The 70,230-nt window shown below is 33.1% G+C and overlaps 3 protein-coding genes and 3 pseudogenes across 3 annotated transcripts; 4 read left to right on the top strand and 2 right to left on the bottom strand.

Annotated features, from left to right (window-relative positions):
* Positions 1-25,189: 25,189 nt before the first annotated feature.
* Positions 25,190-34,665, bottom strand: LOC120170404 (annotated as a pseudogene).
* A 16,521-nt stretch (positions 34,666-51,186) lies between these two features.
* On the top strand, positions 51,187-54,301 carry LOC120170402 (annotated as a pseudogene).
* A 1,753-nt stretch (positions 54,302-56,054) lies between these two features.
* LOC120170314 (molybdopterin synthase catalytic subunit-like) lies at positions 56,055-58,034 on the top strand. Its single transcript, XM_039178278.1, has 2 exons — positions 56,055-56,142; positions 57,180-58,034. Exon 2 carries the CDS (start codon positions 57,254-57,256, stop codon positions 57,821-57,823), a length of 570 nt encoding a protein of 189 aa, XP_039034209.1. The 5' UTR covers positions 56,055-56,142; positions 57,180-57,253; the 3' UTR covers positions 57,824-58,034.
* Positions 58,035-58,320: 286 nt separating this feature from the next.
* On the top strand, positions 58,321-60,952 carry LOC120170401 (translation initiation factor eIF-2B subunit gamma-like). Its single transcript, XM_039178338.1, has 11 exons — positions 58,321-58,334; positions 58,402-58,480; positions 58,556-58,775; positions 58,850-58,908; positions 59,284-59,333; positions 59,429-59,516; positions 59,603-59,863; positions 59,969-60,058; positions 60,147-60,248; positions 60,410-60,526; positions 60,636-60,952. The coding sequence occupies exons 1-11, from the start codon at positions 58,321-58,323 to the stop codon at positions 60,705-60,707; spliced, it is 1,152 nt and encodes a 383-aa protein (XP_039034269.1). The 3' UTR covers positions 60,708-60,952.
* LOC120170400 lies at positions 60,741-63,313 on the top strand (annotated as a pseudogene).
* A 702-nt stretch (positions 63,314-64,015) lies between these two features.
* Positions 64,016-69,527, bottom strand: LOC120170315 (protein DGS1, mitochondrial-like). The gene is given in 15 exon segments (XM_039178280.1): positions 64,016-64,311; positions 64,456-64,503; positions 64,505-64,554; positions 65,206-65,316; positions 65,786-65,909; positions 66,006-66,051; positions 66,122-66,177; positions 66,579-66,668; positions 67,174-67,274; positions 67,410-67,604; positions 67,750-67,911; positions 68,005-68,142; positions 68,393-68,596; positions 69,018-69,132; positions 69,226-69,527. Coding segments are annotated over 15 exon segments (1,788 nt in total). The 5' UTR covers positions 69,453-69,527; the 3' UTR covers positions 64,016-64,190.
* Positions 69,528-70,230: the final 703 nt, after the last annotated feature.

Genomic DNA, 70,230 nt, shown 5'->3' with positions numbered 1-70,230 from the left:
AATGGAAACCATGCATGAAGATTTCCAGAAGGTCAGTCAAGCCTTTCAAAATGCTGGCATAGGAAACACCCCAGAAAAGTGGATAACAGGGGTCACTAAACTGAAAAAGAACTATAACATACATGAAGGTCGAGCCAATAAGTTTTCTCATGATTTACGAGTTGCAGAAGAAAGACGCAATACATCTGTCAGTGAATTGAAAAGATGTCAAGTCGAAAATTAAATGTTGAATAGTTCTATGACCAACATGGAAGCATCATATCATATCCATAAGTTTGAGATTAATACTGAATTAAAAGCCACTATGGCCAAGAACAAGACATTGAATAAATGTTTAGATGATTATGGAGGTCTTGTACGAGAACTTCTTGAACATAAAGATTCTCTCACAAGAAAAAATGAACAACATTGTTTACAACTCCGAGATTTGGTACAGAAGATGAATGAAAAAGAGAATATCATGAAGGAAGTTGATGCTCAAGCAAGCAATGTGGCTCATAAGCTTGTAGATTTAGCTGGTTTCACGAGAGAATTAAGGCAGATTGAAAACTCCACACCTGAGCATGAGTGGAAGTTAATTTGGCTTTTAAGAGAAATAGAGAAATTAGGAGTGAAAGTTATCCCCTACATATAAAAGTTTTGTTTGATGCACCAAAACTTTTGTGTTCAATGAAATCTGTTCTAAGATGATCACTCTTGATTAACACCTTTGTTGCATTTGCATTTTGCATTCATATTTTTTTTTCATTAAATTTTCATTTTTTATGTTTGCATTTGCATATTTGCATTGCACAGTTTGCATTCTTATTTTTGCATTTATGCATTTTTGCATTTACATTACATTTTTATTTATTTAAGTATTGTTATATACATTAATTATAAAAACATGTAAATAATTCCTGAGAGGTTTCTGTAACAGTAAAACCGAGATCATTCATTCATATTATTGTACCATCATCATGAAAACAATGGAGCAATCTTATGAAAGACTACAAGATCAGTCGCCAGAACAATTGACAGGGCTACCTCAGGATATAAGGAAAAAAATCATCACAAGATGGATCAAATTAAATTACTCAGGGGATGACATCTGATAAAGAAGAGATAATTGCTAAAGAGCACTAGTGCTATCAGATTAATGAGTCGAGAATGATAATATACCCTGGGGCATCCCACTATAACCCAAAGAATAACCTCATTAATTATTCACAATATGAGGAGAGATTCAAGAGGGCAGATGAAACAATCAGAAATATGAAAAGTGTTAGTTCCCACCAAAAAGAGTTTGAAGCAAGAGAGCTCAGCTTGGTTCCAGATCTGGTTATTCCCCATGAATTCAAAATGCATGATTTTGAGAAATATGATGTCACCAGTTGTCCCCTAATCCATTTGAGAATATTTTGTAGAAAAATAGAAGGATATTTAAATTATGATGATTTGTTAATTCACTCTTTCCATGATAGCCTCGTTGGACCAACAATAGTATGGTACAATCATTTGACCCAAGAACATATCAATAGATGGGTTGATCTAGCTGATGCATTTTTGGGACAATATCGGTATGTTAAAAGCTTAGCTCCAACATGTATGGATCTTCAAGGAGTAAAAATGAAAGCCAATTAAGGGTTTTAGAAGTATGCTTTAAGATGGAGAGGAGTTGCAGCACAAGTTCAACCTTCCATGTTAGAAGAAGAGATATCACATATGTTTCGGTATTCCCTTCTCGCTCCTTTCTTTGAGTTAATATTGGCAAATCCAACAAAGAAATTCGAGAATCTTGTGACAAATGGAGAATTAATTGAAAAAGTAATCAGCGAAGGAAACTCAAAAGTCACATCCAAGAGCCCGACGGATCAAAGAGCGAAAGTTGATGATGTGAATGAGTGTCGCATCCAGAGTCCCAACAACTGCAAAAGAAAAAGAGCAAGTAGTTGTTCATACCAACCAAAGAAAGTCATGTGATCAAGAAAAACTTTGGAAGTGTTCCAAACTTCCATTTCATACTTGTACCCTCATTTGGTTAAAGGTCGATACATCAAACCAAGACTAATGAAAATGCCACCAAACCCTTCTGCTCATTGCTATGATCAAAATAGCTTCTATAAATTTCACTTGGGGGTAAAGGGTCATTCAACAGGGAGTTGTTGACCACTGTTAAAAGAAATAGAGACACTCGTTGACAAGGGAGTCTTGACACAAGAAATTATCAAGAAATGGGGGGCAAATAGGGATGAAAATCTGGGGCCAAGTACACACCCATCATTCGAGGAATGATAAAGCAAGCTAAATAAATAAGTGGAAGTTGTTATCTACCACTATAGTACCTTTCTATTTTCATTATCTTGTTTGAATATGTTTTTTGTTCCTTTCTCCGCTTTTTGTGCAATAAATAAGTTTGTGTTGATTTTAAGGTTATGAACATTGAATCAATTTTGCAATCTTACAAGTTCTTTGACTATCAATTGGATTAAAAAACTTAAATGATTATAGTTATAATCTTTGACAAAATATCAGGATTGAAAACTAGAAAAACAAGGACCTTTGACCTTACCTCAGAAGAAATATACCCAAACATTTCCCTTTCCACAAAAATGAGAGAGCTTTATCTAATATAAGGAATTAGACAAAAGGCTTGGTATTTACATATAAAGGTGTACAATATGGGGCATCTTGTGTAACATTGCAAAGCTGACTAGATTGCTTTTCTATTGATGAAATTCGACGATGAAACTTTGAAAAATCTAGTCTATAGTCATTTGGTAATGAGATTTTCTGAACTCCACCAGACACCTAGGCTATAACAAGTTCTTCTAAAAAAATAATATATTCAAAGCATGACCTTGATCGGGTATTTGGCAGTTCAGTGTTTGCTCCACTGTGATTATCAAGTTAAAGACATTGTGATGAGTTGAACCGTTTAATTAGTCCAATGAAGGCTAATGTCAATAAAGCCGAATTCAACTAGTCAAAATGGCAAAAGAATACCTGTTATAGTCTATTTCACACACGTACACACATAAATTTGGTATTAGATCGATGTTTTCACATTACTTTATCAAGGATTTCAGAGAATTGAAATGAAAGTATTCTAGAAGGTCTAGTAACCGTTATACTAGATTGTGTCATTTTGTACGCATCTGGTTAAAATACCAAATCCTTAAAGCAAGGTATGTGACAATGTTCACAAAAAGAGAGAGGAGTGACATCTTAAATAGATGTAACTATAGAAAATAGGAAAGCCATCCTGAAACTAACCCATAAATCTTGATACTTGTCGAAGAGCTATAATTCTCAAACATTAAAGAATTGTTGATTCTTTTGATATTGTTTGAATTTATGCTTATAATTTGATTCTATTGTGAACCTGTAAGAAGCAATACTTTACAAATTCATTCATTCTTCGATAAAGAAAGGAGGCAAGTTGTTGTTTATTCTACCTCTATTGAATAAAAAGAATGAACGAGGCCAGAATGATGAAGCATTTCACTTTATTGAAAGTAAGTGATCCAAGAAGCCATGAAGTCTGGAGAATTGAACTTGGACGCTCTCTTGTGACATTATTAGCAATTCATAAAGAAAAATTATCACTTATCTCATGCTGAGGGCGATAAGCATCACCAAACAAATTATTTTCCCCAGCCATCAATCCATGTCTCCTAATAGATCCTCCAATCATAGAATTATAAGTCCCATTAGGTGTATTATGGGAATAAACAAGTCTATCTGCACTCTGGTTATACCATGATATTGGTTTAAAATTTGATACATCATTGTTGCTTCTTCCATATCGATCATTTTCCTTGTTAGGATTATATCCATTATGTCCTTCAGAAGATTGCTAAACTTGAATTTGAGAACTTATGGCACAGAATAAGACATTAGAACAGATTTTACACTTATAGCCCTTTCATATAGGGTAACATTGGTTACAGGATTCCAAAAGTAGAGATAATCAGTTTTATCATCAACTAAACATTTTCACGGTTCAGGAAGAGTGTGATATATCTTGGAGCAGTAGAAAAGACAGTCGTTGTAGCAGCCATTGTAAGAAAATACACTAACAAAAATCCTTGAATACATTTCGGTGATGTTTATTTGTTCCAATAAGGTTGTTATATGGGATGCCACCGACAACAAGGTCAAATCCGCCAAATCTACTCATCAATTTCTCCAACTGTTGAAAACATTTTGATGTTTCGATATAACAAATTAAGTTAAATGAATTTTAAGATTTTATAAAAGATTTTGTAAGTATATTCGATGTAATTATTCGAATATCAAAATATTACTCCAAGTCTTTCAAAGTTCATTTTAATCCCTACTAAAGTGTAAAATTGTGTTTTATACTTAAACTATTTTAAAATAATTTTACAAAGTATTTCGAGCCTTAATCGAGCCAAAAATATTTTCTTTTTAAAGGGTTTCAAGAAAAATCAGATTGTATGAGGGGTACAGATTCCCCCCCAGGGGGTACCGATTCCCCCTGTCTAACGGTCAAAAACAGATTGCACTTAGGGAACCGATTCCCCACGATGGGGTACCGATTCCCCACGATGGGGTACCGATTCCCCCCACGTTCCAAGCTGTTTTATTAATTATTTCTCATCCCCAAATGGCTCCAAAACATCCCCAACGGCTATATATGAATTCAAACACATTCCAAGCTATAAATACAAGCTAAGGACACTTAAAGAAGCAAGATAACAACTATCCAAGCAATCAAACAAAAGAGAAGAGTTTTTCAATCTTATTTCATCTTTCTCTTGTAAATATTTTGTTCTTGTGAGCTCAATCTTGTAAACACCTACCTTAGAGAGGTTTTCTTGTTTACTTATTTTATTCTTTTGTAAAGGGGAAAGGTTCTAGCTAATCCCGTGTAAAAGCTAGGGAAAGGTTCTAGTTTAGCCCGAAAAAACTAGGGAGTTGTAAGGTTATCTCTTTGTCCTCAAAAGAAAGAACAAATTAGTGAATTTGTTGGAAAATCCTTGGTGAGGAGCTAAGGTATTGGATGTAGACTTTGGTTGAGAAAGTCGAACTACTCTAAATCGCTGTGCAATTTTTTATCTTTCAATCTCCTTACTCCCTAAACACAAAACCATTCCGATCCTTCTTTACAAACCGTTCCGGTTGTCGATTCGAGCTTCCGAAAATCCTAACGATTGACATCAGAGCCTAACTCGTTAAGAAGGTTTAACCACCTTGAGACGATCCTAGAAGAAGCTCTACCAATTCCCTACACAACTGAGAAGATGGCTTCCACCTCCGGCTCGTTCCACATGGAAACTCCCTACCAACCGACAAACCTCCATACTTCAATGGAGTCAACTATCATCATTGGAAGAAATTAATGAAGGTATTCATCCAATCCAATGATCTTGATGTATGGGAGATAATCGAGAATGGCTACTCTTCTCCAAAGAAGAAGGAGAAGAAGTGGAGTGACAAAGAACGGAAGAAAGCTCAACTTAATGCCAAGGCCATGCATATGTTGTTTTGTGCATTTAGTCCTGAAATCTATGAAGGGGTTTCTTTATGTTCAAGTGCCAAAGAGCTTTGGAATAAGCTCGAGGAAATCCATGGAAACAAGAAAGAAGAACCAACAAAGGTGGTGTCTCTAATGGCTTATGAAGAGCCCGAGATTTCTTCTAACTCAAATGAATTTAATTCATATACATTTGATGAGTTACAAGATGCTTTTAATAAGTTATATTCGGAGTTTGAGACCATGAACTCCAAATATAAAAAAATGATTTCAAAATTTAAAATTGAAAACGATTTTCTTTTGAAAACAAAAATAGATTTTGAAAGCCAAAATGAAATTTTGAAAAAGGATTTAGAGCTTTCAAAAATAAAAATTGATTGTTTTGAAAAACAAAATTTTGATTTAAAAGTTAAGCTTGAATGCTTAACAAAAGAAAAAGAAACAATTTTAAATAATTCATTTAGTTCAATAATGACAATATGCTCACATTGTCATTATAATGGTCATTTGGAACATACTTGTCCTTTGAAGAAAGGAAAACGTTTTAAAATTAGGGAAGTATGGGTTCCAAAAGGAACAAGGGGCATTGAAACTAACGTCCAAGGATCCAAAGCAATTTGGATACCAAAATCTACTTAAATGTCTTTTGTAGGTGTGTGGGAGCAATGTGATGAGAGTGATGATATTCAAGATGCTCTAGCCACACATGAAAAAGGAATGGGTAACCTCTAAGCTTAAAGCTTTTAATTTTGGTTATTTGGTTGCTCATTTGATTTTAAGCATGCATGAGTTTTGTTTTTAAATGATTATGCATCATTGTTTTAATCTCATGTATGTTGAAAAGATGATTATGATGAACATTTTAAAGTTATATTAATTTTTAAGAATTTTTAGTTCATTATAATAAAATTTTGGTCAAAATTGGTTTTAATGCAATTGATATCTCTCTAACAATTGATATCAATTTTTCAAATACTTTTATTTTACAAATTTTAAAATTTTTGACCTAAATTTGAATGTTTATGCATGTGGTTTAAATGAAAATGATATCTCTCTAACAATTGATATAAAAAATTTTCAAATGCATAACATTTTTAGAAAACTTTATGCATATGATCTTAAATTCAACAATTGGTATTGCATATTAGTCTTGGATATATTGAATTTCATATGCTACTAACATGTTTGTTATTCTTTGTTGAAATTCAATTTTGTTTAAGTGTCAAGATCCTAAAAGCTAAATTTTATTTGGAATGCATTTATTGAGGGGGAGCTTTGATTTTTCAAATGATTTTTAAAATGTCAAATTTACTACTTACTCTCCAAAGTTATTTTGAACTTCAAAGATTAGAGTCTTTTTAATTTAACAAAAAGGGGGAGAAGTGTTAAGGTGTTAAAGTGGAGAAGTGTTAAAGTAAGGGGGAGTAATTTCAAACTTGATTTCAAAATCTTAAAATTACTCAAATGTTTTGTTATATCAAAAAGGGGGAGATTGTTGAAAACATTTTGATGTTTCGATATAACAAATTAAGTTAAATGAATTTTAAGATTTTATAAAAGATTTTGCAAGTATATTCGATGTAATTATTCGAATATCAAAATATTACTCCAAGTCTTTCAAAGTTCATTTTAATCCTTACTAAAGTGTAAAATTGTGTTTTATACTTAAACTATTTTAAAACAATTTTACAAAGTATTTCGAGCCTTAATCGAGCCAAAAATATTTTCTTTTTAAAGGGTTTCAAGAAAAATCAGATTGTCCAGGGGGTACAAATTTCCCCCTAGGGGGTACCGATTCCCCCTGTCTAACGGTCAAAAACATATTGCACTTAGGGAACCGATTCCCCACGATGGGGTACCGATTCCCCCCACGTTCCAAGCTATTTTATTAATTGTTTCTCATCCCCAAACAGCTCCAAAACATCCCCAACGGCTATATATGAATTCAAACACATTCCAAGCTATAAATACAAGCTAAGGACACTTGAAGAAGCAAGAGAACAACTATCCAAGCAATCAAACAAAAGAGAAGAGTTTTTCAATCTTATTTCATCTTTCTCTTGTAAATATTTTGTTCTTGTGAGCTCAATCTTGTAAACACCTACCTTAGAGAGGTTTTCTTGTTTACTTATTTTATTCTTTTGTAAAGGGGAAAGGTTCTAGCTAATCCCGTGTAAAAGCTAGGGAAAGGTTCTAGTTTAGCCCGAAAAAACTAGGGAGTTGTAAGGTTATCTCTTTGTCCTTAAAAGAAAGAACAAATTAGTGAATTTATTGGAAAATCCTTGGTGAGGAGCTAAGGTAGTGGGTGTAGACTTTGGTTGAGAAAGGCGAACCACTCTAAATCGATGTACAATTTTCTATCTTTCAATCTCCTTACTCCCTAAACACAAAACCGTTCTGACCCCTATTTACAAACAGTTCCGATTGTCGATTCGAGCTTCCAAAAATCGTACCGATTCCCCCCCACGCTCCAAGCTATTTTATTAATTGTTTCTCATCCCCAAACGGCTCCAAAACATCCCCAACGGCTATATATGACTTCAAACACATTCCAAGCTATAAATACAAGCTAAGGACACTTGAAGAAGAAAGAGAACAACTATCCAAGCAATCAAACACAAGAGAAGAGTTTTTCCAATCTTATTTCATCTTTCTCTTGTAAATATTTTGTTCTTGTGAGCTCAATCTTGTAAACACCTACCTTAGAGAGGTTTTCTTGTTTACTTATTTTATTCTTTTGTAAATGGGAAATGTTCTAGCTTATCCCGTGTAAAAGCTAGGGAAAGGTTCTAGTTTAGCCCGGAAAAACTAGGGAGTTGTAAGGTTATCTCTTTGTCCTCAAAAGAAAGAACAAATTAGTGAATTTTTTGGAAAATCCTTGATGAGGAGCTAAGGTAGTGGATGTAGACTTTGGTTGAGAAAGTCGAACCACTCTAAATCGCTGTGCAATTTTCTATCTTTCAATCTCCTTACTCCCTAAACACAAAACCGTTCCAACCCCTCTTTACAAACCGTTCCGGTTGTCGATTCGAGCTTCCAAAAATCCTAACACCAACCGATCATCATTCAGTTCTTGCACATCTTCTTTCAAAGGTATGCCGAGACGGTAGAAGGAAACCTCTGCACCACTGATCCTAGAGAAAATAGACCGGACATTGATGTACCAGGGGAATATGTTTCAAAAGACTGAAAGATGATAAGCCATTGTGTCGACCTGGAATGGATTACTAAGCAATTTATATCACTATGACCGACTAGATTCCTCCAGATCTAAAAAATGGGCACCTCATTCAAAAGAGGCACATATCTCAGACATTTCCGTCCGAATGATTGATTACTTCTTAAGTTTGTGACAACATGAAGAGAATTCCTCAAGTTACTTGACAACTACTATTTAGTGACACCAGAATGAAAGTATTCAAGATAAACATATATGGGGCACGAATAGAGCCACGAGTACCCTTAGTGGGGCATTAGCAAAATTGGACATCGTGGGGATCATGAGATTCAAATCAAACAAACATTGAGAGTAAGACTTACAGTTTAAAATGTTGGGGCATCTCGAAAGCTCATTTTAGACAGAAATGATCCATGTGGGGCATTTTGAAGGCCCACGTCGGTATGAATATTTGAGCATTTTTGAAAGCTCATATTATCAAGAAGCAAATATTGGGGCATCTCGAAAGCCCATTTTAGACAGAAATGATCCATGTGGGGCATTTTGAAGGCCCACGTCAGTATGAATATTTGAGCATTTTTGAAAGCTTATATTAGCAAGAAGCAAATATTGGGGCATCTCGAAAGCCCATTTTAGACAGAAATGATTCATGAGAGGCATTTTGAAGGCCCACGTCAGTATGAATATTTGGGTATTTTTGAAAGCTCATATTAGCAAGAAGCAAATATTGGGGAATCTCGAAAGCCCATTTCAGACAGAAATGATCCATGTGGGACATCTTGAAAGTCCATTTCAACCAGAAATAGAATGTTCGGGCATTTTGAATGTCTAATTCAAACAGAAATGATTCATGTGGGGCATGCTGAAAGCCCATTTCAATAAGAATCGAGAATGTTGACGCATTTTGAACGCTTGTATCAGCAAATCTTGGGGCATGCTGAAGGCCCACATCATCATGTGTTAAAGATCATTGACTTGAGCAAATATTTCCAATAAGACAAAAAGGGATGAAGAATGAAAATGGTGAAACAGTGACAGTGGAGTTGAATATACATAATTGCTTCGTTCATCAAGCAGTCATGTTGTTGAACAAATATTTACTCAGCAAATATGGTTTCAAATACCCAATCTTCTTAACCATGTGTCACATGACAGCGTGTTCTTTGTTAAGAGACATCACGGTTGCATGAATAAAAATGGTCCCCATGTAAACCATTCGATCCAGGATTCAGTTCCTCAAAATCTCAACTTTGAATTTTGTATTCTGTGTGTCGGTGATGATTGGAAATATTTCTTTAAGATTCCTGACAGTTAGTTTCAATCATGCTGTTGAGGTTACTAAGTCATTTTTCACATCAGTTTTGTTTACTTGATGACATTGAATAAAGAGGCTCAACTTACGTATATTACCCTTATTCCCGTTGTTATTGGGGTTATCATTGCTAGTCAGGGTGAATTGAGTTTTCATCTATTTTTATCATGTGCGTTTCATCTACAGCAACAAGAATTCCATGAACCTCCTTTTGTACATGGCTCCTATAATGGATGTGTTTCTACTTCCTACAACACTCGTTATGGAAGAAAACGTGATCAATATCTTACCCGAGATGATATCAAGATCAGTTGGTATCACTTATTCAATTCAGCACTAGCATATTTTGTGAATTTGACCAACTTTTTGGTCATGAAACACACCAGTATCCCATTTGTATTCCCACTGAGTTTTGTTCTCAAGTGGTCTTATGACATCATACAAAAGCTTTGAACACTATGCAATGAGCTTCAATGATTGAGAAATCTGGGCAGAAGCCACATGAAAGGATGAATGTGTTGTCAAAGGTTTTACGAGCATCTGAGCAGAAACCATATGAGATGATGAATGTGTTGTCAAATGTTTTACAAACCAGTTATTTTGATGCTAAACCAATGTTGAAATCATATGATATTTCCATTTATTGATGCAAGATAAATCTTGTCTTCTTTAACCCCAAGGTTAGAAATAAGAAATTATGAAGATTTCTTTCCATGAGAAAGAGAGCTGAAATTTTAACAACAAGAAACTAGTGGAGCCAACTAAGGTTGAATGACATGTTGTTGTTAAGCATCTAGACATGATATGGTTCAAGTTGTCTTGTTCGAGATCTGATTAGATATGGAGACATGAAAGGAATTAGGATAAATCCTCCTTATAATATATTTCAAGAGTCAAATTAGAACAGATGATGCTCTCCTAATTAATCTCTGCTGAGTTTGGCATATCTATATCTACTTTTTTCAAAGATGATAGATTCTCTTTTCAAAGATGAAATCTTTATTGGATTTCTACACAAGTCCAAGCAAAGAAAGTTGGTTTTATCCAAGATAAAATGGGGCATCAAGGTCATAATGCTGATTACGGCAAGAGTTCCATAAATGAAACATTTTTTGAGACTTTAATGAAATGAAGAAGAGACAAAGATACAAGTTGATCAGATGGTTCTTCAGAAATGCAAGCTTGATAACATAAGTGACTACACTGATATATGAAGGTAACCTTGGAAATAAATGATCAAGTGAAGGAAGACTGAGTTCACCACTTTGAAGTCAAATGAAGATTGCATCAATATTCATACATTTATAAGAACATCATTTGCACAATATACAATGCATTACATTGTTACATTTGATTGCATTCAAATATGACGTTTTATAGATCTTTATATGAAAAATGAAGATTCATGATGGAAAATACCTTATAAAGGGAAGGTAGAATTCAAATCACATCAGGAGAGGCAAACATATGAAGAATAGATGGTCGTAATCCACAAAAGAAACATTATTTTAAAATGGGGCATGTTACCCAATCAACAAGTTATTTTAAAAAATGAGAAAACGATTTCCAAAGTTTCTCATTTAATCTTTTCTGAAAATGAAATTGTTGAATAGTAAGAAAACGATTTCCAAAGTTTCTTACTTAGTAAACTATTTCCCACATCTGTAAGCCCTTCAGTGCATGATGTTTTCAAAGCCTTCGGGTCATCTGTAAGACCTACAATGCATGATGTTTTGCCTTAAGACCTTCGAGACATCTGTGACCTACAGTGCAGGATGTTTTCAAAAAGCCTTCGGGAGCTTTTTGATATTTTTAAAGCCTTCGGGTCATCTGTAAGACCTACAGTGCAGGATGTTTTCAAAAAGCCTTCGGAAGCTTTTTGATATTTTCAAAACCTCAGGTCATCCATAAGACCTATAGTGCAGGATGTTTTCAAAAAGTCTTCAGGAGATTTTTGATATTTTCAAAGCCTTCGGGTCATCTGTAAGACCTCAGTGCATGATGTTTTCAAAAACTTCGGGTCATCTGTAATGCCTTCAGTAAATGATGTTTTCAAAACCTTCGGGTCATCTTTAAGACCTACAGTGCAAGATGATAGGACTTCTGTACATAATGTTTTCAACATTTCCATCATACTCAAAAGAAGCCAAATGAAAAATTATTGTCTTTTTCGTCTTTGCTCTATTCTTGTTAACACAAGAATGAGCAAAGAGGGGCAGCTGTAGACACTAATTTTTCAGTTTACTTTTATTATTATTATTATTATTATAATTATATATTATTATTATTATTATTAAATATATTATTACAGGCCCAAATACATTAAATCTCGGACCCTAATTATAAAAACCCAAGACCAGTTTATAAGCCCAACCTCGGTGGCCCAATAGAATCCTAAACCCAATTAGGGTTTCATCATCTCAGCACCCAGCCGCCATCATCAGCAGCCGTAGGATCTGGCAAGATCCAACGGTCCAGAACCCTCCAGATGAAAACCCTAGGGTATCATACCCTAGGGCCACGTCGCCACCTCTTCAAGCTTCCAACCGCCTCTGCTGCCAAGATGCCAACCGAAAGCTCTAGAGATCCCAACGCCAACCGCCCACGTTGCAAGCTATAGGATGAGTCACCACCATAGTTTGGTGACTCACCAGAAATCGACCCTATTAACCGATCCAAAGCGAGTCTCGGTGGTGGTTATAAAGCCACCGAACCTGTAAAATAAAAGAAAAAGCAAGAACGAGAGAAATGAGAGCAACAAACAACAGAGACAAAGTCGAGGAGAGCAAAAACAGAAAAAGGAATAGCAAGGCAAATAACCAACGATCCCAGACAGTGTCAAATCGAAAGAAAAAAATAAGCCAAGAGAACTTACCCTTGGAGATCCCAACCGTCGCCAGAAACCATTGGAGTTCGAAGGTATAATCGTAGATCTACTCCGATTAGGAGATTTTTAGGGGAAACTAAGGCTAGGTCCGGCTTTGGGGTGTTTAGGACTTCATTTTGGTGTATTTTGGGATTTTTCGGCCACCATTGACAGTGGCTGGCGGCGGTGGTCGGTGCCAGAGTAAGGCGACCGACAGTTGTCTGGTTTCCCTCCGGTGAGGGAAACTTAGAGAGAGGGGAGAGCATTTTGGAATCTTTATCTTTTAGAGAGAGAATAAGAAAAGGAAAATGAGAAGAATGACCCGAAGGGTCGACCAGTTGGGGTATTTATACCTCTTCCCAAACGACGCCGTTTTGGGAGGGGTGTATCCGTAATTTCGTGTATGGCTAAATCCTTTTCGCAATCCCCATAGATTTGTAACATTTCAATTTAGTCACTGGAATTAATTTCTGATCCTTTTAATTTGGTCTCGTAATTTATTTTATTTTAGTCCTATATATATATATATATATATATATATATATATATATATATATATATATATATATATATATATATATATATATATATATATATATATATATATATATATTTAGGATAAATAGTGCATTTAACCCCTTATAATTTTTATTTTAGTCCCGAATAATTAATTAAGGCTAAATTACACTGTTGACATCTATATTTTATGGTAATTCGAATTAGGCCATTAATTTATATACTTTACATTTTAATCCCTAATAGTTTGATATTTTTCATTTAATATATTTTGCATTTTAATTTTATAATTTTAATTTCTTTTATTTTATTTTTTTGGATAAATCAATTCCATTACCCAAGAAGCAGGAAATCCTGCTACAGTAAACAAAGCCGATAGCCAGCACAAAAGAACAAGGAAAAAAAACAGAGAACAACCAGCTAGCTATAGCAGAACAATAAGATTCAAGTAATGCCCCAGTTAGTACACAGAGCGATATTAGACAGATCACACCGGTTAAAAGCTTTGCCCACCAACCGGATACGGATGGCCTCCTTGATGTCACCTAGCACTTCCTCCTTCGATCTTGCTCTATTCCCAAACAATCTTTTATTCCTCTCTTTCCATATACTATAGATGTGCCCAGACCAGGCGAGCTTAAGAATCCCCACGATGAGGGACTTACCCTTGAATAGAAGGGTGGCCCACGCCAGCTCACTAACCCAGCTGCAAGCTCCACGAGAAATGCAGCATAACTCAAGAATAGATTCCCAAAGCTCTTTAGCAAATTGGCAATCAAAGAAAATATGGTCCCTTGTCTCTGCCTCCTCACCACACAGCAGACATTTATCAGTTTCTATGGCCAAACCCATACGCTGGAGTCTAACCCGAGTAGGAAGTCTATTTAAAATGACAATCCAAACAATAATACTATGCTTGGGAATACGTCCTGAGAACCAAACTAGGTGGTGCCAAGGGACCTTGGAAGCAGGAGAGCGCAATTTCTTTTATTTTAATCATTATTTATTTGTAATATTATTTTATTATTACTTTTGATATATATTTAAATTATTACTTTCATTATTATTTTTTATTATCTTATTCATATATATATATATATTTGTTTAAATAAATATTATAAAATTATATATTTAATTTTATTATTTTTTTATTATGAAAAATGATCACATTTTCAATATTTATTTATTTTTTAATATTAAGAAAGGGCGGTCTTAAAATAACTAGACGTCTTATTATAATATTTTAATTAATAAATAAATATTCTGCTTATAAATGTATATATATTAACTTAGTTTTTATTATTTTTTTAAAAAAATATTATATTCTTATTAATATTTATTTATTTATTAATATTAAAAAAAAAGACATTCTTAAAGCAACTAGATGTCCTTTTTTGATATTTTAAATAAATAAATGTCATATTTACAAAACCATATATATATATATATTTAATATTTTTCCTTAGAAATATCATATTAAATTTGAAATAACCTGATTGTAAATTGAATTAATATTCGAATTCTTAAATTATATTATTAGAGACAATTTATAATCGATAGGGACCAATTTTGGGCGTTGTGGGGTGCTAATTCTTCCTCAAACGTAACCGACCACGAATCCCATTTTATTATTAAAAAAAATGAATTTTTGGTTAAACGCAGACCAATTTATCTTTTAACTGATGTTTTCTTAAAAACTCTTTTAAAAAATGATTTTTAGGTATTCGACCTACATGACCCAAAAGGCCGATGGCGACTCCCAAAACATTTCAATAAAATTCATTTATCCACATTATTTTTCCGCCAAGTAAAATTTTGTGCCCGGGCAAAAACCGGTTACGACACATGACGTCATGATGAATTTGTATCTCTCCGCATGTCACTCTATCGAACTCGAATTTAGGGATATTTCATCCGTCTTTAAATTTAATCTTATTTTGGGTAAAATCTAGTACCGACGCAATCGGTTAAACAAAATAGATGTCTAATTAAAATTGTAGAGATTATCCTTAAATATTTGAAGAATGATTATATTATTATCATCTCACATCATATCGAGTTATATATTTTTACCCTAAATTTAAATATGAACATATTACATCCTTCAAAAAATCTAATCGAATCCGACTTAGACTTGAATTTTTATAAAACTCATGCCCCATAGTTGTAGGATATAGAAGTGAGAAAAGAAAGTGTGTAGCGGATCAATGGGTTGTTGGATAATGATATGTTGTTGTTTTGTTGAGGTTGCTTTTCTTATCTTGTTCTAAGATGTATTTTGTCTATTACATACATTACATCTGCCACGTGTTTGGTCTTGCCAACATGAAAATTCTATCCCCATTTACCCTTACGTCGTGTCCTTTTCTTTCTTTGCTTTTTTCTCTAACTCTCTCGTTTTTTTGTCGTCGATACTTGCTGAATTTAAATCAAGGTAGAGTAAAATTGAATTCAATTATCAACATGGTTGATTCAAATAGTAAGCAGTTTGATAACATTTAAGTAAGGTCTTAAGTTAGAGTCTTTTTGTATGTAAAAAACCTATGTTGGGAGACTCACCTACCAAAACTATGCGTGCGACGCGGATCGATCCGAATTAGTCAATACGAAATCTTAGAACCAGTAAGGCAAAAAAATGAATTTGATTTGATTTAATTGATTATTTTTTTATTAAATTATTATAATTAAATTGATTATGACAATTTGTTAACCTTGTAAGAGATTAAAATTAGTGGAAATTAAATAAATACCATTTCTAAATTTTTAATAATTGAATCGATCAACTTAATCAATATATATATATATATATATTGATTTTATATTTAAAAGGAAATTATAAAAATCATTTTTTTATAAAAGGTACTAATTTTATTAAAACTAAGAAATATCCGTAATTATAATGAATATTTATAATCATAACCATAAACTAAACACATCATAATAATATTTTCTTATAATCATTAACACAATAAACTAGTCACTTAAAACCACATAAGGACTACATAAGAAAAATGCTGAAAATCATAGCAAAAAATTTGAACAAAAGATTTATATATGAATAAATATGATTACATCGACAAATGAACCACGTAACAAGATCAATCTATTGAAAGACCACTGACAAACCGTAAATCAGAGTCGAGTAACGTGAGAAAACTATCCATGAACATAAATTGCGTATCCAAATCCAATCCGAGAGTCCAAAGCAGGGAAGTTCAACATAATAACAAATGATTAGTCGTATTGATATCAAATCCAACCCTAAAAAAAATGAAAACAATACTCAAACGACCGAAAACGTGCCTTAAAAATAGAGAAAAATATGTCAGGAAGACAGAGTTATTAAAAAAAATCAAAGATGTGATATAAGACAATAATGGTGCAAAGTGATACATGAAATTTGATTTAGTACAATTGAATATATGTAACCTTGATTTTAATTTAATTTTCACGAAAGATAGGGTTGTTATGATATGAAATCATTTTACGTTCGCTTGTTATAAACACAAATAATTATATATATCTAAAATGAAAGGTGAATTTGTTTGTTTTTAAATGTGTACAATCAAAATCAAAGTCTCATTGATATAATTAAATAAGATTCAAAATTATATATATATATATATATATTTGTATCAAATGAGAATTAATGTATAGTTACTTAACTTATAAAACTAAATCAAAGTTATCAAATCAGAATTATTGTGTACAATATTCATTTTTTTCTCTTTTCATATATTTGATTTTTTTTAGTTTTAAATAAATTTATCTTTATGATACGTTTTTTTTTACTTTTATGACATTTTTACTTGTCTTTTTGCACATTTCAGTCTTTTTATTGGTTGTTTGGACAATCTCATTATTTAATTTCTCAGGGATGGATTTTATATCGCCGCAACTAATCAAGATAACACTTATTTGTTATCCTATTGATCTACCATGTTTTGGACCCTCAGATGAATTTAGTTACGCAATTTGCCTTCGGAAATAATTTTCTCATGATATTCGACTCTTATCTGCGATTATTAATGGTCTACTTCAACTAGTATCATCGCTTCTTCCGAGATCATAATAAAAATATCCTAATCATGTCTTTAGTTTATACTTATAGTTACAACTTTCATTGTAACATTGAATTTTTTTTTAATAAAAGTAGCTGCTTTTATTTGTGTCAAAAACATTAACGAGGCTTTTTTTCTTTTTCTTTTTGAAGTTTTTTTGAAGTTACAATTACACTTTTAATTACCAGATACACAGCTAAAATCGTGATTAATCAATACAATGCACCAATAAATTACAATTACAAGTAATAAATTTGTTAACAACATATAGGGATGAGCTAAAAGAATTCGATCGAACCGAAAATTAAATCAAAATATTTGAATAATTTATGAAATAAAAATTTAAAAATTGTAGTTATATGAAATAAATTTAATTTATAATTAATTTATATTTTTTATAATGAAAAAAATTATTCTATTAATTTTTGGATAAATATGTATTATTACTTAAGAGAAGCAGAAACCTGCTATAGTGTACAAAAAAACCAACCAAACACTACAAACCAACCAAGACATCTACCCTACCACAAATATATTAACACCATCCCATAAAAATTAACAAAATAACCCCATCTATCACAAATAACAACATTAACACAATCAATTCGATTAAGAATCTTTCCTTTCAACTCCGATCTCACAACCTTCTTCAAAGCATTCAACAAGGAAACAACATCCCTCGATTGCCTTCATAACAACCTATTGTTCCTCTCATCCTAAATGGTATAAACACGAACACACCAAGTAAGCTTTAAAATAGTGGTAAGTAAAAATTTACCTTTTAACCTAACACAACCCATGCAATCTTAGCCTCCCACTGCAAAACCTTTATCTGCAGCCCACACAAGGACAAAACAACACCCAAATTCCCTATAGTTAGAGAACAATCAAGGAAAATATGAATACTTGTCTCTAAGGCCATACCATAAACCACAAAATTACCATCAACATTCAAACCCATTCTTAAAAGCCTATCCGTTGTGGGAAGCCTATCCAATAAAGCCATCCATGTAATGATGATATGTTTTGGGATATGCAAGGGAAACCAAATCAGCCTTTGCCAAGAGAATTTGACACCCCTCACCTGAATCTCCTCCCAAATCCTACCAGCCTTCACATCTCTAGTGGCAATGTCTAGGATAGGTTGAGCCACAATCATCAAACCAAGGATTTTCCTAAAGCTTCATCTGGCATTTACTTTAGCATTAATATACCAAAAATCAGCATCATTTAGCAGATAACTCTTCAGTCACGCTACCCAAAAAGTCCCCTCACCAACAAGAATACTTTTAATCAACTACACCATACATACCTTGTTCCAGGATTTAATATCCTTAACACTCAACCCACATTCAGATCGAAGTAAGCAAACCTGCTCCTAACAAACACGAGCTCCAGAAGTAATAGTATCAGACCATTTCCAGAAAAATCAAGAGCAAGACTGCTACACTCGTTTGATGACAGAATGAGGAAGAAACAACTACCTACACCAATAATTATCTATACTATACAGTAAAACCCTTATCAATTCAAGCTTGCCAACATAACTAAGGTGCTTACTAGACTAATGATTCAACTTATACTTGATCTTATCAATGAGCACAACACAATCTTTGTCAGAAAGTTTCCTTGTAACCAAAGGAACACCCAAGTATCTTACTGGCAAACATCCATGCTTAAAGTCTGTTACCTGCTTTATGCCCTCCATCCTAGCACTTGAAACACTAGTCACAAAGAACTCACACTTGGTAGCATTAAGCTTAAGGCCATAAATCTTATAAAAACAATCCAAAACACAATTAACATAAATAACAGATTCAATAGAGCCTTTGCAAAAGATGAGCAAATCATCAACAAATGATAGATGTGTAAGACCAACATTTTTACACTAGGATAATAACCAAACAACCCTCTACCAACAACCAAATTTAACATACTAGAGAGAACATTCATTAATAAAACAAAGAGAAAATGAGAAAGTGGATATTCATGTCTAATACCTCTAGCACCTTTGAAATAACCCACCAAGCTTCCATTGAATGAGATGAAATATCTAGCAGCTGTGAAACATGCCCTAATCCATCCATTAACTTTTCAGGCAGTCCCAAAGCACCTAAAATAGAAAGAAAAAATGCAGTAAATGGAATCAAAAGTTTTCTACAGGTCGATTTTAATAGCACACCTAGGGGAGATTGATTTCCTTCCATATCCTCTCACCAGCTCTTGTACAAGCAATGTATTATCCACCATGCTTCTACCTTTAACAAAAGCAGTATGATTTAAACACACCATACCAGGAAGAAAACTAGACAATATCTCCACCAAAATCATAGTTTTGTAAACAATTTATCAACATGAAATAGACCTAAAATCCTTTACCATGCATGGATTTAAGACCTTAGACATAAGAGCAAATGTAGTGGCATTAAAAGTAGGCAATAAGAAAGAATCAGCAAAAAATTGACTAACTGATGCAACAAAGTCATTACCCACAATAGATCATGCATTCTTAAAGCAACAAGAAGTAAAGCCAACAGGACCATGTGCCTTGTCATTACCTTGATAGAAAATGGCAGCTTTAACTTCACCACTTGAGACCTCCTTGTTAGAGTATCGACAACACCTTCAGGTAAAGAATATTGCAGTAAGTCTGTCAATATATTCCTCTCACATCCCACCACATCAGGGTCAACAGTACCAATCTGATTAGTGAAAAAATCTATCACCTCAACAACCATCAAATCAAAAGATTCAAGTCTATTACCCTGTACATTGATCAGTACCCTTAGGGTACTCTTTTTTTGTTTTGACATCCACAATAAAATGAAAATTTTTTGGAGTTACCCCTATAACCTTCTTCTCCACCTAGACCATCTTCTTCACCTTAGGGAAAAATTTACAAACATGCCCAAACCGCTTACACTCACTACAAGAGGCATGCATTCATGAAACCTCAACCTTAATCCTTACCATACCCCCATCATGCAGTTGCACATTAAAAAAACTAGGAATCTTGTCCCCAACAGCTACCTCGACACACACCGAGAAAATTTCAAATGTTGCTTTGATGTTGTGATCATATCCATATGCATAGGATTCCCCAATGCACTTGCTATGCAATTAAGTCTTTGTTTCGAAAAAAGCTCAAGAGGAACATTATATAATTGAACCCAAAATGGCATATTTACAAGATCGAATTCCAATTTCTACAAGTTGGGTTCCCATTTCCTTAAAAAAATCGATTTGTTTTGTATGTGCCATGGACCTGTCGGAACAGTTTTTTTTTGGAGGGGGAAAGGGGATCCCGTTTCGAAATAATTCTTTGGCGATCGGTTAATGATAAAACGTGGTTCGAGGAGTCACCACCAATATTTGATTAGGGTGTGATTGAGCACCCAAAAAATGTATTTTCCATTTTAATAAAACATTAATTTAATTAAAATGAAAAACTTGAGGTTCGCGTTACCAAAATTTGAGTTCAGGAGTCGGTTACATGTGGGGAAGGATTAACACCCCTACAGTACCCTAAATCGATACCTAGATGATTAATTAGTTGTCTTTGCAACAAAATTTACAAGTTTGAGTCTATTTTAATTTAAGATCCCCTAAAATAACATTCTTTGAATTTTTGGATGAATCATAATAATATTTAATTATTTCCTATCGAGAAGAACCGATCTCTCATACTTTAAAGCAATCGATTCTTACTCCAATCGAAATAAAGAAATATTAAAATTACATTCTAAATTTCACTATCAATTTCAAAATAATAACACCCAAAATGATTTTAAGAGTGAAAACGATAATATCTAATTATTTCCAATCGAGAATAAATGACCTTTTGTGCATTAAAATAGTCATTTATTACCCCAATTGAAATAAAGGGATATTATTATTTCATTTTAAAATTACACAGTGATTCGAATGAAAACGATAATATCTAATGATTTCCAATCGAGAATAAATAACCTCTCATACCTTAAAGCAGTCATTTATTACTCAGACCAAAATGAAAAGATATTACTATTCTCAAAGTCGATTTGAATGTTATTGTTTTGAAAATCTAGCGAAAAACACATGCAAAAATAAAACAAATAAAAAAGCATATCAAACAAGTAATTAATTATTTACTTTATCGATATTTAATGAGAAGAATGATGTTCAATTATTTAAATATCTCGAGCTGAGACCTGAGATTCAATCTAACAGTGTTTTCTCGATGAATTTAATTAAAAGAACATTGTCTTTTTCTCAATCCTCGAGTTTTAAAAATGAAATCGATTTAATTCGTGTCACTAAATGGGATAAACTTTCATTTTAAAATTATCGAAAATAAATTTATTATACGTTAAGACAATCACTTTATGACAATATTAAAATGAACAAATATTTCCCTTAATCAATTTATTTTGAATCGAGTCAAGGGATGCTTATAAGGCTATCATGCAAAATTAATTAGGACTAAAATGAATTAATATGCAAACAACATGCAAAAAAATAAAATAAAACTAAAAGTAGGACTAAAACATAAATGATCAAACAATCATGACAAAATTAAAATAAAATAAAATATACAAGTAACTAAAATAAAAAATTTCAATATTAAAGGTTAAAATTACAAGGAATGAAAAATAATTAAACATGGGGCTAAATCGAAATAAATTAAAATTACATGGCTTAATTAAAATAAATAAAACATATATTCAGGTTTGAAATAAAAATGCAAAAATACATGGGGATATACATAAAAAGGGTAAATTACAAAAATAGCCCCTACATGTGACTAACATGAAAAAACACACTAAAAGTAGGGGGACTAAATTGAAATGAAACCAAAAATTGTAAAGCATGAATATAAAATGGGAAAATGACAAAAATGGTCCCTCCGTGACCTCTTTGCAAAAATGTGATAAAGTTCAGGGGGACCTAAACGCAATTTCCCCTGAAACTTTACCTATATATAACTTAAGCTTATTGTTTTCATTTCGACCGATTTTTTTTAAAAAAAAACTTCTTTTTTTCTATCTCAAAGGGCCGACCGCCCCAAATAATCACCAGTTGTCGTACATGGTGGCTGAACCTCTCAAACTCACCCAAAACAACCCCCTCGTCTAGATCTACAACCCTAGTCCCTTACCCTAGGCTAAAACAACCCTAAACACCCAAAATAAATCACAACCTTTCGATTTTCACACTCCAGTTGTCGAAGAAGACGAATCAGCCTTCTCTCCGACCAAGGTAAATCTCGACCCCTCTCTTCCCTTTGTTTTATTTTAGGTTACATGCAAAACCACCTTTAGTTCTTTTTGAATTAGAAAGAAAATAAAAAAAAACTTAAATATTTCGGTTTTACTTCTATTTTTTTTGTTATTCGAGATCTACCGAAAATAAAAAGAAAAACACCGAAAAAAGTACCTAAAAATTCTGATATTATTGTTTTTCTCCCTACTGAAAATTGAGAGTCTTTTATATTTCTAGTTTGGGGATTTTATAACCCGAATTTACAACTTTTTTCTCTGGTTTTTTATACGAAATCATTACAAAACAAACTAATTTTGCATGTGGGTTTGGTCTAGATTGCTTGCTGACTTGTTCTGGGTTTTCTAACACTTGCAGGGCTTTAAATTGGCGGTAGCGACGGTGATCGGGGAGTGGTCAAATCGACGACGGCTGATGAGGGTTATAAAAACCCTAATGGTCTCCCAGATCCAACGGCTGGGATAATATGACACTGGGCAATGAAACAATAAACCCTAGTCGAGTTTGGGCTACCTGATCGGGCTGCAGTAGTTGGGCTTTGGGTTTGTTGGGTCAATTTAGTGTAATTGGGGTTTGCGGTTTGATTGGTGGCCTGATTTGGCCTGTTTTTTCTGTAAAAATAAAAATTAAGTAATTAATTAATTAATAATAATAATTATTGAACTATATTTTTATATAACAATTTAAGGCAAAATGTTTTTGAATTGAATTTGTTCAAAGTTTTTCAAAGTTTTTAAAAAATAATTCAAAGTCATTAAAACTTTTCATTGAGCACAAAACATTTTCTAGACAAGTAGTACCGATATTGTTCTTACAATATCAATACCTCATGAACAGTTCTGAATTGTTCATATGGTACTGATACCAAAGGTAAGGGAAGTATCGATACTCACTAGGTAGTATCGATACTACCAGCTTTGCTCAAATTCCAGAATGCAAAATTGGTACCGATACCCAAAGGGGTACTGATACCCAAAGGGGTACTGATACTACTCTATATAATAGTGTTGATACCATCAGTCCCCAACGACTAGTTGATTTAAATATAACAAAGGTAGTACCGATACTCCCTTTAAGAGTACTGATACCCTCTGTTCTGGGCAACTTTATTTTGCACAAAAATTAATCCCCAACGGCTCCAAACCACCTCCAACGGCTAGAAACAACCACAACAACATTCTAACACATAAATACAAGTTGAGGACACTTGAAGAAGGGTAAGAACATATATCCAATCATTCAAACACAAGAGAAGAGTTTTTCACTCTTTTTTAAAATTCTTTTGTAATTATTTTGTTCTTGTGAGCCAAATTCTTGTAAACACCTTCCTTTTTAGATATTTTATTTGTTTACATTCTTTTTCCTTGTAAAGGGTTTTTTAGTTCTATCTTAGCCAATTAAAAAGATAAGGAGTTGAAAAGGTTATCTCTTTGCCCTTGAAAAAGAAAGAACAAATTAGTGAATTTGTTAGAAAATCCTTAGTGAGGAGCTATGGTAGTGGATGTAGACTTGGTTGATAATTCGAACCACTTTAAATCCTTGTGCCAAATTATCTTATCTTTTTGTTCTCCTTACTCTCTAAATTTAATTTTATCAATTTAACCCCTTTGCACATTTTCGGTTGTCAATTGAGCCTCTTCATAATCCCAAAAAATGGTATCAGAGCTTGACTTATTAGAAGGTTTAACCAACTTGAGATGATCCTTGAAGAAGCTCTACTGATTCCCGATATAACCGACAAAGAAATGGTTTCAACCTCCGGTGCCTACTACATTAAAGATTCACAACCGGTCAACAAGCCACCCTACTTCAATGGAGCAAATTATGCCTATTGGAAGAATATGATGATCCTCTTCATTCAAGCCAACGATCTAGGAGCTTGAAACTCAATCATTAAAGGATACAACATTCCAACCGGTGAGATGAACGATTGGAGTGATAGAGAGAAGAAGAAGTTCTAACTCAATGCTAAGGCTATGCACATTATCTTTTGTGCACTAGGCCTGGATGAATATGGAAGTGTCTCCTCTTGTTCCAATGCCAAGAAGATATGGGATAAGCTCCAAGTCACTCATAAAAGAACCGATGAAGTGAGGAAAACCAAGATAAGTCTTCTCAACCATAACTACGAGAATTTTAAGATGAAACCCGATGAAGACATCGAAGCTATGAAGAATAGATTTTCTATGATTGTCAATGGTCTCAAAAAGATTTGGAGAAGTAATCTCCAATGAAAAGCTTATGAGGAAGATGATTTATTCTCTTCTAAAGTCTTGGCAATCGAAGAATATGGCGATTATCAAAGCTAGAGACTTAAATTCTCTCACTCTTGATGAGTTGATTGGTTCTCTTCTTACTCATGAGTTGATGGTGAAGGAAGAGGAAGAAGATGAAGAGAAGAAAACAAGAAGAAGAATAAGGTATGCATTGCCTTCAAGTCCACCAATGAGAGCTATCAAGATTCAAGTGAAGAGGTGGATGAAGACGATGATGATGATGAAGAGAAGATGGCCAGGCTCTTCAAAAAGTTCAAGAGATTCATGTCTTCCAATGAAGTGAAGCATGAATCAACCAAGAAGAAGGGTCCCCTGGTGTGCTTCAATTGTCAAAGAACATGGTATGTCAAGTATGAATGCCCTCTCCTAAAGAAGAAGGGATCATCAAAGAAAAAGGCATTTTTGGCATCTTGGAGTGATGAAGATGACTCCAATGATGAAGATGAAGTAGCCAACCTATGCCTCATGGCCATCGAAGGAGATTCTGAGGTATCTTCTAACTCTAATGATTTAAATTCACATTCTTTTGATGAGTTACAAGATGCTTATAATGAGTTGTATTTGGAATTTGAGACTATGAATTCCAAATATAAGGAATTGATTTGCAAATTTTTAGTTGAAAATGATTTGATTCTAAAAGCCAGAGTTGATTTTGAAAATCAAAATGAAAATTTGAAAAATGATTTAGAGCTTTCAAAAGTCAAAATCAATTATTTAGAAAAAGAAAATTTTGATTTGAAAGTTAAGTTTAAGAGCTTAACAAAAAAAAGAATTAATTTCTCAAAACAACTCATTATGTTTAAAAATGGCAAAATGCTCACATTGTCATTTTTATGGTCATGTGGAAAATACTTGTCCATAAAAAAAAGAAAATCTTTTTAAAATAAGACAAGTATGGGTTCCCAAGGGAACAAGGGCATTGAAACTAACGTCCAAGGATCCAAAGCAATTTGGATACCAAAATTCAAATAAATGTCTCTTGTGGGTGTGTGGGAGCAATGGTGATGAAAATGAAGAAATTGAGATGCTCTAGCCACACTTGAAAAGGAATTTGCAACCTCTCAGCTTAATGCTTTTGATTTTGATTATTTGGTTGCTCATTTAGTTTTAAGCATGCATGAGTTTTGATCTTAAATGGCTATGTTTTGTTTTTCATCTCATGTATGTTGAAAAAGTTTTATGATGAACATTTTAAATGTTTTAATAATTTTTTTCGTAATTTTTAAGTTCATCATAATGAATTTCGGTCAAAATTGATTTTTAATGCAAATGATATCTCTCTAACAATTGATATCAACTTTTCAAATGCTTTGTTTTTACAAATTTTAAATTTTTGACCTAAATTTAAATGTTTATGCATGTGTTTTAAATGTTAAAGATATCTCTCTAACAATTGATATCAAATTCTTCAAATGCATAACATTTTTTAAAGTTTTATGCATATGTACTTAATTTCAATTATTGGTATTGCATAAAGTATTTTAGACTTGGATATATTGAATTTCATGTGCTACTAACATATTTGTTAATCTTTGTTGAAATTCAATTTTGTTTAAGTTTCAAGATTTTAAAGCTAATTTTTTTAATGTACTTTTTGAGGGGCTTGATTTTTTCAAATGCTTTTAATATCAAATTACCACTTACTCTCCAAAGTTAATTTTGAACTTTAAAGTTGAATTCTTTTTGATCTAACAAATAGGGGGAGAAATATGGTTTGAAAAATTCAATTTCTTAATGATAAAGGGGAGTAGAACTTTTCCACATATTTTCAAACAATTGGCATCTTTTTCATTAAACATTTTATTAAGGGGGAGTTTTGCCAAAACCAATTTTTTAATGTTTTGTTATATCAAAAATAGGGAGATTGTTGAACTATATTTTGATATAACAATTTAAGGCAAAATGTTTTTGGACTTGAATTGAATTTGTTCAAAGTTTTTCAAAGTTTTTAAAAAATAATTCAAAGTCCTTAAAGCATGGAATTGAGCACAAAACATTTTCTGGACAAGTAATACCGATATTATTCTTATAGTATCGATACCTCATGAACAGTGTCGATACTGTTCATATGGTATCGATACCAAATGTAAGGGAAGTATCGATACTCATTAGGTAGTATCGATACTACCAGCTTTGCTCAAATTCCAGAATGCAAAAATGGTATCAATACCCAAAATAGTACTGATACTACTCTATATAATAGTATCGATACCATCAGGCCCCAACGGCTAGTAACGGCTAGTTGATTTAAATATAACAATGGTAGTACCTATGCTCCCTTTAGGAGTATTGATACTCTGTTCTGAGTAACTTTATTTTGCACTAAAATTGATCCCCAACGGCTCCAAACCACCTCCAACGGCTAGAAACAGCCACAACTACATTCCAACACATAAATACAAGTTGAGAACACTTGAAAAAGGGTAAGAACGCCTATCCAAGCATTCAAAGACAAGAGAAGAGATTTTCACTCTTTATTCCAATTCTCTTGTAAATATTTTGTTCTTGTGAGCTAAATTCTTGTAAACATCTTCCTTTTTAGAGATTTTATTTGTTTACATTCTTTTTCCTTGTAAAGGGTTTTTGGTTCTATCTTAGCCAATTAAAAAAATAGGGACTTGTAAAGGTTATCTCTTTGTCCTTGAAAAAGAAAGAACAAATTAGTGAATTTGTTAGAAAATCCTTAGTGAGGAGCTAAGGTAGTGGATGTAGACTTGGTTGATAAGTTGAACCACTTTAAATCCTTGTGCCAAATTGTCTTATCTTTTTGTTCTCCTTACTCCCTAAATTCAATTTTATCAATTTAACCCATTTACACTTTTTTTGTCAATTGAGCCTCTTTATAATCCCAAAATTAATAATAATAATAATAGCAGGATGAAAAAACGAGTGTCGACATGACCATTATCTAAAACCTAATCCCTAGCAATATCATTTACAAAGGAGAAATCATAGAGATTCAAACCAACCAAGTTAACTTGAACTGACGAAATCTTCCCCCACATTAGATCAATAACCTTTTGCATCGCACTAAAGTCAGAGCGGATCCAATAAACTTCCCAACCAAAGCATAACTCCATTCAAAAATCCCTTCATCAAAGACATCAGTCGAAGGGATAATAGTAACAGAACCCTCTTTCACCAACAGAGAAAAAAACTTCAGATTTTGATCATCTGCATCAACAAAAAGTTTCCTCCAATCAGCCACCGTACCAATCAAATCACCAGACATAGCCAACCAAAAGAACAGACAGAGAACCAAACGATTGGAAAGCAAATCAGAAACTAGATGGAGCACAAAACTTCAATCCCCATTAGACCAGCTAACGTGCACCCACATAAAAGCCTTAACGTGCGCCATCATATTAGTATTATATTATTATATAAGAAGTATTAATTGATTTTTTTAAATTATTTTTTAAAATATATTTATGTAAAAAACTTTAAAAGTTTATTAAATAAATATAAAAATTCATCAAAAAATAAATGTAAAAACTTAAACAATCCATTTTTCAAAATAAATAAAATGTTTAACAAACAAGGTTGGTTCAAGTGGTAAGCAACTTGATGTCATTTAAACAAGTCTCGAGTTCTAATCTTTATGTATGAAGAAAATCTCCGCTGAGAGACTCATCCACCAAATCCATATGTGCGACATGGGTCGTTTCGTTCTCCCTTGACATCTTGGGTTCAAACAATTGCGTCTGTAATATATGTGTGCATTGTTAAAAATATAAATAAGATTATAAACAAAATACTATATTATAATCATCCCAAACTATTATATATATATAAACAACATTCTACATTCTCATATTTGTACTATTTTTTGTAACATTATATAATGGATATTTTTTTTTCATAGGATCCACAAAGGATATGATGAGAAATGAGGGATTATCATCCGTCATTGTTTGTTTAATAGTATTTTTATGGCTTTTCACACATGATACATGACATGTTACACCTTTGGTTGGTAACATTGATTTTCTCGATGGTCCAAGGATCTTGGTCCATAAACAACAACAATAAGGACTAAATTACAATTTAATCTCAATTTATTTAATTGAATCATTATTATTTTCAGTGGATTGCATGAGGATCACAAGCTTCTTTTTCTTTTGTTATGAATTTCTTTTAGGATATAAAATTCATCTTTTAACCATTCTCTTCTTTTTCTTATGCTTTGATTATCATTATATTAGTGCACGTGATTAAAAGATAACAATATATACATAGAGCATATAATAAAATATATATTAAAATTTTACGTGAAAATTTGCATAACTTGCATAATTTCATAATTTTTAGTATACGGATAATTACTTAATTATAAAAAGAAACTTGCATAACAAGAAATCTACTCGAGCTATGTTTCTTACTTTCAATCTACGAAAAATAAAATAGACTTCTAATTCCAATCAAAATAGATTTTCTACTTTCTCAATTTACTCTTAATTGTACATCTTCATTAAAATTTCATATTTATTAAATTTGATATACAAATTTTAATATTTACATTATATCATGTTATTTAATAACGTTACTCCAAATAATACATTTATTACGCAAATATAAAGTAATAAATCTAAAAGGGAAAGATTCACACAAAATGCAATTAGGTTGGTATGATTTGAGCTTAAACAAACGTGGCAACTTTTGAACCAATATTTCACTATATAATTATTTTGACCTAAGATTTGGAAATAATGATGTTGTGGACCAGCATAATGGGACAAAAGTGTTTGATTAATGTAATTTGATGTATTTCTTATTTTAAATAAAATTAGTGATTTTATATATAAAAAATAGAGTTGTTGACAATATTATTTTGTCAAAGAGATCATCTAGATATAAGTATTTGTGATCATTAAAAATAGATTATCAATTAAACAATTAGTTTATGAGGGAGATTTAGGATAATGATCCAAAAATATAAATGGCTCGAATAAAGATCAAGCGAATTTATTTGCTTGAATAATGTGATTGCTACAGTCAAGGAGATGTCGCATTGTGATCAATGGGTTTGATATTTTTTTCCTGTGTCGCATTGCAGTCAATGCGATCCCCCATTTGACGCAAAGCTCCCAATGCGTCCATCCCTATTCCCAAAACCTGCAAAGCTTCAGATTAAAAAGTTAAACACATGGCCACGTGAACCTGCAAAGTAAAGACAGAAAGAAGTAAATAAGCTGCAAACTTACCACGTGAACCCTCTGCAAAGTGAAAAAAATGCATGCATCGATTCAGTTTTTTTCATTCATAATGTCAGGATTCGAACCTCTGATAATGTCAGGATTCGAACCTCTGACATTACTCAAAGGATATAGTGTTTTATTTTACTAAATCAATTAGTTGTTGGAACCATATTTAATTATTTAATGATTAGTTTGTACACTGATAGTTTTAACGGAAATACTTTGTAACTTAATCAATATAAAAACTTAACACAAACATTCATGGTTTAGGCTAGGACTGAATTTAAATTTTGAAAAGTATAGAAAAAAAAATCAAATTAGTAGGGATGAAGCTATGTATAACGTGGGAGGGGCCATGCCTCCCTAAAAGCAGTTGAGTTTAATTGTTTTATAGGTCCCTCTTAGTTTTGAAGGTAGACATTAAGTTTTACCCCTCATGTTTTTTGGATTTAATTGCTTTATAGGTCCTCTTAGTTTTGATGGTTCGATTGATATTATTATTGTTACAATATACCAAAGGATGTAAGATTGGATAAATTTAATATCCTCTAATCACTGGTAAGGAGGGATGAATCTTTCTAGTCTAAGTATTGTATAAAAATTTATTTATAAATTTGTTACAATATAATTCAAAAAAATTTGTTGAACTCTCGGTTCTTAAGATTTTACCTTTATTAATCCGGATTGATCTAAGTCGTTAGTCGTATACCTAGTTTTGATGGGTGAGTCTTCCAATATATATTTTCTACATACACAAAATTCAAATTCGAAACTCGCTTAAACGATATTAAATTACTTACTACTTGAATAAACTTCTGTTGTATAATTTAATATTTTTTATTTGATAATTTTTAATGTTTGATATTTATATGTATTTTGATATTTAAATGGTATTTTTAGCGAAAGGAGAAGAACAATGTGATGGGTTGTTTGTCGTGATGTTTTGGGAACACGAGGTTTATGCTTTATCGTTTTTATGATTTTTTGTAGAGTAAGAGATCATTCAACGTTTAATGTTGAACAGTTCAACATTTAATGCGTTTGTTTCATAATTTTAAATGATTCAGTATTGATTGATTCAGTAAAATAGTATTGAATGATTCAATACAAAAGTATATTCTGAATAATTTAGAGTCATTATCAAACAGTATATCACATCTATAATTCATTCATATAAAACATCTAAATCATTCAACATTTAAATCATTTAACGTTTAAATCATTCGACATTTGATCATTATAAAATAAACAAATATCTCCTAAGTGGACCACCGGTGGTGGTGGATGGATTTGATCCTTCCTGTCCGTACTCCGTGCTGCATGCATTCCCAGGTGGACCCCATTAGCCTGGTGAGGTCTGACGTATGATGGTGATGGGTGGTGGACATGTAGGTCCCCCTCCATCTCCCCTCCCACGACGGACCCCACAGTGCATAGTTGCATCCAACCGAGAAAACCGGGCCCCACAGACACCACGTAGAAACAACCAGTAACTAAAGCTAAGCTAAGCTTACGTTTTTCCTTCTTTTGCAGATAAACAAGTATGAAAGCTTTCTCTGCGTGCAAGCCAATCATAATCGTATAGGGTTAGTATCTATTTTTCCTAATAATAATATTAATTTAGAATTTTTTAATTAATTAATTATATGTATTCATTGAGTAATTGTATGAATCTAAAATTCCTAAAAATAATCACATTTATTTTACTATCAGACCACCCAATGTATTAGGTTAGTATCTGTCAAAATCTATTTAAAATTTTTAGTTTGTATACCTCTATAAGGTAGTTATATAAGTTTAAATATACCTCAACTATTACTTTTGTTTTATTTTGATAGTTAAATTATCATATTTTTTAAAATTATATCTAATATTACGTTTTAATTTCATTTTGATCAATCGTGGTTATAAACCTATACAGAAACTGCTGGAGCAGTTGCTTGAATATGATGAAATTTTGGGGATAAGAATAATGAGAATCTTTGAATGTTCGACCAACCTAAAAACTAGGCAGAAGATGCTCGAACAGCTGGATTCTGTTCTTATCCAACTCTAATATAGCTGATGATTATTGATTCATGGTTCAAATAATGCAACTCACATGGAGTGAAATGGCTGAACTGTGCTCTTTACATTGAATCTAAAAAAAGATAATGTTCAACATGAACCGATCGAGGACAACTTATAACGATGAACAAATTATAATCCTCCTACGCTACTCTGAGCCATACATGCGAAGCAGAGTACTAAACAAGAAAGAGATCTCACTTCAGAAAAGCACTACAATTGTTCAACCTCAATGGACAAGAACAGAAAACGAGATCGACAAACAAGAAACCGAGCGACCAAATTTCTTAAAACATTATATAAGGATGTTAAGTACCTTAGCCACCAATGTGTATCATCGGTCTATTGGCTGTCTTTGCAATGTCAAACATCCCAGCATGTGCAGCTTTCTTCCTCTTAACCTGATCCAAAGAAGAAAATAAGTATATGCATGCGGTACAAGAGAAGGCAAGAAGACTTGACCGATTTCTCCCCAAACTGTCAGCATGAATTGATGCTATCATGATTAATCAACTAGCCATATAACTCGTTAATCATCCCGGTCCCAAGAAAACAGAGAAAGAGTGAGCATGATAACCAAAAATCCGGGGGGAAAAACACGAAAACGGGTAAAAAAGCAGTGTTTGTCATTGCATGGTAACAAGGTTTGAAACACAATTTCATCGAGTAACAGCCTAATAAAGTGTTCTTTAGCAGCTACCATACCGCTGCTCCAATTATTTCTCTAAGTACGTCGTCACCAGCCCCGGATCGAAGAGGATCTCTTAAGCTAACCTGAGAGAAATCAACACTAGTAAGGAAGATATCAAAAGAAATATCAAACGCAGAACATATTGATATTTAACTACGAAGGTCTAAAACATGTTTAAAGGCCATAGGCTCACCTCTGAAGGACCAAAGAGACATACTTTTAAGTTGCCATCAGCTAAAAGTCTCAATCTATTACAACCGGCGCAAAAATGCTCAGTCATCGATGTCACGAAAGATACAGTACCGGCATGGCCGTCGATCTGGAAATTCTTTGCAGTCTCCGTTGGATGATCATGCAACCTCTTTAGGGCAGGAATTTTTTCGTCTGTCAGATAACAGAGAACAAGAAATTAGTTAGTTGTGAAGTTTAGAAACAAGCACAAACAAATGTGTAAGGCAAGATCAACCATAAGAGTTGTACCTTACCACAGTATCCAACATCTCTGCATACGGCACGAGTTCTTGACATTCCATACATTTCCATCGAAAGGCATGAACTCGATGAATCGAACATTAATAGGTTTCTCACGAGTGAGGTCGACAAAATCGCACATCTCGTCATCGTTAAATCCACGCATGACAACACAATTGACCTGAAAACAAGCAGAAACAGACCCACACTCTCAAAACTCAATCAAATAAAACCAAGAGAGGGCATGATCTAAGAGTAAAAACATACTTTCACAGGGTTGTAACCAAGATCAATGGCAGCATTAATGGATTCGATAACCTTGTGATGTCCCTTACGCCTAGTCATAAACTCGAATTTTGAAGGAACAAGCGTGTCCAAGCTGATATTCAGATTGGTAACCCCACATTGTTTCAACAATGGAAGCTTCCTAGCAAGAGTAATTCCATTAGTAGTGATTGCCAAATTCTTAAGCCCTTTTATGTTCGACAAATCCAAGCAAATATCCTGAATATCCTTCCGGACGGTCGGTTCACCGCCGGTGAGCCGAATCTTCTCGACACCGGAAGTGACAAAGAGATCACTCAAACGAATGATCTCACGGTGGGTGAGTAATTGCGGCGACGGCGTTAGCTCCACCCCTTCCGCCGGCATACAGTACTGACATCGGAGGTTGCAACGCTCCGTCAAGGAGATTCTCAAGTAACTGTGCTTCCTTCCAAAGCTATCAATCAACATATCGGAAACTTGATTCCCTTTATCCTTATCATTGACTTCTTCCCCATTAATCAGATCCTCCGCCGTCTTTGAACCAAAGTTCCTATACCTCTTATCCACCTGAATAAATTTAAATCCAGTTTCAGATTGTAATTCAGTAAGACAAAGGAAAAACCCAGTTTTGCAATAGTAACATCTGATTTAGACATCCATTTGTCAAAATCAAACAACGATAGAAATGGGTTTTTACCCACAAAAAAAATAAATAGAGAAAGAACCAAAAACACGTTTTTTCAAAAGAAAAGAACTGAAAGAACATTGAAGAAGAAGAAGAAGATACCCAGAAGAAATTGAAGCTACGAAAGGCTGAAGGCAGAGACCAGTTGGTAATTCTAGAGGCGTAGCGTTTCATGATAGTAAGGGGCCGTGCTGCAAGCAATCACACAGTTGAGTAATTCAAAGGAATAATAAAGTCAGAGGTCAAATTCAGCAGGTCAGGTTGGCCAGCCACCAATGCTGTGTGTAAAGTATGGAACTTTATTTTTCTGGGATTCATACACTGGGAATTATGACAAACACTTCATCATCTATCTATTGAATATTGATAAGAATGACGTTTGTTCAAAGCAAAGGCGGACCAGGACAAAAATTTAAATTCAGAGTTGCACAAAAATTCAAGCATATTTTAATTTCTACAAAACTAAAATTAGGTGTTTGATTCATGGGTTTGAGATTTGTTTTTTTGGACTTAATCTCTTTTTTTAATTTTAAATAAGATATTATTTATTTTTTATAATTAAGAGCAACAGTTACACACAATATTAAAGGTAATATTTGTATTATTTAAAAAAATTAGAAATAATTAACATTAAGTAGACAATTTTGAGGGGTTACTTGGAATACACAGGGCAACTATAAGGTCCGCCCTGGTTCAAAGAGCTCTATCACTCGACAAGCTGTACGAAAATAATTACGTATGACAGTTTTAATATACAGTTAAAAAGTGTTATTCGTTTTGTTATTATTTAAATAATAAAATTAGTAAAAAAATTATAGAAAATATTATTATTTCTACTGATTTTATTATTTTTGTATTGGTTTTGTTTTTGTTAGACATTTTACTAAAAATATTAAAAAATATTAATGTTTTAAGTAAAAATAATAATATTTAAATAATTTATTATTTATTTTATTATTTAAATAATAACAAAATCGATAATTTTTTAATTTTATATTAAAATTGCGACACTGTAGAACTTCCTCAAGTTATCGCGTATAACTTCCCCAAGGGTCAGATTAGAGTTAGAATGATGAAAGATGTTTTGGCTTGCCTGTTCTTTTTAGGGTAAAAACAACAGGCCATGTGTCAAATAAGGAGTATCTGACAAAGTTATTTTAATGGAAGTTTACTATTCAGTCCTAAAAGAGTTAATTGCAATATATGTCCCCAAATTATGATCCCTATTTTAAACTGGTGCTTAAACTTTGAGTATTAACTTTGAGTATTTCAATTTCATCCTCAAACTATGACTTTCATTTTAAATTAGTCCTAAAACTTTCAAACATTCAAATTTCATCCCCAAAATCATCCAAATATGTAAGTAGTTTCAAGCATAGTCTAACCTAATTTTTTTTTCAAACATATAATAATATAACTTGGCCTAATGATTTTATTAACAAAGGATGTGATTAATATATATGTAAAGTTTGGGATGAAATTGAAATGTTCAAAGTTGGGGACTGATTTAGAATGAATGTCATATTTTGAGGATGAAAATGAAATATTCAAAAGTTTGAAGACTAATTTATAATTATAGTCGTAGTTTAGTAATGACATTAAAATATTTAAAAGTTTAAGAACTAATTTAAAATAAGAGTCATAATTTAAAGATGAAAGAAAATAAAATAAAACATTAAATTATTATTTGATAAATATTTTTTATAATATTTAAAAATAAAAATATATAATTTGATGTTTATTTTTAAATTAAACCTCAATAATATAATGATGTTAACTTTTATATATTAAAGTTTTCAAATATTTTTATTTATTTATCTTTTATACAAATAAAAGTAGTTAGTTTTATTAATATATATATATATATATATATATATATATATAAAATTACAATCATAAACATAAACTAAACACATAATTGAGATATGTTTTTGTAATTATTAACACAATAAATTAACCAATTGAGATCATATAAGAAAAAATTATAAGCACATCCAAAAAGTTTGAACAAATGATATATATGAACAGTGACTATATCAGCAAACAAATCACAACGAGAGATTAAACTATTGAAAAATAACTGACAATCGCGAATCAAAAGCGAACGTCGTGAGAAAACTATCTCCAAACAGAACCATGTCTCCAAATCCAATCCGATGATCCAAAAGAAGAAAGATCAGCATGATAATAAATAAGTGTCTTATTGATCAGTCGAGTTTATGTCAAATTAAATCCTAAAAAAATTAAGCAAAAAAATATCAAACGACCAATAAATAAAACTGAAAACGTGGGCAAAATTATTAAAATAATACATATTTTAACATTTATTTATTGAAATAGCACTCAAATAACATTAATTCTAAAAATGGCACATATTTATGCCACATATGATCAAGACGCTTCCACCAATGCACACATTCGTCTTATCTGACAATATTGGGGCAAAGGAGCTGTCACAAAGATATGGGAAGTTCTGTTGTGCGGCGCCTAAAAACGGCGTGACCGGTTAAAATTTAGACCGGTTATATTATATCATTTAACTGGAAATATTATCAAGCACAATAATATATTAGGTAGCACTTATATAATGTAATAGGTAGCGCTTATATAATAAAATAGGCATTTAACCGGAAATATTATCAAGCACAATAATATATTAGGTAGCACTTATATAATGTAATAGGTAGCGTTTATATAATAAAATAGGCATTTAACCGGAAATATTATCAAGTACAATAACAAATTAGGTAGCGCTTATATTGACCTATTTTCTCATAAAAGCGGTAAATTTAAACCAGTTACATTATAAATTAACCTATTACATTATGTATATCGGTTTCGATGTTTTCGGGATCGATACAATTTTAAATGTATCGACACTTTATGCGTGCAACTCGTTTGTGCTTTATTTTAGAAAAAAATATCGACTCATATTTAAAGAGTGTCGATACATAATGTAGACCTATTTGCTAATTAACCGGTATATTTTAACCGATTACATTGTAAAATTACATGTTACATAATAATTATCGATTTCAATGTTTCGAGGATCGATACATTTTACAAATGTATCGACACTTTATGCGTACACCTCGTTTGCCATTCATTTTGGAAAAATATATCGACACAAATTAAAAAAGTGTCGATACTTTATGTTGACCTATTCTCTCATGAACCCGGTATATTTCTACCGGTTACATTGGAAATTTACCTATTACATTATAATTATCGGTCTCTTTGATTTTGGGATCGATACTTGTTATAAATGTATCGACACAAAATCTAATAGTGTCGATACTTTATGTTAACTTGTTTTATAATTAAACGGTATATGTATACTGGTAAGTAAGGCTGATATCGATGAGGCAACAGCATTGAAAGAGGTCGGTGTTGGCACGTCACAAGTAATGAACTATTTAACGCAACAGGCAGGGGGCTATCATAATGTTGGATTTACACATAAAGACCTCTACAATGCACTTCAAAGAGGCAAAGCAAAGCAAATCGTCGATGGGGATGAAATGCGCTTATTGCTTACTTTGATTATAAGAAACATGATGATCCCGGGTTTTTTGTGACATACTCGGTAGACAAATCAGGGGCGTTGCATAATCTTATTTAGTCGGATTCTACATCGAGATCATATTACATATGCTTTGGTGATGTAATTGCGTTCGACACAACGTATAAAGATAATTTGTATGGTCGACTAATTATGCCTATTGTCGGTGTCAATCATCACCATAACACAATTGTGTTTGCTACTGCCATAATCGCTGACGAGACGTCCCAATCTTTCGAGTGGGTGCTACAGAATTTTTTAGAAGCCATGATGAACAAATCGCCTATTTCAGTTGTCACCGATGGGGATAGAGTAATGCAGAGGGCTATCAAATCTGTTATCTCTAATGCTAAGCACATATTATGTTCTTGGTATATTTCTCGCAATGCACAAGCTAACATTGGTGACCCAAAATTTACAGCAGCATTCTCAAAATGCATGGTTTCCTGGTAGACAACCGACGAATTTGATATTCAATGGCGTTCAGTTGTTTCAGAGTTCAACGTCGAAAAGCATCCATGGGTGATTGAGAAGGGAAATACTCGACACTTATGGGCACAATCATATTTAACCGGTCATTTCTTTGCTAATATTCGATGCGAGTCTATGAATGTTTCACTCGCAATTGCACTGAAACACAATAAGACATATTTAGATGTTGTTCGTGCAATTGAAGATGGAATTAGTAGAATGCGTCTGAACGAGTTGAAAGCGGATTACTTAAGTTCCCAGACGAAGCCCTTCCTGATCACAAAACTGGTTGAATTTGAAAGTCATGCTTATGAGATTTATACGCGCGAATCTTTTCGTGCGTTCCAAGAAGAACTTCAACGGGAGACATTGTACCGGATTCAGGAAGAGATTCAGTCCTTATCAGATGAATGTCAATATTTTTATTTGAAAAAGTACAAAGAAAAAATAAGACATTTGAAATTAGTTTTGATTCTCATACGGAAACCTTAAATTGCTCATGCAAAAAATTCGAGACAGTTGGACTTCCATGTCGCCATCAACTTCACGTTTTGAAGCACTTGGATTACACATATTTGCCCGGGTCTTTGATTCAAATTAGGTGGACTAAGGATGCGAAAGCTTCTGCACCCAGTTTTGTTGATTTGAATGTGCCTCCAGAAATGATGCAAATGGCAAGGTTTGCTTCTCTACGTGCAACAGCAAGTATGTTATGCTATGCTGCATCAAAGAGAGACGCGTCTTTCAAAACCGCAAGAGATGAGATGAAAAGATTAACAGAAGAATTTGAGAACTCGTTTGGTTTAAATGATTCAGTCAATCGAAGCAGTGTATTAAACAACGTTCGCGACCCTCAACGAAAACAACGCAAGTGAAAAGAAGTAACAAAGAACAAGGTTGAGAAGAAAATTAAGCGATGTGGGTTCTGCAACGGTGAGGGACATAACAAACTAACATGTCCTCAAGTCAAGTTGGGTTTGAATACAAGCACGCAACCTACTTCAACTGATTTTTTTGAAGACGGAATGGACTGGTCATTCAGTCCCGCACATGATGTTAGAGACATTTGGAATAATGCATACAACGATCCAACTATATCCTAAGTATCAACATGACTCCTATTGTGTATAAGAAACATGTACAACAACCTATTGTTGTTGCAAATAAACCACATCATTCAATCATGTTTGAACATTACAACTATATTCGTGTAAAATTAAAAACAATTCTTCAACAACTGAATACAACTATTATATGTAATGTTCAATCATGTACTCCTTACGTTGTAGGGATTCAGTCCCTAAACCCTCAAAGAAAGCTTGTCTTACCAATTCGTAGTTTACCATTTGGACCCTAAAAGGGTATTTTATTGGCTATACAGTCAACATGGATTATGAGCTTCCTTTATAATTTTGCATTCAGTCAGACTGTAGAGATTTGAAATTTGTAATCAATTAAAAGATCTTAAACACTTGAATCCAATTACCATTTCAAGAACAATTACATGAATACATTGATACTTACTGGTCGCTTTCAATTTTCTTCAATGTTGATACGCTGGGGCTCCATTTGAAGGTCATCAACATCGGACTGCCTTTAGGGTTTTTCGATTTGGGTTTTGTATATATAAGAAAAAAACAAGCGTAATTTTAAAAAGTATCAACACAAATTTAAAAAGTGTCGATGCATTATGTAGACCTATTTTCTCATGAAACCGGAAAATTAAACCGGTTACATTGTAAAGTGACCTATTACATTATAATTACGGGTTTCGATGTTTTTAGGATCGACAATTTTTCGTGAACTTGTTTGGAAAATTTATTATGGACATAAAGTGTCGACACAAATGTATAAAGTATCGATACATTATGTATACCTTTTTTTAATAACCGGTATGTTTAGACTGGTTACATTGTTATGTTACCTATTACATTATAATTATGTGTTTCGATGTTTTTGAGATCGACACTTGTTATAAATGTATCAACACTTTTTCATGAACTTGTTTGGAAAATTTATTATGGACATAAAGTGTCGACACAAATGTATAAAGTATCGATACATTATGTATACCTTTCTTTTTTAATAACCGGTATATTTAGACCGGTTACATTGTTATTTTACCTATTACATTATAATTATGTGTTTCGATATTTTTAGGATCGACACTTGTTATAAATGTATCGACACTTTTTCGTGCACTTGGTTTGGAAATACATTCTGGACAGCATGTATCGACACAAATGAATAAAGTGTCGATACATATTGTAGACCTATTTTCTCATAAAACCGATAAATTTAAACCGGTTACATTGTAAAGTGACTTATTACATTATAGTTACGGGTTTCAATATTTTTGGGATCGACACTTGATATAAATGTGTCGACACTTATTTGTGAACTTGTTTTGGTTGGAAAATACATTATGGACACAAAGTATCGACACAAATGTATAAAGTGTCGATACTTTATGTATACCTCTTTTCTCATAAACCAGTATATTTAGATTGGTTACATTGTTATTTTACCTATTACATTATAATTATGGGTCTCGATGTTTTTGGGATCGATACTTTTTATAAATGTATCGACACTTTGTTTGTGTACTTGGTTTGGAAATACATTTTGGACAACATGTATCGACACAAATGAATAAAGCAAATTCATTATGCACATTATAATTAGTGTTGATATTTCAACAATCCTCAAATGTATCGGTGTACAAAGAAGCAAATATGGATATAAAAGCCCGACCAATCAACCAAAAACGATTTGGAGATCAAATGTCGTTATATATTCGGAGCAATCAACCTAAATGAAACACGAGGGAAATCCCGACCATCATAATTTTGAGTAACAAGCAGGCAGACTGGATAAAGTAAGTTAATAAGTTTTGAAAAAAGGTAAGTTGTTACCTTAGCAATGGAATTTGATGTTATCTCCCGATGCATCCATTGAGTAAGTTATTTTTTGGATGGATGGAATTTCGGTTTAATGCTAATATTTATAGTGGAGCGAAATTTACATTTAAATTCAAACTCAAATTGAAATTTAAATTCAAACTCTAATTATAAATGAAATGAAAATGAAATGAAATGAAAATGAAATGAAATGCTAGATTGAACATGGAAATTGCATAATTGATTCATACTGTTCAATTAACATGCGGATAAAGCCGGTAAAAGACAATATTTCAGTACAAAGCTGAGTTGTGAGTTGATGGGGTTGTCACAGTGGTCACATGGAATGGAATATTTATTGTATAAGTCACATGTTATAATGTAATATTCATATTAAAAGACACAGTTATTGTGTTATATGATTTAGTTTTTTTGAATGAAATGAAAATATACACACAATATAATCAAACCATAACATACATACACAACAAATTTTTGGATTACAATGTTCAAATAATGTACCTACAACGAAATTAATCCGATGGAAAAAGGTTATCGCTAACGAAGTCCGGAACATTAGGCGCCTTCAACAAATTTTCCAAATACTTGCGTATGGTACCACCTTTGTCTGAGGACATATATAAATAATTTTAATAATCAAACTAATCAGGTGCAATTACTAACAAGAAACTAATGAGCATAATCAGAATAAATTTGTGTCATACTTAGAGCATCGTCGTCCGATGGGAAGCAACGTTGAAAGAATGTGGACATATGTAATTATATCTAATAAAAACATAAATTGTTAATCAATCAATCTATGAACAACTGTTTAACTAGAAAAATATGGCATAATTGTAACTTACCGGATTATAATCATTTTTCGCGTGAATCATCGACCAACAGTATTTAGGACATTAAAATCATAAATCATTACAAACATCATTGAGATCTTACAGTATGTAAACTTATCTGATGTTTTGCACTTTCTTTGATCCTGTTTACAAACAGTCGAACATAAATATGTAGGAATCTTAGACAATTAAAGTTAGCAAAGTGTAATGACAATCATCCTACCCAAACGAATATAAAGTGGTCAGAGAACGAACGTAGTTTATCAAGTACACGGTCCATGTTATGCCTGAGATTGTAATCAAGTTTGAATATTAACATTTAATTGTATATTAACGATTTTGGCTATAGTAATTTGAATTACTCAATAGTTCTAACCTCATCTTAGATGACCAAATGGCAACAACAAAATTATGTGTACAAAATTGCATAAATTCACATAATCCATTTCTGAGGATAACATCTGCAACATGAAGAAAATAAGATTAAAGTTGTACGCTTATATGTTAAAATAATGGATACAAATTAACAGAATTGAAACCTTTTGGATGTCTTGGGATGTAAGCAAGGACACCATTGACATAAAAAATTATTAGTTTTCTTGCAGGTGGCATTGCAGACACGATATACTTGTTTGGATCATCATCATCATCATCTTCTTCATCTTCATCGTCATCTTCATTGGCCGCTTGGTTGTCCACATCTGTTAAAAGAAAATAAAATACATTTCAGAACGTGTAAATGTTTAGAAACATAAATAATTAATTACCTAACTCGTTTGATGTCGTTGACGTAATTCGTCACGCAACATGGAGACTTCATTGCGCAATGATGAAATATCGGCTCACATTCCGCTCACAAGGGAATATATATGCTCCCGAAAATTGACCATGTATTCCATCACTGTCGTAATTGTGACATCCTGTCCAACTTGAGCTTCTGGAGCTTCTTCCATCATTGCGTCTCCTCCCCCGTCTCCTATTGCTTGGTTGTCTTCATTGCCCTCCCTCTCTAGATCTAATCTGACATCCTTGACACGCTTCAAACCGACTTTTTCAACAAAATCATATCCCGCTTTTTTAATAAATAATATGTCAATCTTGCGGGTTAATCGAACAGGGGCGTCAAGCGAAAAATCAACTTCTTCATTTTTCAACAGATGGGTGATGACACATCCATATGGTAGTGAAGTTGAAATCGATGCTCCCTTTGTGACCATATATACAAATGTTTTAAACATCAGTTTAGCAATGTTTGGAGCCGTTTTGGATCTATACTTTGTTATCCACCAATAATCGCTGTCTCGAATCGTTTAATGTTTTCCCCCAGAAGGCCGAATAAACCAAGTCAGCATTTATTGAAACACTCTCGCCTCTACATCTAGGTTAATTGGGCTATTTCTATCAACACATTTTATTGTAGTATCTAAATCAATTTCGTCTAAATCCCCTTTATTCTCGACACCTATACCCAAAGCAATAGTCTCCGGAGATATATATATATATCCTACCCCATGACATGGGTATTAATTCATATTATATTACTCTTATTAGGCTCATACTGGAAGGAAGCATTGTTGTAGAATACTCTAACTAGGTTGGGGTAATATGTTGGTTCTACACCAAGGAATTCAAGCCAACCCCATGATGTAAATATGAATTTAAAACTAAAATCATATTTACCATCAAACAAGAGAAACCCAGGTCAATGACATGTTCGGGACGAATCTTCCTTACTTTAAAACTCCTTTGCCATATTTCTTTCTCCACATCGGATCTAAAGTTCTCAGTGTCTAACGACCTGATTTCCTCATAAGAGTTGGGTTGAGAAGAGGTGGGTTGAGAAGAGATGGGTTGAGAAGAGCCCCGATTCTGACACTTACGTTTTGGAGCCATTTTCGGTGTGGATGTTGTTACATTGGAACACAAACACATTAAGGAAACAAAAGTGACCAATCTGTAAATCAACCAAACCCTAATTTATGGCAAAATATCGAAAAATTTACTTGAATATCTGATCGTAACTGTTATGAACGTTGGTATTCGTCAGAGTCGATGAGTTCTCTTCTGCCTTTAGGTTTAGGTTTAGTAAGGTTTAGGGTTTTTCGATTTGGAGTTTGTATCATATAAATAATGAATGAAAAAAATGTGAGTAATTTAAAAATGTATCGAACTATAAAATGTCGATACATTATGGTGACACGTTTCAAATTAAATAGGTATATTTATACCGGTTACATTGCAAAATGACCTATTACATTATAATTATGGGTCTCGATGTTTTTTGGATCGATACTTTTTACAAATATATCGACACATTGTGGTGACCTTGGTAAGGAAATCATTCTAGACACAAAGTATCAACACAAATTCAAAAAGTGTTAATACTTAATGTACATCTGTTTTCTCATAAACCGGTTTATTTAGACCGGTTAGATTGATAATTTACCTATTACATTATAATTATGGGTCTCGATGTTTTTTGGATCGATACTTTTTATAAATGTATCGACACATTGTGGTGATCTTGGTAAGGAAATCATTCTGGACACAAAGTATCAACACAAATTCAAAACGTGTCGATACTTCATGTACACCTATTTTCTCATAAACCGATGTATTTAGACCGGTTAGATTGATAATTTACCTATTACATTATAATTATGATGTTTTTGGAATCGATATTTTTTAAAGGTATCGACACATTATGGTCACCTTGGTAAGGAAATCATTCTGGACACAAAGTATCGACATAAATTCAAAAAGTGTCGATACTTCATGTACACCTTTTTTCTCATAAACCGGTGTATTTAGACCGGTTAGATTGATAATTTACCTATTACATTATAATTATGGGTCTCGATGTTTGGGATCGATACTTTTATAAGGTATCGAAACATTATGGTGACCTTGGTAAGGAAATCATTCTGGACACAAAGTACGGGATCGACACAAATTAAACAAGTGTCGATACTTTATGTACACATGTTTTCTCATAAACCGGTATATTTAGACCGGTTAGATTGATAATTTACCTATTACATTATAATTATGGGTCTCGATATTTTTTGGATCGATACTTTTTATAAATGTATCAACACATTTCCATGCACTTGGTAAGGAAATCATTCTGGACACAAAGTATACTTGGAATGGCCATTCAGTCCCGTACATGATGACAATTATGTTAGTGACACTTGGAATAATGCAGAATCCTACTGTGTATAAGAAACATGTACAACAACCAATTAATAACTTTTCCCATCTCATACATAATTACATTCATATACAAAATTATAAATCGTATACAAAATTAAAAAACTTATACAAAATTAACCCTACATTTACATCATCGCTTCCTTTTGTTATTCTTGTGTAGAATGGCAACTTTTGTCATCTTCTCTCTTAGTTGATTTTGATTGTGGCATACGAGATCGTTTAATATTCGCATACGATCCCATTCTCCAACAACCTATATTCAAATTGTCAGTATGTTAAGTATTGTAAACCACAACATTCAATCTATGACTTTTAACAATGTAACGACAAACTAATTTTTAATTCTACTTACAAAATCACCAGTGGCCCCGCTAGAACCGATCGATTCCATCTACATCATCACATAGATGCCGCAATCATATCCATTAAATTGTTCGGTCATCTTATGCTCCACGAATATGAATCTTTGCAATGGGACTTTTCCTAGAGAGCCACATGCTTCTACCCAAATGTATTTCTCATTATAACTATCTAATATTTTCATCTGCATTAAAAAATATGAAGTTATGATCCAAACAAATTATGCATTAAATTTACATAATTTCCTTTCATGCATACCAATCTCTTAGCATCATTCACTCTCTGTTTAGCTGCTTCATATTTAAACAGACTATCATATACAGTTCCAACACGATTTTTCATATCCAACACCAACAGATACCAATGTGAATTATTGTAGTTTATTGTGATCATGATCTGCAACAAATTTCACACACAATTTGACAAAATTCAATATTATATATCCAAAACATCATTTGCTTATTTGTATGGTGTCTTAACTTCTCACAGTGGTGAATTTCATATAGTTAGGCAACATGGCACCCCAAAAGCTCGCAATACCCTCAACATTACCGTTGTTGTCCAACGCCTGTTGCTGCAATTACGGGACAATCATTATTAATTTGCCGTCTATAACATTACTTTTCAACATTTATTAATTTAACTCACCGCTAAGTGGTATGGAATGTAGCCAATCATCCGGCCTGACTTTTTAGAATCGTAGCATACTGTCCAGGCGAGCAAATCAATAACCTAATAACAAAATTAATTACACAATCAGAACATATTCAATAGGTTTTGTCTTTTAATTGATTTCTACTTACCACACCGCCAACCCATTCCATAGGCTTCAACGTTGCAACGTCGGATACTTGTGTATTGATTTCCCATTAAGATTACAGTATATCTGTATGAATCATTAGGATTAATATCTTTCATGATTAATATCTTTTCATGAAATATTTAAATATCACTCACAAAGCAATATAAGTGACTTACCCTGATTCTAACCCACTATTCCATAAATAATCACAAATTGCAGCTTCGACTGGTTCAATTCCGATTAGAATATCCGCTTTTACAACCTACAATTTTGCATACAAATTTGTGTCACAACAACATGATAAAAATCAAATTAAGTTATCTTTTATTCAACTTACCTTCTGCTTATTCTTCTGGGGTGCAGGACATTCCGAATCCAAATCTGCATCTATAACACTCTCCGGTGTATAGTGTAGTGACATCCTTTCTCCTCATTTCCTCCATCTTTTCTTCTTCCTCCATCTTTCTTCTTCAAATTTTCTCAGTTCATCGTTTTTCTCTACATAGCTCTTCATCACTTTATTTCACCCTTCAATTTCCCCCCTTCATCCAAGTTTTTCTGAACCACCTCATTCACCCCCAAAAGTTCACTCCTTATTTCCACAACCTCCTTGACAACTCCATCAATTTTTCCACCCGTCAACATATTAACTTCACCACTCAACACCTCAACTTTTTTCACCAATACATCTATCTTTCCTTCCACTTCCATCTTATGCCTTTCATGTGTCTCTTCGACTCTTGATTGTCTTTGATGAATATCAAAAATGATTTTTTTAATATCAGCCAATTCAGACATCAAAATGTCGAATTTACTCTGTTTTCCCTGAAATCCCCCTGACCATCATCCACCCCTCCAACCATCTCTTCTTCCTTCTCCTCTGCCTCCTCTACGTCCTTGAAAACAACCTTCAAAATTAAATTTGTATTAAGACATTGATTATATTCTTAATATTATTTAATTTCATTTATTACCATTTCTAGCTTCCTCGGTCTATCCACCTTCAATTTTGCCATCACTCTAACCACCTCTTCCTTCCCCCATACACTGATGCGTGCCACTCCGTGTCTTTCATAAGCCGACAAACTATCACATCCCGACCAATAATCGAACAGTGCAACTTGTATTTATAATAAAATTAATCATTTTATATAATAACTATACCATCATTTTATATAAAAAAAACCAAAAACATTCTTCAACTCAGTTACCTCTAAGATTACTATGCACCCTTTGAGGTATCTCTGGCTGCCCTTTTACCCTTCAAGCCTTCATCGCAAATGAGCTTCATATTGTCCTTGTTCGTTGACGTATCACCCGTTGGACAAAGAAATATCCCGACAAGGTACAATATAACTCAGGCCTTCAGCTCATCCCCCGGTAAGATCCGCTTTTGATATCCTCTTCAACTTCAGCATATGTCACCTTATGATTCAAACCATATTTGGAGGCAAGTGCTTTCCAGTTCTTACTCGTACAGACTTCTACAACACTTTTGCCTTTGTTTTCTACCCCCAAGACGGCTGCAGCAGTCGATACCCCCAGAGGGAATGAATAATCGCCATATTTAGCAATACATTGTTTGACATCAAATTGCTCCATCAAGGATCGACACAATTCCCTCCGAATTGGTCGATCCTTTACTCATTTTAATGATCCAAACCCCATTTCACTCAACACATTCAAATGATCATTCTTTTTAAGATGTTCAATTAATGAATACACCCTTTTTATGATGCACCTTGTCGACACATCCTACATTTTTTAACAATATATAATGTTATTGTTCTTATATATCTTGTATCAACGTATTTACAAGTTTAATGAATACATTCTTTCCATGTGCTTTCCTCCGTTCTTTGTATTCTTTACTATCATTCCTTGACTGTGTGATGTAAGGTTCCTTTTGAGCATCACTCATCGAATTCCATTTCGACCTCACATTTTTTGTCACCTAATATTAACCATAAATGTTTCTTAATCAATACACTAACACTAAATAATACTCAATGTCAATTTCATTTTACATACTGAACAGCTGTGTGTGCCATCTTCCTTCATCCTTTTGCATTCGTCCATACTGTCAACATTTAAAATTTGTAATCAATTTAAAGTTCCTAAATACTGTAATCCAATTACCATTTCAACAATAATAACAAAAAGAAATTGACACTTACTATAAGTACATATATCCACCCTTTGGTAGCTTTCCACCCATTAACTTCATTTTTCCTTCATATATCAGTTTACGCAAATCAAATACTTGTATACAAAATCGATAACCACTCTTGTGGTAAAACGGTTGGTCTTCAATAGAATTTGAATGGCCAATACAACAAGTGTCGACACATTTATACAACCTAAAAAATCATTTTCTACTTATAATATTATATACAGGTATCCATATTTATTTTCTACCTATAATATTATATAATATAATCGGTCCCAAAACCTCCCTATTTCCTTCAAACGAATGGGAACACTCAATACTCTAAGTATCGGCACATTTATACAACCTATAATATTAAATAAAAGTATCGGTATTTATCATCTACCTAGAAGATCATTTTCTACATGTAATCGGTCTCAAATGCTTCTTTACTTCGAAAACCCCAAATAATAACACATAAAAATCCTAATTACTGTAATAATAAAAAACTAGGGTTTCAACAACGTACCTTTCGATTTGAAATGCAACAACAAACAAAAAAACTTCAACGTAGAAACGCCTTCTGAAATGCAGCAACAATTACGCTTCGATTTCAAAAACTCTATATATTTTTAGAGGAAATTTAGTTATGCCTTTATATTTACACCGGATATGTTATTTATATTTAATCGATACAATTACCTAAGTGTCGATACTTTTATGTGAAGTGTCGATACTTTCGATAGGATATTTACCTATTTCTTTTAAAGTGTAGATACTTTTTTACGCGTACTTATTAAAGTACCGACACTTTCAACATAACCGGTAGCGCTTTACCGGTTTTGTCATTTCGATACCGGTTTTGTCATATTTTTACCTATTATTGTTATGGATCGGTACATTTCATAAAGTATCGACACTTTTTAGGCGCTATAATTTCTTCTCTCTTTAAATTACGAAAGTGTCGATACTTATATTAATTTATCGACACTTTCAATATATCCGGTAGCTTTTTACCGATTTTATCATTTCGAGACCTATTTTGTCATATTATTACCTGTTATATTGCTATGGATCGATACATTTGTATAAATATCGATACTTTTTAGGCGCTATAACTTCTTCTCTTTTAAATATAAAAAGTGTCGATAATTATATTAATTTATCGACATTTTCAATATATCCGATAGCTTTTTACCGGTTTTATCATTTTGAGACCTGTTTTGTCATATTATTACCTGTTATAATGCTATGGATCGATTCATTTGTATAAAATATCGACACTTTTTAGGCGCTATAACTTCTTCTCTTTTAAATATAAAAAGTGTCGATAATTATATTAATTTATCGACACTTTCAATATATCCGATAGCTTTTTATCGGTTTTATCATTTCGAGACATGTTTTGTCATATTATTACATGTTATATTGCTATGGATCGATATATTTGTATAAAGTATCGACACTTTTTAGGCGCTATAACTTCTTCTCTTTTAAATTACAAAAATGTCGATACTTATATTAATTTATCGACACTTTCAATATATCCGATATCTTTTTACCGGTTTTATCATTTCGAGACCTGTTTTGTCATATTATTACCTATTATATTGCTATGGATCGATACATTTGTATAAAGTATCGACACTTTTTAGGCGCTATAACTTCTTCTCTTTTAAATTACAAAAGTGTCGATACTTATATTAATTTATCGACACTTTCAATATATCCGGTAGTGGTTTACCGGTTTTATCATAATGACACCGGTTTTGTCATATTATTACATGTTATATTGTTATGGATCGATACATTTGTATAAAGTATCGACACTTTATAGGCGCTATAACTTCTTCTCTTTTAAATTACAAAAGTGTCGATACTTATTAATTTATCGATACTTTCAAAATTCGGTAGCAGTTTACCGGTTTATCATATTTTTACCAGTTATATTGCTCGATACATTTTTCATTTGTATCGACAAACCGACAAATTAAGTTTGCCGGTTGCCAAATTTTTTAATATTTTCTTCATGATTTCCACCGACAACATTATTATTCGATTTCAGGTAGCGTTAAACCGAATTTTTTAAATATATTATAATGTATCCGGTAACGCCGTATATTAACCCGCTTTTCCTGAGACAATCCGCAAAGATATACCTTTTTAAAAAAAGCTTTCTAGAATTTGAAAAGATGCAAATCTAAAATGACACATTCCTTCACAAAATTGAAAGCGTCAAATCCAAAAACTTTCTTTGCATATGGTTAAATAAATAATAATAAATGATATCTCGATTATAAGATACAGTTTTGTTAAGTCATTTAATTATTAAAGTTATAAAATGATTTTTGATATAAGAAGTTGTTTGTTGAGTTCTTCTACTATTAAAAGTTACAAAATGATCACTATATTATTCATTATGTTCTAAATGCATCATTTTTCGTTAAAAAATTAACGACAGTTTAAGCTGAAATTTAACTTGCTAATTGAGATATGATAAAATCTAATCTCATAATCTTAAAAGACTATCATATCTTATCAGCATGTTGACGTCCAACTCAGACGTATGTTTATTTTTTGAAAGAAGATGACGAGTTTGGAACATAATGAATAGTCGGGTGATCGTTTTATAACTTTTATCAAGGGACTCAACAAAGTAACTCCTTATAATTGGAGGATCATTTTGTAACTTTTAATAGTCAGAAGACTCAACAAAATAGTATCTTATAGTCGGGGACTATTTATGTACTTTACCCAACAAAAAATGGATAAAAAAATTATTTAAACAAAGAAATTGGGCCGTAAATTTTATATTGGACCGGATTTATCATATTTAGTTCCAATAGTCCAAACCCATCCCTAAAACCCGCAGGGAATCCATAAATTTGTTTGATTCTTGCTCAAACCCTAAAATTCAATTCCCAGCTAGCCGCCTTCTATCTTCCACAGTTCACGAAGATGTAAGTACTACCGCACGCCCTTTCTTGCAAAAATCTGTATTTTCTTCTTAGATTTCTGGGTTTTGTTCAGTAATAAGCTTTACGGGTATAACACGTTTCACTGTACCTCTGTTCTGTGTTAATATTCTTCTAAGACTGTATTCGGGTAAGTGTAATACGTGTATGGATCAGCTGGAAGTTTACTCTAGTTTTTAGTATATTGGAGATTCTTGTATGTTTTCATGTTCAATTATGTGTTGAATCAAAATAGGATAAGTGTTGAATACGAGTACGTAAGTTCTGGGATTATGCTCGAATTTTCATTATGTTGTAGGATCATAACTATTATACATGTTTGGATTTGTTGGACTGAAATATTTTAATAGAGATGACGAGTCCGGTGACATTGGTTAAATGTTTAAGACTTGTTTTTGATTGGTTTTGGTTGATATAATTTTGACCAGAGATGGGTGAGGGAAGCTAAGGCAGTGGTTCCCGAATCACTCTTGAAGAAGCAGAAGAGAAATGAAGAATGGGAGCTTGTCAAGAAGCAGGAGCTTGAGGCCGCGAAGAAGAAGAAAGTTGAGAACCGCAACTGATTTTCAATAGGGCCAAGCAATATGCAAAGGAGTACGAGGCTCAGGTAAACATGATGTTTTCTGTTTGCATTCATGTAGACTTTTTTTAATCAAATATTGCAAGCGTCTGAATCATATTGTGCTCCTTGCAACTCTCAGGAGAAAGAGTTGATTCAATTGAAGCGGGAGGCCAAGCTGAAAGGAGGATTCTATGTTGATCCAGAAGCCAATCTTTTGTTCATCGTTCGAATTCGTGGTATGTGTTGAATGTGACATTTTTTTTTCCGAATATAAGTTCTAAATAGTGACATGTTGTAAATTCATGTTTTTCAGTATCAATGCCATGCACCCGAGGACAAGAAAGATCTTGCAGCTCTTGCGATTGAGACAGGTAGTTTACCAAATCTTTTTCCTAAACTAAGAGTAATATTGGTTATGATATTCGATTTCCACTTTCCCTGTTTGTATGTTGTGTGCATGAAAGCATGATTGTCCATTGACTGAAAAATATTGGGGGAAAATGGACTTATCCGTGTTTGAAACACAGCTGAGCTTGAGTAATACAGGTGGTGGTAGCTTCTTATTGATTGTGAACATAATATCGATTTGCATAGCTTCTTATCTGAACCTAAAATGTCATGTTTGCTCTTCACAAAATGCACAGATCTTCAATGGTGTTTTCCTTAAAGTAAACAAGGCGACAATGAACATGCTTCACCTTGTTGAACCTTACGTGACTTACGGGTATAATTTGCTCTCCCCATTTCCTTGCTTTCCCTTATTCTAGTTTTTATACGTACTCACCATGTCTTATTTCTCATCGGTATATTCTTTTAGATACCCTAATCTCAAGAGTGTGAGGGAATTGATTTACAAAAGAGGTTACGGGAAGTTGAAGAATCAGAGAATTGCTTTGACTGACAATGCAATCGTTGAGCAGGTCTATATATGTTTCCATTTACCAGGTTACATTTTTGGTGCCAAATGTTTCTTGAGCATCCTTGTTTTTTCGTACTGATTGCAGGCTCTTGGCAAATTCGGCATCATCTGTGTCGAAGATCTCATCCATGAGATCATGACAGTGGGACCTCATTTTAAGGAGGCCAACAACTTCCTTTGGCCCTTCCAGCTGAAGGCGCCATTGGGCGGTTTGAAGAAGAAGAGAAACCACTACGTTGAGGGCGGAGATGCCGGAAACCGCGAGAACTATATCAATGAGCTAATTAGAAGAATGAATTGAAGTTAAGGGTCTGTTTGTTTTCCGTAATTGGAATTACGGATTGGTTTTCCCCGAATTCCCGTGTTTGTTTCACGTAATTCGTTTTCCGGAAAATGTTTTCCCGTGTTTGTTTCACGTAATTCGTTTTCCGGAAAACGTTTTCCCGTGTTTGTTTAACGTAATTCGTTTTTCGGAATGTAATTCATTTTCCTAATAACAGAATTTCCTTTGTGTTTTCTGTAAAATGACTTACGAATTCATTTTCCGTAAGTCATTTTCCAAACTTTTCACTTCAAAGCAAAAATACTCAAAATTTTATTTATGAATTTAATATTAATAAATATTTTAATATCATTTTCATCAAAATATTAATTATTAAATATTTAAATATATTTATTAATATTTATAATAATATAATATTATATAAAATAATCAATTATATTATAATAATATATAATAAAAAATTTATATATTTAATAATGAATAATATTATTTATATATTTCAATAATATTTTAGTAAAGATATTAAAATATACTAATTAATATTTTAAAATATAATATAGTACTATTACTTTAATAAATAATTAATAATTTATAAATTTTATTTCACTAAAATATATCGAAAAATATTTAATAACATCTTCCAAACATCATGAAACGTTTTTCAGATGTTTTCCAGAAATGTAATTCATTTTCCAGAAATGTAATTCATTTTACAGAAATGTAATTCATTTTACAGAAATGTAATTCATTTTCCAGAAATGTAATTCATTTTACAGAAATGTAATTCATTTTTCAGAATTCAAATTCCAGTAATTCATTTTCCAGTAATTCAAATTCCAGTAATTCATTTTCTGGAAAACCAATTACAGCTAAACAAACAGACCCTAAGTGTCTGTGTTTGTTGTTAATTTAGTGGTTGATCTCATTTTGTTACTTCAAGACTTTTAAGAAGTGGCCTTGAAGAAATTTTGTTAAACTCAAAATTAGGGTCTGTTTGTTTTCCGTAATTGGAATTACGGATTGGTTTTCCCCGAATTCCCGTGTTTGTTTCACGTAATTCGTTTTCCGGAAAATGTTTTCCCGTGTTTGTTTCACGTAATTCGTTTTCCGGAAAACGTTTTCCCGTGTTTGTTTCACGTAATTCGTTTTCCGGAATGTAATTCATTTTCCTAGTAACAGAATTTCCTTTGTGTTTTTTCTGTAAAAATGACTTACGGATTCATTTCCGTAAGTCATTTTCCAAACTTTTCACTTCAAAGCAAAAATACTCAAAATAATTTTATTTTATGAATTTAATATTAATAAAATATTTTAATATCATTTTCATCAAATATTAATTATTAAAATATTTAAAATATATTTATTAATATTTATATAATATAATATTATATTTTAATATTATAAAATAATCAATTATATTATAATAATATAAATAAAAAAATTATATATTTAATAATGAAATATTATTTATATATTCAATAATATTTTAGTAAAGATATTAAAATATACTAATTATATTTTAAAATATAATAGTACTATTACTTTAATAAATAATTAATAATTTATAAAATTTTATTTCACTAAAATATACCGAAAAAATGTTTAAATAACATCTTCCAAACATCATGAAACGTTTTCCAGATGTTTTCCAGAAATGTAATTCATTTTCCAGAAATGTAATTCATTTTACAGAAATGTAATTCATTTTACAGAAATGTAATTCATTTTCCAGAATTCAAATTCCAGTAATTCATTTTCCAGTAATTCAAATTCCAGTAATTCAAATTTCAGTAATTCATTTTCTGAAAAACCAATTACAGCTAAACAAACATACCCTTAAACTCAAATTTTTTAGATTGTTTCCCCCCCCCCGCCCTATATTTCACTCGAATCTATACATCCTTATCACATCAACGCTCTAATGGTTAAATGGAGAATCCCTAAGATGAAAAGATAAGATGGACATCCATAAGGAGAATAATTTATTTTAAAATTGTAGTGATTTGAATGTCAAATATTGAGATCGATAAAAGAGAGTCAAAAGTTAAACCGTCTCTTAAACCGAAATACTTGTATATGAAAAAAAGATGAGTTGAATGGTACTATTGTTGGTCGAAAATGATATCGAACTGTGGTAATTTAATAGATTAAAGTTTTTGAGCAGCATATTCGTGAAGTTTAGAGTATTTTTCGGTTAAACTAATATTAAATTCATGTTCAGAAGAACAAGACTAGTTTAATTAGAAATTTTAGGACTCATTGACCTCCAAACGGTGGTTGGTGGTGATTCGAACGTTGGTCGAAATAGAGTTCAGTTCAAATTGAGAAAGATAAAGAGAGAAAGAAGAAAGAAAAATGAAAAATTGAAGAACAAAGGGAAAATAATTTTTATAAAGATTTAAAATGATATTGTTTTGGTCTAAATTTAAATTTTTTTTTATAAAGATTCAAAATGGCATCATATTGGTGTAAATTACCATGTCATAATGTCATTAATTAAGGTAGAGTGGTCAAAGTATTAGCGATTCACAAATTAAATGATTAAATTAAAAATATTTAAACTTAAGCGATCAAAATAGAATATTAGAAGAAAGTTGAATGATGAGACGTAATTTACCCTTAATTATCACGGATTTAAATCTTCTGTTTTTTGCCTTTTGTCTTCTCCTTGATTTTGTTATATCTGTTTTGTCTCTCTCTCTCTCTTTATCGTTTACTTTCGCTCATGAGCAACAGCTAATCTTCCCACTCCTTCTCGAGGTAATCTGAACTATGCTTTCCTTTTGGACTTTGTTTTTAATCGTCTCAGTTATTGGTTTTTCTCTCTTCTTCCTTTCTGAAATTTGCTGGAGCTGAATTTTCCATTGTTTGATATGTTTCTTTGGCTACTCTGTTGACCCTTTTCCCCCTTTTCTTTTAGGGATTTGGTTTAGTTCTTGTTTTGACAAATGAATTACTTGTGTTTAATTACTGTGGCGATTTTTTTTGGAATTTTGAAGAATCCCACTACTTCATTACTTTCCCCTCACCTAAGCCTTTGTTTGTGATCGGAAATCGCTGCTTCCGCGGCAATTTTCGTTTCCGATTGAGGAACCCTAGCGATTTAGTAAAACTAATGATTCTATTGGCAAAATCATATTTATACGAATATAAATTTCGGAAATACATTCCAATTAATTATATTTTGTTCATGCTAAACAAAACAGTAGAAGACTACTCTATCGAATCACGTTGGTTTATAGGTGACAAATTGCAATTTACATTTTCGGATTAAGATGAACATCTGATATGAATATATGTCTAAGAATGCATGCTTTTCCCCCCGTAAATTGTTTCATTTATGTTGAGGAGGAGACCCTCAATCCCCGTCCGATAGAGGTGTCCGGCATGATACTCGGCCGTCTATTAATCCGAACCTGGTAGAATCAAGCTGTATATGTTGTTAGTTCACTTATGATTTTGTCCATGCTAAAACAGTAGAAGACTATATCTTATTACGTTGTTTTAGGAGTGGCGAATTGCGATTTATATTTTCAGATTAAGATGAGCATCTGATATGAATATATGTCTAATAATACCTGTTTTCCCCCTAAATTATTTCATTTGTGTTGAGGATGAAACCCTCAACCCATGTCCGATATAGGTGTCCGTCGTCTATTAATCTGGACCTGGTAGAATCAAGTTGTTATGTTGTTAGTCACTTATGATCTTGTTCCTTCTTGGATTAATTTAGATTTGTTTTGTAGATTAGTTTGGTCTATTGATTGTGCTTGACATTATGTTGTCTTGGTGTCTAGACTGTATTCTGGGCTCCGTTAACTCCTGTGCCGAACAAAGACCCGTTTAAACCACAAAAGCTCCGAAAACAGCAATGAATTCCGAGGAGAGAACTCTTGTTGAAATCTTAGATGAGAATAAGATCGACCTTGCCAAGTACATAAACTATGTCAGTGTCCCAGAAGCTGGTGCCATAGCCACGTTCTCCGGCACAACGCGCGACACTTTTGAAGGGAAAACAGTGGTTGAACTAAGATACGAAGCATACGTACCGATGGCTATTCGTAACCTCAAGTCTATCTGTTACTCTGCTAGATCATCCTGGGATCTCCGTTCTATTGCGGTTGTCCACCGGTTAGGCACGGTTCCTGTAGGAGAGACAAGTGTGTTTGTTGCAGTATCGGCTACTCATCGTGCTGATGCTTTAGATGCATGCAAGTTCTTGATCGACGAGTTGAAGGCATCTGTTCCGATTTGGAAGAAGGAGGTTTATTCTAACGGAGAAGTCTGGAAGGAGAATGCAGAATTTCTCGAGCGTAGGTCGGAACTCAGTAAGGATGGCGGATCTTGCCGAAGGAAGGTTGAGACCGAGGCACATGATAATAAGGGTTGTTGCAAAGCCAAGGTCAAGGTGGAAGAAGCAGCTGATACTAGCACTAGCTAAGCTAATTAAAGACAATCGATCAAATTCCGAGATTAATTCAGCTGGTTCATGCAATCACTTTTAAGCTTATGGACTCTTTTCCGTATCGATTATCGACTTCGATCCAATTCGAGTTTTTTTTATTAATCGTCTAATAGATGTACTGAACTATGAAGTTGGACTAATTTGGAAACATTGGGCAATGTAGCCTCCAAAGAAGATTGATGTTCTATAGTTGTTCTCAAATTTAATTTTATTTTTTCAAAATTAAATTAGGATATTGAATTCAAATTTTAATAATTTATTGTTTTTAAACATTTCAATATTTATTTATGTTTATTTTTTTTATAATAATATAATATTAAATACAATCAAACACATATAATAAATATGATGGGAATATATGAATATAAAAAAATAATATATTTTTTGTATAATTATATTTTAATTATTGAAGAATTTGAGGTAATGAAAATGAACTAGAGTAGCATTTTTTTTGCTTCATCTACTCGGAGACAATGGACAAGTTAAAGTAATAAAATGAAAATAAACCTTTCTCATGAGGACTACAAATTAGTTCCTCTTTTTTTACTTTGCAGATTGCTGCAGTCCCCGAGGACATTGGACAGCTGGAGCAATTCGTGCACTCTCACATCACCTCACGCAAAAGATATTTTGGTTAGATTTTGTTTCGTTAATAGTGTTTCAGTCCTGACGGAGTAATTTCTTTATGGTGGCTTATTCACCATGCAGGTTGTGAGTGGTGATCTTGTATCTGATGTTCCTCCTGGTGCAGTTGCTGCCACCCACAGGCGACATGATGCAGCAGTGACTGCAACGCTTTGCTCTATTCCTGTCAGTGGACCTCTAGAGTCTGGATCCTCCGGTGGAAAAGATAAAGCCAAGAAATTAGGACGATACAACATCATCGGACTGGACCCTGGCAAACAGTTTTTATTACACATAGCAACAGGTTAGCTTTCCATTCTCCTATTCAGTGTGCTACTTCTATTGGATCCTTGCATATAATCTTGTAATGCTTTATAGGAGCTGAAATTGAGAAAGATGCTAGACTTCCAAAGCGCATTCTCCGTGCAGTTGGCCAGATATTGCTTTCCATCAATCTGTACTTATACCACTCTCTCCAACAAATGACAATGGATGCCCAGTATAATGAAATTGATTACTGATGGCATTGTGAGCTGCAACACACAAGTCTGAGGCTCGATTGTTAATTTAAAGCTACTAATATTCTTTTTGGCAAAAAATTTAAAAAGTGAAGGTTGAAGTATATATATATATTATTTTGTAAAATCTATTGTCTTTATAACTCTTTTTCTATGTACATATGTATATCTCGTCCCTTGCTCTCTATGTGTGTGTATATGCATATATTATCTCTTTTGCCTTTTGATCATCAATTGGCTTAAAATTTGAGATATTCTTTTGTCAACCTCATTTTTGTTTTGTATTTTATATAGATGGAAATTCGATCGGATCTGATGGATGCTCATATGTATGCATTCAAGAGGTTGGTACCCTCCACTTGACATCCCCATCCCTACTTGCTTAGAGATCAGGGGTCCCCTTTTTTTTGTTATAATTCCTCGTTGCATTTCCACTCAGGTCTATCCTGCAAGAAGTTTTAGACCTAAAGGATACATTTCAAAGCTTGAAAGAGGATGTACTTCCTTATCTTGTCCGGAGCCAGCTGGTTAGTATCACTAAATGTCCAAATATTCCAAAGCTACACGTGGACCAGAATAATCTCATTTGTTCCGATTCTTTTATAATTACCAGAAATCAGAGGCCTTATCAACTAGGACTCCGCAAGGAGAAGAAAATGGCAATGAGAAGGTTACTTCCCAGAACAATCAAGTATTTGTCTCTCGAATCCTTGCCAATGCATCTATCCCAAGCTTTCATGACCACAGTTCTGAGAATCCTGATGGTTCTACCCCTAATCGGAAAACCCATAAATGCTGTGCTTATATTGCAAGTAGCAGCAGTTATTGTGTGCGCTTGAATTACATTCAAGCATTTATGGACATCAATCGAGATGTGAGTTGTATTTCACATTTATGCTTTTTCTTGTTTGCCATTTTGTGTTTTTAGTCCACGTTTTATGTCTGTCTGGTTGGCTTGTTTCTCTTACTAATGTTTCAGGTTACTGGTGAGGCGGATCATCTGCTAAGTGGCACCTCATCAGATCCCAATTATAACATAGGTCCACCAAAGCTTGGAACCAAAACTACTGTGAGCCTACTTCATCCACACATACTGTTAGAATTTTCTAAAATCAGTTGGATAATATCAATGCTTTATAAATCTTTCTATAGATTAGGGGCCGCACTGCATGCTGGGTGAAGGTTCGGAAGTCGGTGACAAATGCCAAGTAAAACGGTCTGTCATTGGCCGTCACTGCCGGATACGTTCCCATGTGAAGGTATGATGATTTCTCTTACCTTAACTAAGGTAAAGCAGAAAGTACCTGAGAGTGTGTAAAACTTGCTTCTTGCGGTTTCTTCATTTATGAAAATTAACCGTTTCGAGCTTTGGTAATTGTTTCCTGTTGTAACTTGAAAATTTCTTTCATTGCATATGCAGGTTGTCAATTCAGTTGTAATGAATCATGTCACTATTGGCGATGGCTGTATAATCCAGGGTTCTGTTGTTTGTAGCAATGTACAGCTTCAAGACCGCGTTGTTTTGAAAGATTGCCAAGTAATTCTCGAAAGCTCTTCCGTAAACTTCGCACACACTTAAAGTGTCAAATTGTTATTCGTACCATTTAGTATCCGTATCCATGGTGATCACATTGTGCTTCTTATAGGTCGGGGCAGGTTTTGTCGTCTCTGCCGGAAGCGAGTATAAGGCAGAATCTTTGGCTAGAAAAGAGAAATGAGCGAAAGCTGCATCCCGCGAATTGCTCGAGAAAATGCCTTTTCGGTCATCGACTAGCGACCGACATCTTGTTTTTGCTTTCGAGACATACTTCTCAGGAACTGCTGGATTGCTTGTAAAATGTGATATGTTGGCGAGTTGAAAGGAAAGGCCAGTGTATTGTCCTCTGCTGCTCCCATTTTAGTTGCTTTCTAAATAACTTTTTTTGTTTCTTGAACTCAACCCTATGTATCTTTCATTGACTACCGGATGATAATATATACACAGACTTAAGCCCAGTTTTGCCTCTTTTTTTCATTTTTTTTATATTTTAGGGTAAACTACAAGTTTAGTACCTAAGCTATTACTTTTGTTTTATTTTAGTACCTAAACTTTATTTTTCTTCAAAATCATTCATTTCAATGTTTAGTTTATGTTTCATTTTGATATTCTACCATAAAAATTTAACATTGATGTTAACGTGTCACCGTAAGGTAATGTTATGTTATTATGAAAAAATGAAACATATAAAGTTAGTAATTTGTTAAGTTTTTTAACGGCGAATACCAAACTAAACGTTGGGTATAATTATAAAAAAAGGTTTAGGTATTAAAGTATAGTTTATCCTAAATTTTATTATTGATCTAGGAGACCAAGTGTTAGGTCTTGTAAGGAATGTTAGGTGTTTATATTTAATGTTTTAAACGGAGAAGGCTAAGTTCTCTTCGTACAAATTCTGAATAAAATTCGATCAACTAACATGTGGTTGCATTAATAAAGAAATTGTATAGAAACTGCACCGATACAATGAATGGTAAGTGAAGTCAAATTTTAAATATGTTTAACAAGGAGACCTGAAAGTTGACTTAATATAACCCTGTAGTCTTCCCAGCTGTCCATGGCATGTTGTTCCACAAAATCCCTATGCATTGACATGGACTAGTGTGTGAAATGGGTACATTTTAACAATAATTTTCCACAATATATATATATATATACATATTTATTAACATTGTAGTATTTATCTTCTTTCTGTTTAGATAATGTCCAATACTATTAAACCTTTATTTGTAATTCACCATTCCCTTATTATGAGCTTCGTAATTTGAGATATTGTTTATAAAATAAAATAAAGTTTTGGACTGAAGTAATATAATAAAGTATAGTACGAATGGATGATAGACATACAAATGTATCATAACTTGTACAGCATGAATAAAATGATTGTAGTGTCACATATCGTTTCGTAATTAAGAGTTTTCGTAATTCAGCATCACTAGTTGTGCGGTAATGGATGATTTCACTATTGTTTTACGGACATAATAACTCTATCCAAGCTAATCCAAATAGAATCGAAGTCACAAACTCTAATAACATATTTCCCCCCCTATTAACCGGTTTCAATAAAAACAAGTAAAATTTTGGCGTAAAACTAAAATTAGCCCCACCCCCATATTTATTAAAACGGTCATTTTTGTCCTTATTCTTTTTTCGGGAGTATTTTGAACCCAACCTTTCATTTTGGGGCAAAAATATATAGATGAAAATTGTCTGTTAACACACGATTAATGCTCCAAATGGGGTTTTTTTACCTTAAAATAAAATATTAAAGGCCAAAAATTTTCACACACAAAAAAAAAAGAGAATTTAGGGTCAAAATGACAATTTTCTCAGATGTTAAGGGCATTTTTTTCCCTAAAATGAAACATCGGGGGTCAAAATACTCCCAAAAAAAAAAGGAATAGGGGCCAAAATGACCATCTTGATAAATGTCGGGGGACTAATTTTAATATCATGCCTAAAATTTTCCCCTTAAATCATCATGAATATGTTACTTTTGGTTTGAAAAATTGATGGAATGACTGGGTCTAGACTTTTAAGACTAACGTAGATTATGGTTGTGAACAGAAGAATCCCAGAAAATGACATGAAACTTCTTCAATACTTCATTTTTTTTCTTCTTCCAATTCTACAGCAGAAATTTAAGGAAACTTGAGGATCAAGTCACGGCATTTCACTATATAAACGAGGAATTATTGTATCTAAACTCATTGTTCCTTCTCAGCTGCTGAGTTTCATATCCTCTCCATTCAAGAAGAAGCAACAATATGAAGGTAAATACCTTTTTTTTTTTAATTTTTGGTTTAGCAAGGAATTATTTATTCGAACGTATCCGACCCTCGTGTTTAATACGCAGCAAAAAGTGGTTGAGAGTGAGCATGAAGTGCCAAAAATGCAGGACCCAGGCACTCAAGGTGGCTGCAAACAAGAGGGTAAGTGATATGCATACGTTCTCTACTATTTTATTTCGCGTCGTTAGGGTTTATGACTCGAATTTCGTAACACGGATTATGAAATGAATAAACAGGGGAACTTTGTTGGATTAGAAGGTAATGAGAGACAAGGTGGTGGTGATTGGAGAGGGATTCGATGCTGTCAAGTTAACTACCAACTTGAGGAAGAAAGTTGGAGCTACCGAAATCATCTCTTTGGCTGAGCAGAAATGATTTCCCCTTATAATCTCCTCAGAATATTCAAAAACTATTCCTATATTTATCTCGTTTTAATTGTTTTTACACCACCGTCAGAGTTTATACTATGATTTATATTATACAATATTAACTTAAAATTTAGGGTTTGAATTTTGGAAGTTGTTTCCTTGGCATAGACTTCAATAATAGAAAGCTTTGTTCTTTTATAATTGTAGACTCCTCCAAAGGTCACGTTACCCGCTTAACACGAAGTCAAATATTAAAAGAAGAAGAAGAAGAAGAAGAACTTATTTCATGATAAATACCTTTAAATACAAGATATCTTTTGAAATGATAGTACTCAAATCTAATGATAAATTAAAATTTTATATATTCAAATCCAAAAACATACTAAAAAACAGCCGAGTTAACTCAGACCCTAATCAAAGAGCAAATTTCTTTTAACACTTACTTTCTTCGTTTACAATATCCAAATCCAAAACTAAACCAGAAAACATCAATCTTCCTACCACTTGACCTGTATAATTTATTTATATACATTTTTATTAGTGCAGACGATTATCAAATAAATCCCCACATTATCTCAATTGAACTTTAGTTTTAAAATTCACGAACTTCTAATATTTGACTATAAAACTTTCAAACGATAATTCAATTTTAAGAATTTATTTGATCGCGAATTTTCAAATAAAAACTCGATTCAAATAACGTTTCACTTGAATAACTTGCCCACCCCACAAAAATTCATTAAAAAAAGAGTGGTCTTCGTGTTCGGGACCATTTTAGACACATTCACACATGGGCATTAAGACGTGACCTAAAAACTGGCATACCCATGTTGAACATATATTTGATTATGACATTCACATCTGAATCCGAGTAACATAGCGAAAATTCGCACCAAACCTTAGCCGTTTACCAAAATGAAGCAATGCCCTACAAAATTTGAACCGACGACAATTCAAGAAGGCCAAGGAAGTTTTGCATTAGCCCTTTGGACAAAAGGTAAAGATCTATTGACGTTTTTGGGAAGGAAGCAAACAGTCGTACAAGCGTTCCATTCGTGCCGTCACAATTAGCTTGTGAGAAGTTTGAAGACCAGGCTTTCCCAAATCAATTATATCCTGTTTCAAGCTGTTCATCACAGTTATATTATCTGTTAGTTGCTATCTTTGGTTCAACTTCATCATTCTACAACAGAAAAGCTGAAACGAGAGTACAAGACGGCAAAGCAGTTTTAACTTTCAAATCATTTGAGAAATAGATGAATCAACTAACCACTGCCATTCACCAGCTGCCTCTGCATGTCTTCTGACAGAATTATAAGCGATCTAGACAATAAATCAACAGCCCGAACATGCATTGGGAATCGTTTTCCTGCGAAAGAGAGCATTAATATGTTACATCTTTTTTCACCCTTTGGATCATAGATGTGGTAAGAGCTAGTGATGTGCATCATCGAGTCAAAGCAAAAGGAATTTCAGAAAGAGTTGCAGATCAGAGGTACTGTAATCTGTCACCAGAGAGACCAAATGCAGTAAAGTAAAAGTACATAGAGCTTTTGAACCAAATAAAGGTTCTTCTAACAGATCAAGCTTCGTTCTTGGTGCCTAACCTATGGAAACACAAATGCACAAATATCGAGCACATTAAATCACACCGGCTAACAGATGATATACTGATTATTAGAGAGGGATCAATGGGAAAAGGATGGAGGGCAAAGATGCTTTCAGAAAGAAAAAAAAACAAAATAAAAACTAGGAGCCAATGACAACAGAGAAAGATGCTTCCAATTGACTCGATCTCCAACCTTACCTCAAGGCCATTAAAGCTAGTTATAACTTGGTCTCGGTTGAGAATGCAAATAAAGTCAAGATCTTGAAAATGGCTAAGCCAGAATCTAAATTTGATCGAGGCCCTTTGCTTTTCAAATGATGTTAAATAAAAAAAATGAAGCCTATGAGGATGAGGGGAAAAGAGAAATTAATCAGGAGCATCCAAGCCCCAAACCGAAAGTGAGGTTCTTACCATCCCTTGGTCAAGGTAAATCTGGTACTGCAAAATTGTTTTCTCAACCTCCACAATAAGTAGCCTCCTTTGGATACGAGCAATTCTCCCCCTGCCTTCTGCTTTAGTGTCCTGAATACAATAACAAAACCAGATAATCAAGTGCATGAGAAACACAAAAGAAAGAAGAATTTGTTTAATGGAACGCCGTGGAAATGCTCTTTGATGGAACTTTAGCTTTGGTCACTCTAGACAAAGAAACCGACAGTCAAATACACTAAACTTCAAAGGCATTTATATGCTGGAGGTTCAAGGTTGAATTGAAAGCGTGGCAATATAAATTTGTATAGTGTTCAAACCTGTCTAGACCATGCAAGCACGACCACGATCAAACCAAGAGACAGAACCATTTAGAAGGCGTATATATATATGCTACAAGTTCAAGGTTGAATTGATAGTGTAGCAATACAAACTTGTATAACCATCTACACAGTGCCATCACTAACCTAGCATCTTGTCTCTTCAAGTAGTCATCAGCAAACAGAATTCACTAAAGAAAATTAATTGGGTAACATATTGTATAGCTTGAAAGTGTTCAAACCTGTCTAAACCATGCACGCACGGCTACAATCAGACCAAGAGACAGAAAGAATGCTGGCAAGGCAGCTAGGATTGCAAAGTTGATTTCATTTGCTCTGAGAATCTGATCCAGTTCAAGCATTGCCCTAGTTCAATGAGCACCTTAAGAAGTAAGAACATTGAGAATTGAAATAAACTAGAATGCAACTATGTAGGTAGGAAAAAGATGGTGTTGAACATACATCTCAACATCCAGTTTCAACTTCTGAACCTGCACTGGAAAAGCATAAGGTTATGCAACCAGAACAAAAGGCAGCAACTGTGTCGTAAAAACAAGCATTACCTGGATGAGCAGAGCGAGCAAGCTCTCCATGGAGAAGATTCTGGATAGGATGCATAAGTTCCTTTTCATATCTTATAAATCCCAATGAATTAGAGTCTCTCAAAGAAGAATTTTGGCACACTTAAGAGATATACAGCACAGCATGGCAATTCAGTAAAAGCAATATATCAGATTAGCAATCAAAGGAACATACTTATTCTGAAATATTGTCCAAGTATGAACAGAAAAGCATGAAATCGAGAATCCTAGATTTCTTATGTATTTGCATCTATAAAACTTATTATTACTTGTGTTTTTTATCTAAAGCAACTTTGTGCCTGAAGCTTTCATAAAGGTAAAATACCGAACAAAAGAACAAGTTCAAATTTTACACGTAAAGTGTAAGTTCAAATTTTACACGTAAGGTGTGCATCATAAGTCATTAAGTGCAAACATGACTAGTGCTACCATAATATTAGAAAGAAAGTCGCACCTTAACATAACAATCTCAAGCATTTCCTGATCTGATGCACTCTCTGGGAATTTTGTACCTTTGGTTTCCTCACTGAATGCCAATAACATTCTGCAAACCATGGAAGCAGCTATGGCTTTCAATAATATAGCAATTACCCTTGAATGAAAAGAACTTCATTACATCCAATCACCATAGAAAAAAGGAGATCAAATAGTAATTTAAAGCCAAATAAAACAAACTTCAAACAACCTAGAATCCAACTTCCTTTGTTTTTGATATCTCAAGCAAAGATTAGAGTGATGAGTACCCATCGTTTTTTTACATATGGAGGCCCATTGGTCTTTGAGCTACACACTAGCCCTTCTTTATCCTTAAACTTCAGCCGCACCCAATTTTACTTCTAGTAACATGGTTAGGCCCGTTAGATATATTAAAAGAATTTTATCTTAATTCTAAATAATCTAGCTGCCTAGAACTCAGAACCATGTAGTTTCACATAGGCATATACTTCATTCATAGATGTAAAAAAAGAAAGGGACCAAAGAAATCACATCTAACAATGCCCTTGCTACTAATCTTATTCATGAATACAAATCGGCAGAAAGAATTTAACCTGTGGAGAGAATTTGAAGTCAAGTGCATTTCCTGCATATCCATCACACCTTTCTGTCTTTTCTTAAATGTATCCAAAAGTTCATCTCTAATTGCCAAAAGCTGAAGATAAATTGAGTTTAACATCAATGAAATCGGTTGCTGCATTCTCAAGCATTCATAAAAATGGCCAATTCAAGATTTTCAGGAGGAGAAGTAAAAACAACTGAGCAATCAGATTAGCACAATGCAGCGTACCGGTTGCTCAACATGGTCATTAAAGAAGCTAACTGTAGACTCCCTTGCTTCATGAATCCAATTGTCTATGTCAGAACTTCCCATCAGACGACTATGTCGTAGGAGCCAGAAAGAACAAACTGAAAGGCCAACAGCACCACAGGTATACCGAATCCAGTAACGAGTTGCTTTACTTGGTTTTTGGTGTTTAGCTACCTAAGAGCAAGGTATGAAAATAAGCAACAAATCCAAAACTATATTGAAGATCAAATGCAAGAATCGTCAACAAACAAGCCAGTCAATGGTTAATAAAAAATGTCAGTTTTATTATGACAAGGACTAAAGATAAAAGGATCATTACCATGAAAGCTAAGTAAGAGTCCAGTTCCTGTAGATTCTGACAAACCAAGTTGATAGAATCATTAATTTCAGAATTTGACCATTGAGACTCTTCCCGATTGAGTTCTGGCAATCTTTCAAATAGTAGAGCAAAGGAATAGGTTTCATCAACGGAAGAACCGCTCTGCATAGTGTTTACATGAAAATTGGGACATACAAGTTCTTAGCAAGCTAATCATAGCAGCAAGTCTGAAATGCTCCATATAGAAATATATACCTGACGCAGCGTATGAAGATGGCCAATTGATGCCTCCAACTTAGAAAATAAGCTATTAAGAGTGCATGCTATTGAGGGAAATGACTTCTCTGGATCTTTTACCAACTCCTCTCCACATTTGTCAACATCTACATAAAACTATTCAAGAAAACAAGCAATGAATCCTTGATAATTCATGTCTGACAAAAAAAAAACAATGCTAATATTTACAGTTATCATGCTTCACTACTACATTCCTAGTGTCAAGTCTATCTATGGGTTTTGGAGGTTTGACTTTTGAGTGAGAAAAAAAGGATACGTTTGTGAAGTGTGTCAGCAGATTACAGGCTTCCTTATCAAGGTTAACATGTATCATGACAGTACAGAACCAGAATAAGATGGAACAAACCTGAGCCAGAAAAGCAGCAAGTGAACACCTTAGTGAAGATAAGACGGCAATCCTTTCAGAGATGTACACAGATGCAGAATGGGAAAGGTTTTGCATTGCCAATCCTTCAGTGAAAGCTTCACGCATGAGTTGAACTGATCCATTAACAAAAGATTGTGGCCCTCTCTCGAAAATCATGAAGTAAACTTTCCTTGCATTAGATCTCTAAAAAATTTCAAGAAAATTAGGATACACACTAAATCGCACAAACAAGAAATATACTCTTCAGTATCAACAGGATGCTTTTGCTAGAGTTATTTCATTTCTGGAAGTAGATGTGCTCAGGCAGTTAAAGGCTGATAAGAAAACAAAAACTGATTCAAACAGTACAGTGAGGCATATGATTGTTGGCCCGAGGTAGTGCACTAATGGGCTAGAAATGGAAAACAAACAGTTATCGCCATTGCGAACGGTGAATAAAAATGGAAAACAATATTTAGTAAGAACTGAATAATGATTTTATTTTTCTATGATTAATATGTTATAGACAAAGCTGCATTAAGAAAAACTGCATATCTAACAAGTAAATTCAGAAATTTTATTAACCAAAAAAACTTAAAAATCAAACTAAGTCAAAGTGCATTACCTCAGCTATAGCTAGCCAAAATTGCAAATTCTCTTGAATTTTATGCAAATTCAAAATGAAGCGATCCATTATATCATTTAAAACTTCATAAATTCTCGATGCCACTGGTGTCGTCCTGGATGAGAAAAAAAATCAAAATCAAAATTCATTTCTATTAATTAAAAAATGAATGAAAATGGGAAAAAAGAGAGAGGTGAAGATCGTGTACCGAGTGGAGTCGACTGAGCTGGAAGGCAAAGGGAGAGGGAAACCATCTCTGCGTTTAGTAGAGATAGGAAGAAGCGTTTGGCGAGACAGATTTGAGATTTTCTCGAGAAAATTTGACGGAAAAGAATAAAACAAAGAGGAGAATCGGTTGCTCAGATATTCGGAGTAAAATGAGTTTAGGGTTTCAATGCTCCCCGATGATTCGTCTCCGTCGGGCGCAGCTTCCATACTTTTGTTTTCCGGCTCGCTGAAATTGTAGTGCAGAAGTTGCTCTTCAACTGAGTCAACCGACTCGAAGTTGACGACTCGTTAGGTCTTATTTCAAAGCTGCTGACGAAGAAGGAAACCCCTCTTTTAGTCTTTTTTATGAATTTACAACATTTTACCTCTGTAAATGCGGTCAACTTTCCCACCTGTTGTAATTTGTAAAACATGCCATAATAATTGAATTTAGTAGTTAAAGAAATAATTATATTTTTAATAAATTTTAATTTTAATTTTATCTAAAAAGAGAAAAAAAAAGATTTCAGGGAAGGAATAAAAATGCTTTTAGTCTAAAATCATTATTTAAGGGAATATAAGAAATTAAAGATGAATAGTTTGACCAATCGATAAAATATATTTGTTCGATTAAAGGGATAATTATTATTTGAGTTAATTATATCATACATCCTCAAATTAGAACTCTCATTCTAAATTGATCATTAAACTTTTAAACTTCCAATTTCATTCTCAAATTATGACTCACATTATAATTTTTCCTTAAACTTTTGAACATCCCAATTTCATACTCAAACTATGACTCTCATTCTAATTTGGTCCCTAAAGATTTGAACATTCCAATAACATTCCCCTTAATCATTCAAAAGTTTAGGGATGAAAATAGAGAATTCAAAAGTTTTGGGATCAATATAGAATGAGGGTAATAGTTTGGGGATGAATTTGGAATGTTTAAAAGTTTGGGACCAATTTAGAATTATGATCATAGTTTTGAGATAAAATTAGA

This window comes from Hibiscus syriacus, unplaced genomic scaffold, assembly GCF_006381635.1.
Source record: "Hibiscus syriacus cultivar Baekdansim isolate YM2019G1 unplaced genomic scaffold, ASM638163v2 tig00111779_pilon, whole genome shotgun sequence".
NCBI classification, from domain to species: Eukaryota; Viridiplantae; Streptophyta; class Magnoliopsida; order Malvales; family Malvaceae; genus Hibiscus; species Hibiscus syriacus.
This window is presented reverse-complemented; position numbering and strand designations above follow the sequence as displayed.

What these genes read in the sequence shown, in the direction of transcription:
- LOC120170314 (XM_039178278.1), top strand. Translation starts at nt 57,254, where the DNA reads ATGAATTCCGAGGAGAGAACTCTTGTTGAAATCTTAGATGAGAATAAG.
- LOC120170401 (XM_039178338.1), top strand. An exon ending in TTTATTACACATAGCAACAG is followed by an intron (nt 58,776 to 58,849) that starts GTTAGCTTTCCA and finishes AATGCTTTATAG; the next exon opens with GAGCTGAAATTGAGAAAGAT. An exon ending in CATATGTATGCATTCAAGAG is followed by an intron (nt 59,334 to 59,428) that starts GTTGGTACCCTC and finishes ATTTCCACTCAG; the next exon opens with GTCTATCCTGCAAGAAGTTT.